This window comes from Rana temporaria, chromosome 5 (assembly GCF_905171775.1).
Source record: "Rana temporaria chromosome 5, aRanTem1.1, whole genome shotgun sequence".
Taxonomy (NCBI): Eukaryota; Metazoa; Chordata; class Amphibia; order Anura; family Ranidae; genus Rana; species Rana temporaria.
In genome coordinates this window covers 764,644-836,732 of record NC_053493.1, presented here as the reverse complement: position 1 = coordinate 836,732, position 72,089 = coordinate 764,644, and the positions used below count along the sequence as shown (strand labels likewise).

The following is a 72,089-nucleotide window of genomic DNA, read 5'->3' as shown; positions in this document are numbered from 1 at the left end:
AAACCAATAAGTCCTTGCGGCGTAATTTGGAGCATGCGCACTGGTATACATCCACGGACGGCGCATGCACCGTTTGTTCGGCCCCTCATTTGCATGGGGTCACGGTTCATTTTAGTACAACACGCCCACCTCTTCCTCATTTGAATTAGGCGCGCTTACGCCGGCCTATTTACGATACGCCGCCGTAACTTAGGACGCAAGTGCTTTGTGAATACAGCACTTGCCTCTCTAACTTACAGCGGCGTAGCGTATATGCGCTACGCCTGCCCAACGTTACGCCCATCTACGTGAATCCAGCTACAACTCTTGATTTTCTATTAACCACTAGCCAACCGATGTACGACTATTTCCGTCGGCAGAATGTCACGGCTGCGCATATGGACGCACCTGTACGTCCCCTTTAAATCTCGTGATTGTGGGCACGCGCGCACGCCAGCCACGAGCTCCGTGAGTGTGACCGCGGGTCCCGTGGACTCGATGTCCTCAGGTGTCGCATAATCGTGTCACGGAGCTGCAGAACGGGGGGATGCCTGTGTAAACAGGGCATCTCCCTGTTCTGCCTAATGACAGGACACTGATCATCTGTTCCCTGTGATCGGGAGCAGTGATCAGTGTCGTGTCACATGTAGCCCATCCCCCACACAGTTAGAATCACTCCCCTAGGACACACTTAACCCCTTCCTCAGCCCCTAGTGTTAACCCCCTTCACTGCCAGTGTCGTTTACACAGTAATCAGAGCATTTTTATAGCACTGATCGCTGTATAAATGACAATGGTCCCAAAAATGTGTCAAAAAGTGTCCGATGTGTCCGCCATAATGTCGCAGTCACAATAAAAATCGCTGATCGCCGCCATTACTAGTAAAAAAAAAAAAAATAATAATAAAAATGCCATAAAACAATCCCCTATTTTGTAAATGACATAACTTTTGCGCAAACCAATCAATAAACGCTTTTTGCGTAGAAGAATACGTATCGGCCTAAACTGAGGAAAAATAAATTATATATTTTTGGGGATATTTATTATAGCAAAAAGTAAAAAATATAGCTTTTTTTTCAAAATTGTCACTCTTCTTTTGTTTATCGCGCAAAAAATTAAAACCGCAGAGGTGATCAAATACCACCAAAAGAAATCTCTATTTGTGGGGAAAAAAAGGACGCCAGTTTTGTTGGGGAGCCACGTCGCACGTCCGCGCAATTGTCAGTTAAAGTGACGCAGTGCCGAATCGCAAAAAAAGGGGCCTGGTCCTTAACCTGCCTAATGGTCCGGGGCTTAAGTGGTTAAAGACCAACACTTAATTTTCTATTAATAAAAAAAAAGAGAGTCCGCCAGCACTGAAATACAAAATAAAAAGCAGCTCTGGCTGCAGTGCTCCCCTACTATCCAGTGCATCACCTCTTCTCTGCCACAAGGTGTCCTCAGTCTTCCACGTTGAATTCAACACAGAAGACTGAGGACGTACTGTGGGTGCAGGGCGTCATGGCCCCGCCCCTGAGGACCTCACAGCGTAATGATGCAGCTAATTTCTTCATCAATTTATCCCAATATGTATTCTGCTACATATTTTGATAACAAATCCCAACCAGCTGTCAGCGATTGACGGGTAGATCGCTGCGGACCTCCGATCGGCCCACCGGGAATCTCCCGGTAGTCCCGATGGCCAGGCCATCCCTGGGCACAGGGTGAATGAGAAATCCAGTCTGATCTGTACTAATCGGACTTACGGTACAGCCACACTGGAATGTTGTGTGTGTATATATATATATATTGTGTGTTGTCTCATTTTGTTGTGGACTCTTTGCTGTGATGGTTTGGGGTGTGACTGTATTCTATTGTTCTATTGTGGTGTCTGCCTCAACTATTATGGGATGGGTAAGTGTGTTTGCTGTAAGGAAAGAGGGAGGGGGGATTCCTCCAGCAGCCCTCCTGCTGATATGACTGTTTACTGAGGAGAAGTTTGAATACACCTGACCTGTGTGTCTATGGTCATTGGACAGTGTAACCCGCCCTGAATCCAAGGGTGGGGGGAAGAGTCTCGAAGTTGAATATCTGTGTGATAATAAATCAGTTTGATGTTGTTGTTCACCCTGCACTGTGTTACGGCTGGTGACTGGGTGAGTTAAGGGGTCTTGGATGGTGCTGGTTCTGGACAGAGGAAGCATTGGCGGCGGACATAGGCCCAGATTCTGAAAGGACTTACGACGGCGCAGCGCCATGTACGCCGTCGTAAGTCCTAATCCGACCCGTCGTATCTATGCGCCTGATTCTTAGAATCAGTTACGCATAGATATCCATTAGATCCGACAGGCGTAAGTCTCTTACGCCGTCGGATCGTAACTGCATTTTTCCGCTGGCCGCTAGGGGCGTGTAAGCTGATTTACGCGTCGAAATATTTAAATTAGCTAGATACGCAAATTCCCGAATGTACGCGCGGCCGACGCAGTAAAGATCCGCCGTTTACATTAGGCTTTTCCCGGCGTATAGTTGCCCCTGCTATATGAGGCATAAGTGCGGCGTACCAATGTTAAGTATGGCCGTCGTTCCCGCGTCGAAATTTGAAAAAGTTACGTCGTTTGCGTAAGTCGTCCGTGAATGGGGCTGGACGTGATTTACGTTCACGTCGAAACCAATGAAGTCCTTGCGGCGTACTTTGGAGCAATGCACACTGGGAAATTCCAAGGACGGCGCATGCGCCGTTCGGGAAAAACGTCAATCACGTCGGGTCACAGTACATTTACATAAAACACGCCCCCCTGATCCAAATTTGAATTAGGCGGGCTTACGCTGGCCGATTTACGCTACGCCGCCGCCACAACTTACGGAGCAAGTGCTTTGAGAATATAGCACTTGCCCGTCTAAGTTGCGGCGGCGTAACGTAAATCGGATACGTTACGCCGCCGCAGAGATACGCCGCTGGACGAGAATCTGGCCCATAGTCCTGTTGAGGACGAGGGTTCGTCACACCGATGAAGATCTCCGATCGGTCCGGCGTTCCCCCTCCGAATCTCAGCTTCAATATTTCATACCAACGCATTTCGTCGTCATCTCTTTTTTTTATTCCTGCCTGTATAATTTTATATGATCTTTACTGAAAAGAAACAATTAAGATTTTGATTGCCCCCGCAGTCATTATGAATCGCAGACATTTTTTTTTTTGTTCCTCAGCCATCGTTGCAGTCGGGATTTAATACGAGTCTTTCGACTTTTTATTTTCTTAATCCTTAAGGCGAAACAGATGAGACATTAGAGTCGGTACATTTATATGGATATATATCGTTCTTCTCCCATAAAAGTCTAATCTGTGTTATTACTGCTTTATGAGTTTTCATAAAAAAATTAAAAAAACAACAAAACCCGATCAAAAATTGGGACCAGAGGAGAAAAAATGAGTTAAAGGAGAACTCCGAAGACGCTAAAAAAAAACACCAACAAATCTAGTTGGCCTTTCAGTAACAAGTCCTGAGAATTTACATTATTCACCAACAGTGTCCATTATTCTGAAATTTGGTGAGTGCGTTTCTTAAAGGGGAGCGGAATCACTGTCACAAACGGTGTGGTGGAAGGAAATTCAGTATTAACCATAGAAGATCTGTCACCAAGCTAATCACTTGAAGCTTATCACCTTATGGACTTTCATTGAAATTTATTTTCATTTATTATTTGTATTATATGTTAATGTCATTGTATTTTATGTTCATTTATAATTGCTATTTTCACCATCACTTGGTGTTATAGGAAGTAATTGAGATCCCTATAATATTGTGACACTACCGCCACTATTTTTTCATTTAAAATACTTTTCCACATTTCACTATTAGGCAGATTCAGAGAGTAGATACGCCGTCGTAAGTCCGAATGTGCGCCGTCGTATCTATGCCCCAAGATACGACCGACGTAAGTCTCCTACGCCATCGTATCTTGGGCGCATATTTACGCTGGCCTCAAGGGGCGCTTCCATTGATTTACGCGTCAAATATGTAAATGAGCTAGATACGCTGATTCACGAACGTACTTGCGCCCGTCGCTGTAATCTACATTGTTTACGTAAGTCGTTTTTCCGGCGTAAAAGTTAAACCACCAAAAAGCTGGTCTAAGTCGTTTAGGGTATAGACGTCGGAAGTGCCGTCGGATTTTACGTTGTTTACGTAAGTCGTAAGTGAATGGGGCTGGGCGTAAGTTAGGTTCACGTCGTACGCATTGAGCCATCGTATCGTAGGGAGTTTTTGCGACGTGATTCTGAGCATGCGCACGCATGCGCCGTTCGTTCGGCCATGCATTCACATGGGGTCACGCTTCATTATAACACAACACGTCCACTGCCTTGCTACTTTGAATTACGCGGGCTTATGCCGGCCCATTTACGTTACGCCGGCGTACATATGGGAGCAAGTGCTTTGCGAATACAGTACTTGCCTCTCAATGTTACGTCGGCGTAGCGCATATGAGATGCGCTACGCCGAACTAAAGATGCGCCCGTCTCTCTGAATCTGGCTATATTACTTTAAGTGGCAGCTCCAGGGTAGATTATTTGAATAAACGCAGTGGTGGGACATCGAACATAGGTGCGCTAGACTTGCTGACCAACAGTTATCTATACAAGCTCCTGATCTGTCTGTCTCTCCATGGGAGCACTCCACTATCAAGGCTTCCTTCTGAAGTCTTCTCTTTGGATCTCTGTTCCCTGTATTGACCAAGCTCATGATCTGTCTGTCTCTCCATGGGAGCACTCTACCATCAATCCTTTCTTCTGAAGTCTTCTCTTTGGGCCTCTGTTGCTCATATGGAACAAGCTCACGATCCATCCACCTCTTTATGGGAGCACTCCACTATCAAGGCTTCCTTCTGAAGTCTTTTTTTTTGGACCTCTGTTTCCCATATGGACCAAGCTCCTGATCTGTCTGTCTCTCCATGGGAGCACTCTACTATCAAGGCTTCCTTCTGAAGTCTTTTTTTTTTGGACCTCTGTTTCCCATATGGACCAAGCTCACGATCTGTCTGTCTCTCCATGGGAGCACTCCACTATCAAGGCTTACTTCTAAAGTCTTCTATTTGGGCCTCTGTTACTCTTATGGACTTCTGGAACCCATTCCACTCTGCACCTTCAAGCTCCCTGTCACCACCCCGGGGGGTTTTGGACCAGAGATATAAGGGAGGGCCCCCCTTATGTTGGTCTCCAATCAGCTTCATAATAGTTTAGGACAGGGTCACTTTATTACTCTCACCTGATTCTTCCCTTTGAAGGTCAGGCTATGTCTAAGTTCAGACTGGCCTGGAAAATAGATTGTGGATGGAAAATCACTGGAGGCCCGCTGGGTATTTATCAAAAGTTGGGATCTCAGAGGAATTAAACATGGTGCACTTTGTGGTGATTTTATTACAATGCAATCCATACATTAATCTCCATATGTGTTGTCCTCCTAATGTTCATAATTAAAACACATTAGGTTGATTAATGCGGAGGGCAATCCATTAGTGATTGATCAGCCGGCAGTCAGCGTCACTTCTTATACTGGAGGCTTGATTGGATATTATCTGCTCAATTTGCTCTCCAACAATGAAAAGTTCAAATTTTCAGGAAATGCAGATTATTTATGTTTTATATTAAGGACAAAATAATGGAAATATACACATAAAAACAGGTTAAAGGGTACTTACCCCCAAACCTACCTCCCCAGCAATCCCCCCCCCCCACAACAGATCATGTCCCAACATTAGTTTTTCTTTTACCTTGTTCCTGTAGTAAGAATCAACTTTTATTCATAAAGGCATGCCTCCAGAACTACATGTCCCAAGATCCCTTTCCCTATATACAGTACCGTCAGGGGTTAACGCTGTTACGATATTCCATTCCAACAACCCAAGACAGCTTCCGACACTCCACAATCCAGCAGACAGGACCCATTGGATTTCCCCCAGAATAACGAGACACAGCTCTGTTCTCTGGTTCCAAACAGAATGACACTTTAATGGTAAACTCAGGCTTGTTATATACAGTTAGAAGCCCCAAGAAACAATGGCTTAACTCCACCCACAACATGACACAATGGGTGCTCAATACACATTCCTTTAGATAATGACATTCAGATAATCTACATGAACTAATTACTAGTCATTTACCCAGACGTTCTGACTCCGCAATAAGCTATTCTCACCTGCTACACAATACACATTCCTTTAGTGAACATAAGTCAGACATCTGCCCTTTAGAGTATGTTAACTCACAACACATACTAGCATCAATAGAACTTTCACACAATCCAGGGTTAGTTAGCATAGCACCATGAAATATCTTAGGCCTCGTACAGACGAGGGGTTATCCGCTGGAAACGGCCTGCCGGACCGTTTCCAGCGGACATTCCTCCTCCGGATTTTGATCTGATGGCTTGTACACACCATCGGATCAAAATCCGCGCGGAAAACAGCCGCGGTCACGTGTCGCGCCGTCGCCGCGATGATGACGCGGCGACGTGCGCGACGCTGGAAGGTAAATACTTCCACGCATGCGTCGAATCATTACGACGCATGCGAGGGATGGGAGCGGACGGAGGGAATCCGTCGGCTGGATTTTTATCCGCCGGGAAATGTCCGCTCGGACGTACAGACGACCGGATCTATCTGCTGGAACTGATCCTCGGATCAATCCCAGCGGATAGATCCGGTCGTCTGTACGAGGCCTTAGGAGCCAGGCTTAACACAATAGACAATAGAATGCAATCACAGCAAGCTTTCATCACTACAGCCAGGTAGCTGGAAGTGATTAACATCAATTAACATCTCAACAGTCTATGTTGGACTCCACTGACCCGTTGTATTCAGAATGAACAACTCGTAAGTAATATTTCAAGATATCCTGCAATACATGAATTATCATTACTGTCCCATCTCATGTAATCCATGATATCAGTTCTCAGTCATCCTATGCCCCTAGTGGACATAGGATGACCCTAGACCCAAGAGTCATTGGTGAAGCTGAAACAGGAGTACCCCACACCCTTCAAGAGCCTCTGGATCCCACGGGCCATACTGTTACATACAGTGTGTGGCCATTAGTGTCACCTATTAAAGGGGGAATGTTCCACAGAAATCAGCAAGCTGAAGCCTAACTTGCAGGTCCAGAAATATTGTAAAGCTGACAAGTGTCCAACAATTAATACAGCAGGAGGTAAATAGCAAACAGATGGGCCCTTAAAGCAACCCTGTCAGTCATTTAAAAAAATCAAATACTGGAGCATGCAATAGAAAACTACTGAACTCATCTCTCCAGCAGTCCATGTCTGCTATCTTCAGATACTTCAGCAATGGACAGCAGCAATGAGGACAGTGGAGGTGGTGGGAAGGGTGTTGGCACTTACAGGAGCAGTGGGTGAGGCAGGGAGTATATCAGTAGCACAGTGGAGGACAGTGGAGGTGGTGGGGAGTGTATCGGTAGCACTAAGGACAGTGGAGGTGGTGGGGAGTGTATCGGTAGCACTAAGGACAGTGGAGGTGGTGGGGAGTGTATCGGTAGCACTAAGGACAGTGGAGGTGGTGGGGAGTGTACGATTCAGGAGGTGGGCACTCTCTCGCCCCCCTCTTTTCCGGCAGCCTGCCAGGTTGCGTGCTTGGGTAAGGGTCTGGTATGGATTTTTGGGGGGAACCCCACACCATGTTTTTTTTTTAATTTTGGTGTGGTCTTGCCCATAAAATTCATACCAGACCTGAAGGGTCTGGTACGGATTTTGAGGGGGACCCCTACACCATTTTTTTTTAAAACATTGGCTCAGAGTTCCCCTTAATATTCATACCAGACCTGAAGGACCTGCTATGGAATTTGAGGGGACCCCCACGCATTTTTCTTATAATTTTGATTCTGAGTTCCCCTTAATATTCATACCAGACCCAAAGTCCCTGGTAATGGACTGGGGGGAACCCAATGCCATTTTTTTCAATGACTTTTATCTGTATTGCCGGGACCTGACAATTCATTATAGCCGCGAGTAGTTTTAAATGACTTTTTTTCCTTTAGAAATGACATTTTGTGCAGGGACAGTTCTAAACACGGGAAACATGCGTCACTTTACAGGCATACTATAGACACCCCCCAGATACGACATTTAAATAAATATTTCATTTTAATTGTTTCACTTTAACCACTTAAGCCCCGGACCTTTAGGCAGCTAAATGCCCAGGCCAGGTTTTGCGATTCGGCACTGCATTGCTTTAACAGACAATTGCGCGGTCGTGCGACTTGGCTCCCAAACAAAATTGGCGTCCTTTTTCCCCCCCAAATAGAGCTTTCTTTTGGTGGTATTTGATCACCTCTGCGGTTTTTATTTTTTGCGCTATAAACAAAAATAAAGTGTAAATTTTGAAAAAAATGCAATATTTTTTACTTTTTGTTATAATAAATATCCCCCAAAAACATATATAACATTTTTTTTCCCTCAGTTTAGGCCGATACGTATTCTTCGACCTATTTTTAGTAAAAAAAATCGCAATAAGCGTTTATCGGTTGATTTGCGCAAAATGTATAGCGTTTACAAAATAGGGGATAGTTTTATTGCATTTTTATAAATTTTATTTTTTTTACTACTAATGGCGGCGATCAACAATTTTTTTCGTGACTGCGACATTATGGCGGACACTTCGGACAATTTTGACACATTTTTGGGACCATTGTCATTTTCACAGCAAAAAATGCATTTAAATTGCATTGTTTATTGTGAAAATGACAGTTGCAGTTTGGGAGTTAACCACAGGGGGCGCTGTAGGAGTTAGGGTTCAGCTAGTGTGTGTTTACTAGTGTAGGGGGGTGTGGCTGTAGGACTGACGTCATCGATCGTGTCTCCCTATAAAAGGGATCAGTCGATCGATGCGCCGCCACAGTGAAGCACGGGGAAGCCGTGTTTACATACGACTCTCCCTGTTCTTCAGCTCCGGGGATCGATCGCGATGGAGCGGCTATAAACAAATAGCCGCGCCGTCGTCCCGGATCGCTCCCCGAGGGAACCCGACCGCCGCATGTAGCGGGGGGGGGGTCCCGATCAAACCCCCCTGACCCGCGGAAAGGCAAGGACGTACAGGTACGCCCATTTGCCTGTACGTGCCATTCTGTGGACGTACATGTACATGCGGCGGTCGGGAAGTGGTTAAGCATTATTAAATTCACTGCTCCCGAAAAAACGTACGTTTTTAAAACTTTTTTTTGCATTGATACATGTCCCCTGGGGCAGGACCCGGATCCCCAAACACTCCCCTGGGGCAGGACCCGGGTCCCCAAACACTCCCCTGGGACAGGACCCGGATCCCCAAACACTCCCCTGGGGCAGGACCCGGGTCACCAAACACTCCCCTGGCGCAGGACCCGGGTCCCCAAACACTCCCCTGGGGCATGACCCGGGTCCCCAAACACTCCCCTAGGGCAGGACCCGGTTCCCCAAACACTTCCCTGGGGCAGGACCCGGGTCCCCAAACACTCCCCTGGGGCAGGACCCGGGTCCCCAAACACTCCCCTGGGGCAGGACCCGGGTCCCCAAACACTCCCCTGGGGCAGGACCCGGGTCCCCAAACACTCCCCTGGGGCAGGACCCGGGTCCCCAAACACTTCCCTGGGGCAGGACCCGGGTCCCCAAACACTCCCCTGGGGCAGGACCCGGGTCCCCAAACACTCCCCTGGGGCAGGACCTGGGTCCCCAAACACTCCCTGGGGCAGGACCCGGGTCCCCAAACACTCCCCTGGGCCAGGACCCGGGTCCCCAAACACTCCCCTGGGGCAGGACCCGGGTCCCCAAACACTCCCCTGGGGCAGGACCCAGGTCCACAAACACTCCCCTGGGGCAGGACCCGGGTCCCCAAACACTCCCCTGGGGCAGGACCCGGGTCCCCAAACACTCCCCTGGGGCAGGACCCAGGTCCACAAACACTCCCCTGGGGCAGGACCCGGGTCCCCAAACACTCCCATGGGGCAGGACCCGGGTCCACAAACACTCCCCTGGGGCAGGACCCGGGTCCCCAAACACTCCCCTGGGGCAGGACCCGGGTCCCCAAACACTTTTTATGACAATAACTTGCATATTAGCCTTTAAAATGATCACTTTTGATTTTTCACGTTCGTGTCCCATAGACTTTAACAGTGTTCGCGTGTTCGAACAAATTGTTTGCCTGTCGCAAGTTCTGCTGCGAACTGAACCGGGGGGGGGGGGGTGTTCGGCTCATCCCTAATCATCAGTAGTTTCATGGATCATAAATAATTAGACATCAGATCGGTGTCACGGCATGGCAATAAATAAGTTCACATTCAAATCTTCTAACAAAGAATGGAACATTTCGCAGAGCAGAAGAAGCCGGCCACCATGAGTGGTGATCAGCGGCCGAATCTTATAATAAAGCAATTTCGGAAACTGACGGATTATGGAAACCGGAGTTCAGAGTGGAGTTTCCCTCAAGAAAAGAAAATCCACAAATCGGCGGCAATTGTCTCGGCTGCATGTTAACAGGAAAATAAGAAAGTGAGCCGCGGACTTAATTAGAGCCGCCACCTTCGAAGAAAGCGAATTAAAAAAAATGGACGTTTTTATTTATTTGCCCGACTTCCGCCAAAAAAAATAAAAAGGCAACTGATTATTTTTCGCTGTTCCCGGCAGCGACCCGAATAATTGCTCCATTCTGCTGATCAGTTCTTACATTTTCAATTTGTCGGCGGACGGCTAGAAACAAGCCGGCGCGCCATTTGTCAGGGCGGCCCTCGTCTTCTGGTCGACGCTTTGTGCGCTCTCTCTCTCTCTCTGTAGCTCTTAGCGGCGCGGCGCGTCTCCTACGGTATAATGCACATGCAAATTCCTCTCTCAAAAAACTCATTTGGTTTCTTTAGCTGTTCAACTACATGGAAAATAATTTCATTTACGGCTGGCGCACTTACAAGTGACAGATAAACGTATTATGAAAGGAGGCCGTTCTCATGAATACACAAGCAGGCGTCAGCCATGTATGAAACGCGTTGGACGCACCGACCGTTGTCTCACCTGCAGAAGTGCGGGGATTAGCCAGGGATTTGCTTGAAGGGTTTTTCTCTCTAGAATCTTTTTTTTTTTTTTATTCCCTTCATTTGTTCACCCAAAACACTTTTATTCTTTAATAGAATCTTCATGGTTCTGGTGAGTTATTTCTTTATTTTATTGTATTTGGAGATCAGTGAGGAGGAAAATGCATTTACTTTGCTGTCCCTATCTCTGCAGGGCAGGCTGGAAGAAGTCATTTCTGGGGGGGGGGGGGGGGGTTCTGTCCTCGCCATCAAAGTCAGCTCCTCTCTATCTTTCTTTGTTCCTTGGCCTCGTTTATTACCCCCTCCCCCATCCTCTTCTCTCCACAATATCTCTGCCAACTATTTATAAAGGAGGAGTCAGCTGAATCAGGTTTGCAGCTCCTCGCTTCACAGCTTTTCCGATTTTTTTATGATCAGTTTCCAATGGTGCACCAAAGATAAACACAAGCTGACATACCGAAATTAGTCAGACCTTGATTCGGCCTCAATGGTTAGCCACACCTTCCTCAGCGGTTATTCCCGCCATCCTCAATGGTCCTTCCCACCATTCTCAATGTTTAGCCCCACCTTCCTCAATGGTTATTCCCGCCATCCTCAATGGTCCTTCCCACCATTCTCAATGTTTAGCCCCACCTTCCTCAATGGTTATTCCCGCCATCCTCAATGGTTATTCCTTCCATTCTCAATGGTTATTCCCGCCATCCTCAATGGTCCTTCCCACCATTCTCAATGGTCCTTCCCACCATCCTCAATGGTTATTCCTGCCATTCTCAATGGTCATTTCCATCATTCTCAATAGTTACTCCCGCCATCCTCAATGGTCATTCCCACCATCCTTAATGGTCCTTCCCACCATTCTCAATGTTTAGCCCCACCTTCCTCAATGGTTATTCCCGCCATCCTCAATGGTCCTTCCCACCATTCTCAATGTTTAGCCCCACCTTCCTCAATGGTTATTCCCACCATCCTCAATGGTTATTCCCGCCATTTTCAATGGTCCTTCCACCATCCTCAATATTTATTCCCGCCATTCTCAATGGTCATTTCCACCATTCTCAATGGTTATTCCCGCCATCCTCAATGGTTATTCCCGCCATCCTCAATGGTTATTCCCGCCATCCTCAATGGTCCTTCCCACCATTCTCAATGATTATTCTCATCATTCTCAATGGTCATTTCCATCATTCTCAATGGTTATTCCCGCCATCCTCAATGGTCCTTCCCACCATTCTCAATGGTTATTCCCACCATCCTCAATGGTTATTCCCACCATCCTCAATGGTTATTCCCACCATCCTCAATGGTTATTTCCATCATTCTCAATGGTTATTTCCGCCATCCTCAATGGTCGTTCCTACCATGCTCAAAGGTTATTCCTGCCATCCTCAATGGTCATTCCCACCATCCTCAATGGTCATTCCCACCATTCTCAATGGTTATTCCCACCATCCTCAATTGTTAGCCCCACTATTCTCATAGGTTAGCTCCACTATTCTCATAGGTTAGCTGCACTCTTCTCAATGGTTATTCCCACCATTCTCAATGGTTAGCCCCATCATTCTCATTGGTTAACCCCCCCCCCCATTCTCAATGGTTAGCTCCACTATTCTCAATGTCTAGTTCCACTGTGGTTAGCCCCACCACTCTTAATTGTTAGTCCAACTTTTCTCAATGGTTAGTTCCACTGTTGTCAATGGTTACTTCCATGGTTCTCAATGGCTAGCCCCGCTATTCTCAATGGTTAGTCCTACTATTCTCAATGGTTAGTTTCACCGTTCTCAATGGTTAGCTTCTTTATTCTCAATGATTAGTCCAACTGTCCACAGTGGTTAGTCTCCCTATTCTCATTGGTTAGTCCCACTGTTCTCAAAGGTTAGTCCCATCATTCTCAATGGTTAGCCCCACTATTCTCAATAGTTAGTCCTACTGTTCTCAGTGGTTAGCCCCACCATGCTCATGGACTAGCCCCGCTATTCTCAATGGTTAGCTCCACTATTTTCAATGGTTAACCTTCTTTATTCCCAATGATTAGTCCCACTGTCCTCAGTGGTTAGTCTTCATATCCTCAATGGTTAGACCTGCTATTCTCATTGCTTAGTCCCAATGTTCTCAATGGTTAACCCCACCGTTCTCAGTGGTTAGCCCCACCATTCTCAATGGTTATCCCTGCTATTCTCAATGGTTAGCCCTGCTATTCTCAATGGTTACACCTGCTATTCTCAATGGTTAGCTCCACTATTCTCAATAGTTAGTCCTACTGTTCTCAATGTTTAGTCCCACTGTTCTCAATGGCTAGCCTCAATGGTTAGCCCCACTGTTCTCAATGGTTAGCCCCCCTGTTCTCAATGGTTAGCCCCACTATTCTCAAAGGTTAGCTTCTTTATTCTCAATAATTAATCCCACTGTTCTCAGTGGTTAGTCTCACTATTCTCAATTGTTAGTCCCACTGTTCTCAATGGTCATTTCCACAATTCTCAATGGTTAAACCCTCTTTTCTCATTGGTTAGGCCCACTGTTCTCCAAGGTTAGTCCCACCATTCTCAATGGCTAGTCTCACCATTCTCAGTGGTTAGCCCCACCATTTTTAATAGTTAGCCCAGCTATTCTCAATGGTTAGTCCCACTGTTGTCAATGGTTAGTTCCATAGTTCTCAATGGCTAGCCCCGCTATTCTCAATTGTTGTTCCCACCATTCTCAATGGTTAGTCCCACCGTTCTCAATAGCTAGCCCCACTATTTTCAATGGTTATCTTCTTAATTCTCAATGATTAGTCCCATTGTCCTCAGTGGTTGGTCCCGCTATTCTCAATGGTTAGTCCTGCTATTCTCAATGGTCATCCCTGCTATTCTCAATGGTTAGTGGTGCTATTCTTAACTTTTAGCCCCACTATTCTCAATGATTAGCCCATTATTTTCAATGGTTAGCCCCATTATACCCAATGTTGAGCCCCACTTTGCTCAGTGGTTAGCCTCACTATTCTCCATGGTTAGCTTTGCTATTCTCATTAGTTAGTCCCACTATTCTCAATGGTTAGCCCCATTATTCTGAATGGCTAGCCCCATTATTCTCCATAGTTATCCCTGCTATTGTCATTGGTTAGCCCCACTATTCTCAATGGTTAGCCCTGCTATTCTCCATGGTTAGCGCTTCTATTCTCATTGATTAGTCCCAGTATTCTCAATGGTTAGCCCTGCTATTCTCCATGGTTAGCTCTTCTATTATCATTGATTAGTCCCAGTATTCTCAAAGGTTACTCGCACTATTCTTAACAGTTAGCCCTGCTATTCTCATGTCTCACACCCCTACCCCCTACAGTGCCACAACACCCTCCAGTTTGAGACCCCCTTAGATCATTGGCTAGCACTAGAATGTGCTCTTCTTTTAAATACAAAAGCTTACATAAACTCTAAGCACCCCATACTGAGACAATCCTACCCCGTGCTTTGGTGTCCTCACTCAGAGAAAGCGCACTTGTCTCACTCCACGCACCTGAGTGGTAATTCCTCCCCACTTACAGCTGTTTGACAAAGTAAATGACAAACATCTTAAATCATCAGACTCACAATAGACTCTCTCCCGATAATGCATGGGAAAATCAAAGGCAAACATGCAATCTTCCTCTGTTATGCAGTGTGTACATTATACTTTGAAATGAAAATTTGTCCGAGCTCTTTGAGATAAAAATGCAATTACAGTCTGCTTTCATTACCCTCCCCCCTTCATCAGCGTCTAATATAATCACTTCCTCTGTTGGGTTATCTCTCTCAAATCAGTTCATTTATTTGCAGTGTGGCCTCACAGGGAGGCCTGTCTGAGCATCTATGCTAACGACCGTAGAGTTCATGGCGTAGCGATTAATAGCGGCTAAGTCGCCTGCTACAGGCATTTTTGAAGTGATTGTTCTATATGATTAGAACTTCTTCATTGACAAATATCTCGACAAATCTCACTCTTCATAATGGAATAGAAGTTTAAGGAAAAACAAATACAAATTAGTTGTTTAGGTTTTCATTAAAGGCTGGTGAAGTTTATCAGTTATGTACACGGGCCCAAATTGTGTCCCCCCAGTGAAGGGTCCTACTAATACTCCATCATACAAATACATTGTAGACAATTGTGCTCTTCCAACCTTGTGGTAATGGTTTGGTGCAGACCCTTTTATGTTCCAGAATGACTGTGCCCATGTGTACAAAGTCAGCTCCATGAGGACATGGGTTAACCAGTTTGGAACAGCTACATAAAGATATGGGTTAACCAGTTTGGAACAGCTACATAAAAACATGGGTTGACCAGTTTGGAACAGCTACATAAAAACATGGGTTGACCAGTTTGAACCAGCTCCATAAAGATATGGGTTGACCAGTTTGGACCAGCTCCATAAAGACATGGGTTGACCAATTAGAACCATCTCCATAAAGACATGGGTTGACCAGTTTGGACCAGCTCCATAAAGACATGGGTTGACCAGTTTGAACCAGCTCCATAAAGACATGGGTTGACCAGTTTTAACCAGCTCCATAAAGATATGGGTTGACCAGTTTGGATCAGCTCCATAAAGACATGGGTTGACCAATTAGAACCATCTCCATAAAGACATGGGTTGACCAGTTTGGACCAGCTCCATAAAGACATGGGTTGACCAGTTTGAACCAGCTCCATAAAGACATGGGTTGACCAATTTGAACCATCTCCATAAAGACATGGGTTGACCAATTTGGACCAGCTCTATATAGATATGGGTTGACCAGTTTGGACATGCTACATAAAGACATTGGTTGATCAGTTTTGGGTGGAGGAACTTGAGTGTCCTGCACAGGGCCCTAAACTCAATCCTACTGAACACCTTTGGGTTGAATTGAAACTACAAACTCTTGATGAAGATGTAAATCGGGGCATCTGCATTGTCAGGTTAGAAATGTTATAATAGCATTAAAAATGAAGCACAGGTGACGTTGAAGGCCCTAACCCCTGGTCAATGACAGTTGTTCCAGTTTGATAGAGTTGGCATCTTTCATGCCTTCTGTAAACCACTTGTTCTCTTGGACCATAATGTAATGTGCTCCTCAATATTCTGAAAGAATGTCCCTGTCAGGGCCCAGGTCTGAGCCTGCGACCTCTGCTGTGTCTGGTGGTGTCTCTTCTTGATGAGCCATCTGGGACTCTGGACAAGTCTTTGAATAATCTTACCTTGCACTTTGTTTCTCTTGAACCCTTTGCTTCTCCCATAAACTTCCTATTTAATCCGTGCCTATGCACTTCCTTTTTGCCAGATTATTGTACTCTCTCCTGCTAATATCTCACTCTTGTCTCCCCTGCTGCCATTTGTATCTTCACTACCACTCCTTAGCGACCTTTGGCTTGTTCCTTGGCTACACGTTTGCTTGATCCCAACCGTCAACCTCTTGTCACCAACCTTTGGCTTGATTACTGACTACGCTTCTGCTGGATCCCTACATGCTATATCTGTTACTAGACCCCGACCTGCTCACCTCCTGAGGACCATGACCTGATACTAACACAGAGCAAATCCTTATTCACTATCAGGAGTTCTGGTGAACAATGGTTAGTGCTTAGACCCTGCACCTTGGGTAAGCCCGCCTCATCCGCCAGGGTGACCTGCCTTGTTCACTTATCCAGATGGTCGGTGGGAGCCTCTCTGCTGCTGTAATTACTGGTCTCTGAGCCTGACCCCTGAAAGAGCAGCTTGGACATCCTAAAAACCTAAAAATATCCTGAGAAGAAAGCTTGGACGTCCTAAGAACACAACAATACGCTGAGAAGAAAGGTTTATAGACGCAAGGATGAGATGTTTGTTAAAAATTCTCTTGAGTTACAAGATGACTGTATGATATGACGTCATGTGTCTTCCTCACACTCAGTTTTTTGGGGGGTTTTTTGGGTAATGTTGACATGAAGTGGAGGGAAGGGTCGGATCCCTACATGAATTCCGTGCTTGATAAATGAGCTAAAAGGCTGGAATGGAACTCTACCCAGATCTGAACCCATCCTGATAATGTACACATTTATTAGGCAGCTGATTAAGCGGTAAACAGACTTGGCGTGTTAAATGAATGCATGGCGGTCCTTTATTTTCTGTTTATCTAAATCTTATTGTAAATTCAATAAAGCTATAATTATAAGTCAAGACGCGAACATAATAACGGCACAACTCATTAACACAGCACATCACAGCAACATAGAACATTGAGACATTGGCTCTGCGATCTGAGAGCACCTCTAATAATGCACATTCATCGCACCGGACTTGTTTTCCTTCATTTAACAAATTACATTGTAGCATGGAGATATTCTTCCCACTCCTTTCTGGTTTAACCCCTTCTTCACAGCACAAGTTTTTGCACCTTCAAGATTCAGGTTAATAAAAAAGGTTCATAGCCGAACCCAAACCTCGGCAGACTGACTCAGGCATATCAAGGCCGGTGCTGGGAGCCATCAAAAGGTGTGTAGGTGCCAGAATGTCGCATTGGCATCCACCCAATGGAAGGAATGACAGACCACTGGTTGAACCTGTAAGGGTCAGTGATTTGGAGACGCCCCCAATGGACCAGACAGAGGACTACAAACCGTCAGATGGTGCAGTTAGTGTAGTTTGTGTAGTTTGCTCAGCAGGAGCAGGGTCAAGTGTATAACCGGGTTCCGTAACAGGTGGGCAGCAAGGTACAAGGGCATCAGCAGGAGCAGGGTCAATGGATAGTCGGGATCAGTAACCAGTAATCAGAGAAGTATCAGAGTCCAGAGGCAGAGTCAGGGAAGGCCAAAGTCAGTTGGGTAGTTGGGTGGCCTACTGGATGTGATATCACCAACACATGTCATCTGATTTGATAAAGGACCACGCCCAAAACGCATTGTCATGACTACAGCCTGCTGACAGCTTTCCATCTGCTCTACCACTGCATCTGAGTTCCATCCCAAGCCCCATTGTGGTGAGTCGGTTCAACATCACCCTGTGCTGGTGAAATCACATCCAGCACACCACGAGACTACACCAGCTGCACCATCTGGCAGTTTCGTCCATTGGACACCCCTCCACATCACTGACCCTTACGGGTTCAGCCAGGGGTCTGTCATCTCTTCCATTGGGTGGATGCCCATGCGACATCTGGCACACCCACACACCTTTTGGTCGCCCCCATCACCGGCCCTGATATGCCAGCCTGCCGAGGTTTGGGTGAGATCGAGGTTCATAATCAAGCATGATGTTTAACATTGATTGTCTGTCAGCTATATTTTAATCCTTTCCATTATTGGAATCTTTTGACTTTGATTTTACAATAAATCTTTTGATCACAAACCGTGGCAGCGACATTTATGACTTCTGTGAGGTAAGCCTCAAGTGGCTTGTAGCCATTGCCCCCCACCCAGTGCTGGATTAAGAGGAATCTTTTGCTGCTTTTGCACTTGTTATGACTGTAATGTTATCATATCAGGATTTATGGAATATGAATACATTTTGAGCGCTAGTTTGTATGAAAAAGGGCAGCAGTGATTTTTTTTTTATACACTGGATTTTAAATTAAAATACTGATCACATTTAAACATTACCTGGGAAAATAAACCCCCTGATACATTTGTATGTGAACACTGTTTTTCATTTGTATCACATTGTATGTGAATAGAAAGCGTTCTCCGGTTGCAGTGCGTCGTTACGTCGTTTCGTGTTGTTGCAATGTTTTGTGTTCATGCGCTGCGCCGTTATTATCTTATTGTCCCCTTCTATAATTATAGCTTTATTAAAGCCGCGGTAGCTTTCTAGTTAAAAAAAGAAAATAAAGGACTAACAGGCTTTCATTTGACACCCGGCGCCTGTTTACAGCTTAATCTGGCTGCTAATTAGAGGCATTCATTTCCAGAATAGGCGCAGCGCGGGCGATTGTCCTCTAATCACGATATCGGAGGGAAACCTGAAATAGAGATTTCATTACAGTGACCCAATTTCTCCCCTGTGAGCGCCGAGTTCTGTGGTTTCCAATTGTACGGCCGGATCGCAAGATACGAAAACACGCTTGTTAAGAAGCGGCGGAAACAATATTTATATTCTGCCCTAATAAATTATTTAAACAAAATATCTACATTGGAGGAAGTGTCTTCCTAGAGAGGAGCGGGAAATTCTGCTCCATCCGTTGTCCGGTTGTCACTATATAAGTGACCTGGTAAAAAAACATTCACTAGTTTACTTCCAAGCCGCATAGACCAGCTGTCACATACCTGGTAGGAGTCTGATATGATGAGGTCGGCCTCTCTTGTATCTCCAGCCCAAGCCCCACTGAGAGTGGGAAAGATAGTGGCGAGGGTCAGGAGGAACACGAGTGCCTGTAGGTGTTGCTTGCAGAATTTGCAGATGAAGATGTAGGTTTAAAGACACAGGCAGGTCAACAGGCACAGAGGTAGTGCTCAAAGGATCAGCCAAAGTTAAGGGGAAGTCCAACCAACTTGCAGGTTATGGGTTAGCAGCTTGCTGGAACTTCCGGAAGGCAGAGGTCAGAGGAATAGCCGGGTTAGGTAACAGGCGGGCAGCAGGGTACAAAGTCATCAGCAGGAGCATGGTCAAGTGTATAGCTGGGTTCGGTAACAGGTGGGTAGCAAGTTACAAGGGCATCAGCATGAGCAGGGTCAAGTGTATAGCCGGGTTCGGTAACAGGCGGGTATTAAGGTACAAGGGCATCAGAATGAGCAGGGTCAAGTTTATAGCCGGGTTCCGTAACAGGCGGGCAGCAAGGTACAAGGGCAGGAGCAGGGTCAAGTGTATAGCCGGGTTTCCGTAACAGGCGGGCAGCAAGGTACAAGGACATCAGCAGGAGCAGGGTCAAGTGTATAGCCGGGTTCCGTAACAGGCGGGCAGCAAGGTACAAGGGCATCAGCATTAGCAGGGTCAAGTGTATAGCCGGGTTCCGTAACAGGCGGGTAGCAAGGTACAAGGGCATCAGCAGGAGCAGGGTCAAGTGTATAGCCGGGTTCCGTAACAGGCGGGTAGCAAGGTACAAGGGCATCAGCATGAGCAGGGTCAAGTGTATAGCCGGGTTTGGTAACAGGCGGGCAGCAAGGTACAAGGGCATCAGCAGGAGCAGGGTCAAGTGTATAGCCGGGTTTGGTAACAGGCGGGCAGCAAGGTACAAGGGCATCAGCATGAGCAGGGTCAAGTGTATAGCTGGGTTCGGTAACAGGCGGGCAGCAAGGTACAAGGGCATCAGCATGAGCAGGGTCAAGTGTATAGCTGGGTTCCGTAACAGGCGGGCAGCAAGGTACAAGGGCATCAGCATGAGCAGGGTCAAGTGTATAGCCGGGTTCCGTAACAGGCGTGCAGCAAGGTACAAGGGCATCAGCAGGAGCAGGGTCAAGTTTATAGCCGGGTTCCGTAACAGGCGGGCAGCAAGGTACAAGGGCATCAGCAGGAGCAGGGTCAATGGATCAGGAACCAGTAATCAGAGAAGTATCAGAGTCCAGAGGCAGAGTCAGGGAAGGCCAAAGTCAGCAACGGGAACCAAGCAGAACACAACAGGAATCAGGAAATCAGGACACAGCTGAAGACCAGTCAGCACTGTTTGGGACTCAGAGATCCCTTTAAATAGGCAGACTGGCGCCAAGAGAGATTAGGGATGTACTCCTGCGCGTGTACGCCGTCTGTTGCGCACGCGCATGCGCAATAGTGCTCTGGAAAGTCTGCTGTGGCCCAGTGTTCCGGGAAGCCTGCCGTTGTTCTTGAGCGCACGCATGCACGTTCTAGTAGTTCTAGTAGTTCTCTTACACCAGCCCTCATGAGCATGGGCCAGTGGCGGCCCATAATGCAGGACGCAGGGGCACCACCCCCCTATCCATGCGTCTGACCAATATTCAGACGCATGGATTGCAATGTTTTTTTTTTTTAAGGAAATGATTAGAGCCTGTGGCTCTAATTGTCTTAAAAATAGAGTGGGCTCAGGGCGCAGTCCAACCAGAAGTCATGGTTCTGTCGGCCGAAGAATCTGTCAGTGGTCGGAGGTAGAAGTGAAGCTGTCGCCACAAAGGGACCAACCGCCTTTACCTGGGACCACAGTGAGTAACTGAAGAAAGTACCAGAAATATATTCTCACCGAACGGGCGCGGTGGAGAATCGGGAAACTTCAGGTGGTGATCAAGTCAAGGACCCAACCTGTGGAGGAGACGCTTGCAGAGCAGCCTTGTGTGTCAAGCCAACGACCTCGCCGGTTAGCAGGGGTGAAGCTTGAGAAGTATCGGGAATGCCAAGCTAGGGACCCAGCGGGGGTGACACTTGCGGGAGATTCCACTGCCAACTTTGGAGGAGCTCAAGGGATTCAGAGTCAGGGATTCAGAGGATCTAGTGAGAGACCGGGAGCTCAGTGTTGAAGAACTACAAGGAACAGTTGTAGTGAAGCTGAAGGAACTGTTACGTTTGTGTTAGGAACTGTTAAAGACGGTTGGCATAGGAGACAGCATCCCTGCACGTGCAGACGTGGTGCCTTTCCCTGCACGTGCAGACGTGGTGCCTTGCTGGGGCCTTTCCCTGCACAGCTGTCCTCCTATTGAAGTCTCGGAGTCTGGGGCTCCCGTTGTCGGCTGCCTCCCCTGCACCCGCCTACACAGCGAAGCCGCCGCGTAACAGTGTATGTGGCACTGCTGCTGTTACCTGTGGTTCTTCAGCGATCGATCCTAGGCCCAGGGCAGGCACTGGCAGCATATTCTCTCTTGTCTCAGTCACTGCACGCCACGCACCTGTGGGAGGAGCTGGTGCCGCGCCAGCCAGTCGGCCGGATCGGCATAGCAAGTGCAACATACATTTACACAGGCAGGCAGGTTGAGGCAGTCAATCACGGAGTCAAGTGTCTTCTCTTATGATTCCAGGGGGGGGGGGCAATTGACCCCCCTTGCCCTATGGAGCGGACGCCCATGGTTGGAGGGATTTGTTGTCAGGGTGGACTTCCCCTTTAAACAAAGGCGACCTCTCTGCCCATACGCTGCACCACCTTAGAGAAAACTCTCCTCTATGTTCTGATCTTTATTGTGGCTGAACATTCATAAATCAGACTAATTATACCCAATGTACGTGCGGCAGGACGGCGGTGAAAGGCACGCATCGTCTCCGGCCGCGCTCTCTAATTATAAGCTAAACCCCGGATTTTGTTCCAAATTATTAGATAATAATAAGTCATTTCTAATGGAGATCAGAGCGTTCTCAATACAAAGTGACATCCAACATGGAACTAACGCTGTGATATCGCATGGCGGGCCGTCATCCAATTAAATTACAAGAAGTCCAAAGAATTGTTGCTGAAGAATATTCTGTAACCTTTTGTATCACTTGACCCTCCCGCCTAGAGTGTAAGCTCCTAGGATCATGGCCCTCTGATTACTCCTGTATTGAATTGTATTGTAACTGTCATGTCTGTCTTCAATTAGTAAAGCGCTGAGCAAACTGTTGGCGCTATATAAATCCTGTATAATAATAATATAAATCCTGTATTATAATATAAATCCTGTATAATAATAATATAAATCCTGTATAATAATAATATAATAATAATATAAATCCTGTATAATAATATAAATCCTGTATAATAATAATATAAATCCTGTATAATAATATAAATCCTGTATAATAATAATATAATAATATAAATCCTGTATAATAATAATATAAATCCTGTAGAATAATAATATAATAATAATATAAATCCTGTATTATAATAATATAATAATATAAATCCTGTATAATAATAATAATAATAATACTCATATATATATATATACTCATATATACTCATATATATAATAACAATAATAATAATAATGAATTAAATGCTGTATAATAATAATAATAATAATAATAATAATAATAATAATATTAATATTATTCCTGTAAATAATATAAATGCTGTACTATAATATTAATATTAATAATAATAATAATAATAATAATAATAATAATAATAAAAAAATAATCATGTGTAATTGTAATATAATAATAATAATAATAATAATAATAATATAAACGATGTGTAATGATAATAATAATAATAATAATAATAATAATAATAATAATAATAATAATAATAAATATTGTATAGTGATAATAATATAAATCCTGTATTTCATTGATATAATAATAATAATAATAATAATAATAATAATTAAAAATCCTGTATAATAATACAATAATAAACCTTTATTCCTATATAATAATAATAATAATAATAATAATAATAATAATAATAATAATAATAATAATGATGAATTAAATGCTGTATAATAATAATAATATTCATATTATTCCTGTAAATAATAATATAAATGCTGTACTATAATATTAATAATAATAATAATAATATAAAAATAATCATGTGTAATTGTAATATAATAATAATAATATAAATGATGTGTAATGATAATAATAATAATAAATCTTGTATAGTGATAATAATATAAATCCTGTATCTCATTGATATAATAATAATAATGAATAATTTTTTCTGTTCAAATTTTTTATTGTAAAAATAAAGAGTACAGAGTAGAAAGAAAAATAAACTTTTCCGCATAAAACAATTACGGAGATACAATGGTATATAATAATATTAACGTGTACATACAATACTGGTAGGACCTTCCAGGATTACTCAGTAGAGGAATAATTGTAACATAGTGAGAGAAGGTATTATACTAGAGTTATGTGGGAACATAGAGGATAAAGACAAATAAACCTAGGAATGAAAAGCACACGCTTCCATTCCATAAGGTGGCATAGAACAATAATCCGTACTCAACACATTTAAGGATGGAAAACTGAAGGCTAATGGGGGGTCACGGGTAACCGTATCACCCTAGTATATAAGACAATAAGTTTCAACATAAGGAGGGGGGAAGCCCTAGGGGACCAGGGCAGGGAAGGGGAGACGTAGTAATGGGAGATGGAAGGAAAGAAGGAGAAAGGAGGAAAAAGTAAAGAAGAGAAAGAAAGAAAGTGTCAGCGCGGACGGGTGCGCCCCCAATGGGCCATATGTGTCAAATCATAAGAACATCACAACAATCATGGGATAGGGAAGGTGGCTACGAAGTCAGGAGGGAGAAAAAATTCCATCCATGGAGACCATATTTTATCATGCTGTGGAACTCGGTCTAGAACAATTGCTTCGGTCTTGCTGTGGATCATTGCTTGGGTCACCCTGTGTTTAACTTCGGCAACCTGTAGTTTGGTGGTTTTCCAGGCCTTGGCTATTGTTTGTTTAGCAGCTGTGGTCAGTTGTAATAGGAGGCGAATTTGGGCTCTGGTATAATCACCATTAATATGATTCAATAGGGCCAAAGCTGGGTCAGGGTGGAGGGTGTCGTGTAAGAGGGTAGAGGCCATACGGAATATCAGTTTCCAGAACTGTTGTACAGTGGGGCATGACCACCAGATATGCTCATGAGTACCTCTCTCTCCACAACCTCGGAAACAGACTGGAGAGTACAAAGATGAGAATTTAGCTATCCTGGCCGGGACCAGGTACCATTGCATGAGGACTTTATAGTTGGCTTCCAAGGCCACCACATTTGTCCAGTCCTCTGGTTCCAAAGCTATTTGTAGGTCCTTGGACCACTGTGCAGCATACAGAGGGAGTTCAGAGGGTGGGGTCGTGAGATGACTATAGATTCGTGAAATAATGCCGGGAGCATGTGGATCTGAGTTACATATATTTTCATAGAAGGACATGCTGTCGAATGAGGAACAAGCGCCCACCACTGTGCAGATGAAGTGGGATATTTGGAGGTAGCGAAAGTGTTTATAATTAATAATTTTAAAAATCCTGTATAATAATACAATAAACCTTTGTAATAATAATAATAATAATAATAATAAAACTAATAATATTATAAATCCTGTATCATTTTATATATATATATATATATATATATATATATATATATATATATATATATATATATATATATATATATATATATAATTCCTGTATAATAATAATAATAATAATAATAATAATAATAGTAATTAATATAATAAAAATAATAATGCTATAAATGCTGTGTTATAATAATAATTATAATTATATTAATATGAAAATAAATATAAAAATATTCTTGTATAATTATAATATAAAAATAATAATAATAATAATAATAATAATAATAATAATATAAATGATGGTTAAATGATGTATAATAATAATAAATCCTGTAAAATAATAATAATAATAATAATAATAATAATAATAATAATAATATAAATCCTGCATAATAATAATAATTTGGGATTGAATTTTAAGGGGGAATCTCAGCTTATAATTTGCAGTTTCTGCTGAAAAATGTTGCATTTTATAGAGGAACTTCATGAAGTAATACAAAGTAACAGATGGAACGAAAAGTAAACAAAAAGAAAAGAAAACAGCTCAAACACCTAGCTCCTGATCCACAGCACTTTATTGAAAGATAAAAGATACAAATTATCCTCACAAAATCATTGCGACTAACTGCGTTGTACAAAACCCAGGAGCCAAAAGCCAGCCTATCAGTGGAGCTCTTTAAGCTGAAATAGATGAAAATACCAACTTCGTGTTTCGGAGGACACGCTTGCTTCCTCAGAGCAGAACCTGAACTTGTCCCCCGAAAAACACATCAGCTGGCATAGGCATGCGCACAGGGTGTCCCAGGTGTGGGCACACCCTAATCACCTTGTGTGGAACAGATTCCCCAGTTTAAACCCCCCTGATATTTCACCAAAGCCCGCTAATGGGGCTCCTATAAAATTGTAAACAAGTATAAAAAATAAAATAAGTACAGATAAAAACGACTGACACCAATCTCTGCCCCTCTGACACCGTCAGTATATATACACATGCACACGAGGTGCACTCCCCAGTGCAATAGGCTGTGCCCACCTCTGCCAGCTGGTATTATCATCTCTTTGAAGTTGAAGAGTTCCACTGACTTTTGGGTCTTGTGTTTTGTACAACGCTGTTCCTCACAAAGGTTTTATGAGTGTAATTTGTATTCTTATGGCAGAAGAGATTGTGCGCATGCTCAGGAGTTACATCATCTTCACCCGGCCAGTCTAGAAGGCCTGAGACTCAGAAGAAGACCAGGAGAAGATGGTGACTTCTTTTTACTGGTGGGGGCAGTAACGAGCTCAGGCAGATTCAGACAGAAGCCTTAGCTGTCCCACCAGGAAGCGGGTAAAACCAAGAGCCAATCATCGGCGTTGGAGACGTTCTCCACCCCACAGCCTTACATATACGTGCCCCATTCATACATGACAGGGCAGGGAACGCCTCCATCACCTATGACTGGTTGTCGGCTTTGACCACTTCTGGTGGGACAGCTCAGGTCCACTTCCTGGCAGGACAGCTCATGCCTACTTCCTGGCGGGACAGCTCAGGTCCACTTCCTGGCAGGACAGCTCATGCCTACTTCCTGGCGGGACAGCTCAGGTCCACTTCCTGGCAGGACAGCTCGGGTTCACTTCCTGGTGGGACAGCTCAGGTCTACTTCCTAGCGGGACAGCTCAGGCCCACTTCCTGGTGGGACAGCTCAGGTCCACTTCCTGGCAGGACAGCTCGGGTCCACTTCCTGGTGGGACAGCTCAGGTCTACTTCCTAGCGGGGCAGCTCAGGCCCACTCCCTGCCGGACAGCTCAGGTCCACTTCCTGGCGGGAACAGCTCAGGCCCACTTCCTGGTGGGACAGCTCAGGTCTACTTCCTAGCGGGGCAGCTCAGGCCCACTTCCTGGCAGGACAGCTCGGGTCCACTTCCTGGCGGCACAGCTCGGGTCCACTTCCTAGCGGGACAGCTGGGGTCCACTTCTTGGTGGAACAGCTCGGGTCCACTTCCTGGCGGGACAGCTCAGGCCCACTTCCTGGCGGGACAGCTCAGGCCCACTTCCTGGCGGAACAGCTCAGGCCCACTTCCTTGTGGGACAGCTCAGGTCTACTTCCTAGCGGGACATCTCAGGTCTACTTCCTAGCGGGACAGCTCAGGCCCACTTCCTGGCAGGACAGCTCAGGCCCACTTCCTGGTAGGACAGCTCAGGCCCACTTCCTGGCGGGACAGCTCAGGTTCACTTCCTGGCGGGACAGCTCAGGCCTACTTCCTGGCGGAACAGCTCAGGCCCACTTCCTGGCGGGACAGCTCAGGTCCACTTCCTGGTGGGACAGCTCAGGTCCACTTCCTGGCGGGACAGCTCAGGTCCACTTCCTGGTGGGACAGCTCAGGTCCACTTCCTGGTGGAACAGCTCAGGTCTACTTCCTGGCGGGACAGCTCAGGCCCACTTCCTGGCGGGACAGCTCAGGCCCACTTCCTGGCGGAACAGCTCAGGCCCACTTCCTTGTGGGACAGCTCAGGTCTACTTCCTAGCGGGACATCTCAGGTCTACTTCCTAGCGGGACAGCTCAGGCCCACTTCCTGGCAGGACAGCTCAGGCCCACTTCCTAGCGGGACAGCTCAGGTCCACTTCCTGGCAGGACAGCTCGGGTACACTTCCTGGCAGGACAGCTTGGGTTCACTTCCTGGCGGGACAGCTCGGGTCCACTTCCTGGCGGAACAGCTCAGGCCCACTTCCTTGTGGGACAGCTGAGGTCTACTTCCTAGCGGGACAGCTCAGGCCCACTTCCTGGCAGGACAGCTCAGGTCTACTTCCTAGCAGGGCAGCTCAGGCCCACTTCCTGGCAGGACAGCTCGGGTCCACTTCCTGGCAGGACAGCTCGGGTCCACTTCCTGGCGGGACAGCTCGGGTCCACTTCCTGGCGGAACAGCTCAGGCCCACTTCCTTGTGGGACAGCTCAGGTCTACTTCCTAGCGGGACAGCTCAGGCCCACTTCCTGGCAGGACAGCTCAGGTCTACTTCCTAGCGGGGCAGCTCAGGCCCACTTCCTGGCAGGACAGCTCGGGTCCACTTCCTGGCAGGACAGCTCGGGTCCACTTCCTGGCAGGACAGCTCGGGTCCACTTCCTAGCGGGACAGCTCAGGCCCACTTCCTGGCAGGACAGCTCAGGTCTACTTCCTAGCGGGGCAGCTCAGGCCCACTTCCTGGCAGGACAGCTCGGGTCCACTTCCTGGCGAGACAGCTCAGGCCCACTTCCTGGCGGGACAGCTCAGGCCCACTTCCTGGTAGGACAGCTCAGGCCCACTTCCTGGCGTGAGACAGCTCAGGTCTACTTCCTACTTCCTACTTCCTACTTCCTGGCGGGACAGCTCAGGTGGGTTCGGACTGGGGGAGGGTAAACGAGAGACGTACGGGACAATTAGGAGAACTTTGGGATTTCTCTTTCATCGCTCTGAGAACCATTGCGGACATTTCGCCCCACATTTCTACATTTTTCGGAGCGCCGTCTTGGCAGGGCATGCATCACCGGCCCGCGATTTACTTACCTCTCTTCCAGTCCCCCGCCATCCATCTTCAACTGGTTGGAGGAAACAAAACATTATGAGGGGGACGGTGACATTTTTTATCCCGGTGGCGGGAAGGTCATCAATAACCTTCGATGGATCTACAGCGTTCCTCACTCCGCAGAGCCGGCATTGGCCATTCCCTGATCTGTATTCTCCGGTCAGTGTCTCCCAGATACCGGCGCTGTCGCCGAGCTCGGCCCCTCGCCGTGATGAATGCCGCATTCATGATCTGCAATGAATCAATGGGGAATCGTTCATGTGACGGCCAGGAATCTAATCTGTTGGAGGATATCTGGAAGACTAAGTGCAATTCATCTCCGCGGGCCGCGCGCCGCACTGGGGGGACGTGCAACGCAAACCATTCCGAGGGCATTTACCGAGCGATCCGTCTAAAGAGGAGACAATGACCTGGACTGGGGGGGGGGGGGGGGAAATAAAGGGCGGAAAAATCATTTTTCTTTAGATGAAGAACCTCTGTTAGGTTGTTATTTCTGTCTGTGTCCCCATTGTATGTTTATGTACCTTGATGACTTCCAGGTGGGAGAATGATGTCATTATGATGTCATAGGTCATGGTGTCATCAGTGTGTAGGTGAGTACAGTGTGTAGAGTTTGTGTATCAGTGTGTAGGTGAGTACAGTGGCCCGGATTCAGAGAGCAATTGCGCCTGCGTAACCATAGTTACGCAGCGCAATTGCTTGCTTGCGCCGGCGTTACGAATGCTCTTGATTCAGACCCATCGTAACGCCGACTGCAGCCTAAAATCTGCGCGGCATAAGGCTCTTATGATCGCAGATTTTAGGCTGCATTCTTGCGATGGCCGCTAGGGGGCGCTCCCATTGTGGTCAGCGTATAGTATGCAAATTGCATACTAACACCGATTCACAACGTTGCGTGAGCCCTGCGTACGCAAGTTACGGAGTTTCCGTACGGCGTCTTTAGCGTAAGGCTGCCCCTTCTAATAGTAGGGGCAGCCAATGCTAAAGTATACCCGCCGTTCCCGCGTCGTGAAATTTGAATTTCACGTCGTTTGCGTAAGTGATTCGTGAATGGCGCTGGACGCCATTCACGTTCACTTTGAAGCAAATGACGTCCTTGCGACGTCATTTGCCGCAATGCACGTCGGGAAAGTTTCCCGAAGGCGCATGCGCTTTACGATCGGCGCTGGAACGCGCCTAATTTAAATGATTCCTGCCCCCTGCCCGATCATTTAAATCGCGCGCTTACGCCGGGCAATTTTGCCGGCGCGCCCTCGCACTTTACGGAGCTACTGCTCCGTGAATCGAGGGCAGCAGTGCAAATTTGCGGGGGCGCAGGGCAAAGTCGTTGCCCTGTGCCTCCGTAATTTATGTGCAATTCTTACTGAATCTGGGCCAGTGTGTAGAGTTTGTGTGTCAGTGTGTAGGTGAGTACAGTGTGTAGAGTTTGTGTGTCAGTGTGTAGGTGAGTACAGTGTGTAGAGTTTGTGTGTCAGTGTGTAGGTGAGTACAGTGTGTAGAGTTTGTGTGTCAGTGTGTAGATGAGTACAGTGTGTAGAGTTTGTGTATCAGTGTGTAGAGTTTGTGTATCAGTGTGTAGGTGAGTACAGTGTGTAGTGTTTGTGTGTCAGTGTGTAGAGTTTGTCTATCAGTGTGTAGAGTTTGTGTATCAGTGTGTAGAGTTTGTGTATCAGTGTGTAGGTGAGTACAGTGTGTAGAGTTTGTGTATCAGTGTGTAGGTGAGTACAGTGTGTAGAGTTTGTGTATCAGTGTGTAGATGAATAAATATGGAAGAGTTCCCATTTATTTCTTATTGTATATTTCTTGTATACACTGGGCCGGATTCAGGTAGGAGATATGACGGCGTATCTCCAGATACGCCGTTGTATCTCTGAGTTGCGGCGTCGTATCTATGCGCCTGATTCATAGAATCAGTTATGCATAGATTTCCCTAAGGCCCCGTACACACGTCCGAGGAACTCGACGGGCAAAACACATCGTTTTGCTCGTCGAGTTCCTTGTGAAGCCGCCGAGGATCTCGGCGAGCCAAGTTTCCTCATTGACTAACGAGGAAATAGAGAACATGTTCTCTATTTGGCCCGACGAGATCCTCGTCGGTTTCCTCGGCCAAAAGTGTACACACCACCGGGTTTCTCGGCAGAATACGGCTCCGATTGAGTTTCTGGCTGAATTCTGCCGAGAAACTCGGTCGTGTGTACGGGGCCTAAGACCTGACTGGCGTAAGTGTCTTACACCGTCGTATCTTAGGCTGCATATTTACGCTAGCCGCTAGGTGGCGCTTCCGTCGATTTACGCAAGGAATATGCTAATTAGGTAGATACGCCGATTCACAAATGTACGTACGCCCGGCGCTTTTTTTTTACGTCGTTTACGTTACGCTTTTTCGGCGTAAGGTTGCTCCTGCTATTATGAGGCGTACGCAATGTTAAGTATGGAGGTCGTTCCCGCGTAGAATTTTGAAATTTTTACGTCGTTTGCGCAAGTCGTTCGCGAATAGGGCTGTACGTAAGTTACGTTCACGTCTAAAGCATTGACGATTTGCAGCGGAATTTCGAGCATGCGCACTGGGATTCTTCCAGTGCGCACATTTTCACTGACCATCAATGTGAGGGAGGGATTTTCACTGACCATCAATGTGAGGGAGGGATTTTCACTGACCATCAATGTAAGGGCAATTCTGCACTTACCACGAATGTAAAGGGAAATGTACACTGATCACCAATGTTATGAAGAATTTACAATGACAACCAATGTAATGGGGGATTTTACATTAACAGCCTATAAAGGGGGATTTCTACACTGACCACCAATGTAAGGGGGGGGGGGATTTACACTTACCACCAATTTAAAGGGGGCTTCTACATGGACCACCAATGTAAGGGAGGATTTGAAACTGACCACAAATTAGGGTTGTCCCGATACCAATACCAGTATCGGTATCGGGACCGATACTGAGCATTTGCGGGAGTACTTGTACTCCCGCAAATGCCCCCGATGCCAGATCCGATACTAATCCCCCCCCCCCACCGCCGCCGTTGCCGCATAGCGCAACGCCCCCGCCGCCTAGTTAATCAGCGTGCGGGGAACATTACAGCTTTCATTTGAATAGCTGTCTGTTCCCCGCCGCGCCGTGTATAGACACTCCCCCTTGCTCGGGATTGGACGGGTGATCTGTCTATCGAAGTGCAGATCACCCGTCCAATCCCGATCAAGGGGGAGTGTGTATATGTGGCGCGGCGGGGATTAGACAGCTATTCAAATGAAAGCTGTAATGTTCCCCGCACGCTGATTAACTAGGCGGCGGCATCTAGGTATGGGGAGACATGGCTGCATATGTGGGGGACATGGCTGGATATGGGGGGACATGGCTGGATATATGGGGGACATGGCTGCATATATGGGGGACATGGCTGCATATATGGGGGACATGGCTGCATATGTGGGGGACATGGCTGCATCTGTGGGGGACATGGCTGCATATGTGGGGGGACATAGCTGCATATATGGGGGACATGGCTGTATATGTGGGGGACATGGCTGTATCTGTGGGGGACATGGCTGTATCTGTGGGGGACATGGCTGCATATGTGGGGGACATTGTTGCATTTGTGGGGGACATGGCTGCATCTGTGGGGGGACATGGCTGCATATGTGGGGGGACATGGCTGCATATGTGGGGGACATGTCTGCATATGTGGGGGGACATGGCTGCATATGTGGGGGGACATGGCTGCATATGTGGGGGGACATGGCTGCTTATGTGGGGGACATGGCTGCATATGTGGGGGGACATGGCTGCATATATGGGGGACATGGCTGTATATGTGGGGGACATGGCTGTATCTGTGGGGGACATGGCTGTATCTGTGGGGGACATGGCTGCATCTGTGGGGGACATTGTTGCATTTGTGGGGGACATGGCTGCATCTGTGGGGGACATGGCTGCATATGTGGGGGGACATGGCTGCATATGTGGGGGACATGGCTGCATATGTGGGGGGACATGGCTGCATATGTGGGGGGACATGGCTGCATATGTGGGGGGACATGACTGCATATGTGGGGAGACATGGCTGCATATGTGGGGGACATGGCTGCATATATGGGGGACATGGCTGCATATGTGGGGGACATGGCTGCATATATGGGGCACATGGCTGTATATGTGGAGGACATGGCTGTATCTGTGGGGGACATGGCTGTATCTGTGGGGGACATGGCTGCATATGTGGGGGACATGGCTGCATATGTGGGGGACATGGCTGCATATATGGGGGACATGGCTGCATATGTGGGGGACATGGCTGCATATATGGGGCACATGGCTGTATATGTGGAGGACATGGCTGTATCTGTGGGGGACATGGCTGTATCTGTGGGGGACATGGCTGCATATGTGGGGGACATGGCTGCATATGTGGGGAGACATGGCTGCATATGTGTGGGGACATGGCTGCATATGTGTGGGGACATGGCTGCATATGTGGGGGGACATGGCTGTATCTGTGGGGGACATGGCTGTATCTGTGGGGGACATGGCTGCATATGTGGGGGACATGGCTGCATATGTGGGGGGACATGGCTGCATATATGTGGGGGGACATGGCTGCATATGGGGGGACATGGCTGCATATGTGGGGGGACATGGCTGCATATGTGGGGGGACATGGCTGCATTTGTGGGGGACATGGCTGCATATGGGGGGGGACATGGCTGCATCTGTGGGGGACATGGCTGCATTTGTGGGGGACATGGCTGCATCTGTGGGGGACATGGATGGATATGTGGGGGGACATGGCTGCATCTGTGGGGGACATGGCTGCATTTGGGGACACATTTAAAGTGTCGGTATTCGGTATCGGCGAGTACTTGAAAAAAGTATCGGTACTTGTACTCAGTCCTAAAAAAGTGGTATCGGGACAACCCTACCACAAATGCAAGTTTGGATTTTTTTAACGATTACCAATATAAAGAGGAGTTTCTACACTGACCACCAATGTAATGGGGATTTACACTGGCCACCAATGTAATGGGGATGTACACTGACCACTAATGTAATGGGGATGTACACTGACCACCAATGTAACAGGAGCATTCACAGTAACCCCCAATGTAATGAGAAGATTTACACTGACCACCAATGTAATGGGGGGGATTTACACTGACCACCAATGTAACAGAGACATTTAGCCAGCGATCGCACTTGTGTGTGTCGGGAATACATACAAAATCGCTTTCCTGACACCACAGAAATGCGCGGCCCTTTAGCAGATACACAGAAGTGCCATGAATTGTTACTGACCCCCCTCATGTATGGGCTGAGATGTGCGTATTCACATGAACCACAATTCAGGGTGCCGGGCGCTGTGTGTTATATTGAAGAAGGCTCCGCCTCCAATTTTCTTACCTTTGCAGAACAGGCTGAAGCACAGTTGTAGGCAGGACTTTCCAGCATTACCCTTTACCTCCCCCGGGGGGCGGCATTCAGCAGAAGTGATGGTGGATATGACCTCAGGGGGGCGTGATATACATATGAACGCCGCCTCTATTTACATATCACTGCAGGTTATTTACATGTAAACACAGAAGGCCAGATCCACGAAGCAGTTACGTCGGCGTTTCTATTGATACGCCGCGTAACTGCTAGGTTGCTCCGGCGTATCTTTGTTTTGTATCCACAAAACAAGATACGCCTGAAGCTGGGCTAAATCCGACTGACGTACGTCTTAGTACGCCGTCGGATCTAAGGTGCATATTTACGCTGGCCGCTAGGTGGCGCTTCTGTCGATTTCCGCGTCGAGTATGCAAATTAGCTAGATACGCCAATCCACAAACGTACGTCCGGCCGGCGCATTTTTTTTTTTACGTCGTTTCCGTAAGGCTTTTTCCGGCGTAACGTTACCCCTGCTATATGAGGCGTACTCAATGGGCCGGATTCAAAGAGATTCGCGCATTTATTACGGAGGCGCAGGGCAACGATTTTGCCCTGCGCCCCCGCAATTTTTTTGTGCTGCCCTCGATTCACGTAAATTGCGCGGGCGCGCCGGCAAAATGCCCGGCGCAAGAGCACGCAATTTAAATGATCCCGTAGGGGGTGGGAATCATTTAAATTAGGCGCGTTCCCGCGCCGAGCGTAGAGCGCATGCTCCGTCGGGAAAGTTTCCCGACGTGCATTGAGGCAAATGACGTCGCAAGGACGTCATTTGCTTCAAAGTGAACGTGAATGGCGCTGGACCTTACGCAAACGACGTAAAATTCAAATTTCGCGACGCGGGAACGACGGGTATACGTAACATGGGCTGCCCCTGCTAATAGCGCGAAAACCGCCGTACGTAAACGACGTAAATTGCGTACGCAGGGCTCGCGCAACGTGATGTGAATCGGTGTTAGTATGCAATTTGCATACTATACGCTGAGCACAACGGGAACGCCACCTAGCGGCCATAGCTAGAATGTAGCCTAAGATATGCGGGCATAAGAGCCTTATGCCGCGCATATCTTAGGCTGCAGTCGGCGTAACAAGGTTCCTGAATCAGGAGCACTCGTTACGCCGGAGCAAGTAAGCAATTGCGCTGTGTAACCTATGGTTACACAGGCGCAATTGCTTCTTGAATCCACCCCAATGTTAAGTATGGCGTCGAATTTTGAAAATTTTACGTCGTTTGCGTAAGTCGTTCGCGAATAGGGCTTTGCGTAGAATGACGTTCACGTCGAAAGCATTGGCTTGTTGCGGGTTAATTTGGGCATGCGCACTGGGATACCCCCACGGACGGCGCATGCGCCGTTCAATAAAAAACGTCATTTACGTCGGGTCAAGTAAAATTAACATAAAACACGCCCACATCTTTAACATTTGAATTCCCCACCCTTACATCGGCAGATTTACGCTACGCTGCCGTAACTTTAGAGGCAAGTGCTTTGTGAATACAGCACTTGCCTCTCAAAGTTACGGCGGCGTAGCGTTACTAGGATACGCTACGCCTGCTGAAATATACGATGCGCTACGTGGATCTGGCCCAGAGTCTGCGGGTGAGTCATCTGTACACAGCAATAGGGCAGAGCTGGGCAGCAGCAACAGAACTTTACACTGAGATATCAGGACACAGCACGGGACTAAAATTTCAAGGGACAAGGGAATTTAAACCGGGATAGATGGCATGTATGAGGCAGCTACCACAGCAATGATGGGGCTCAGGGTGGCTGCCCCTTTTGCCCTGCCTTAAAATTGTCCTGCCACCGCCTTCCAACTGCAGAGGAGTTGCTCATAATGGGGCACAGCGGGGGTACAGACCCGGGAACTCAGCACAGGGATGGAGGGAACCCCTCATAATGGGCACGGCGGGTGTACAGACCCGGGAACTCAGCACAGGGATGGTGGGAACCCCTCATAATGGGCACAGCGGGGTGTACAGATCCAGGAACTCAGAACAGGGATGGTGGGAATCCCTCATAATGGGCACAGAGGGTGTACAGACCCGGGAACTGCCTCCACTTCAAATAAATGTATACTCAATTTAGTACGGAAATCAGTTTTTATTTGTTTTGTCACTATTATTATATTCATAAAGATTCCTATTATCTCTGTTATATAAACAGCATTTTATTCAGAGTCACTAATACTTTCTTTTATAAGGATGGAGGTGAAAAATGTGGGGCTCGTCCGGGATTTGAACCCGGGACCTCTCGCACCCTAAGCGAGAATCATACCCCTAGACCAACGAGCCAGCTGGATACAGATGTTCATATACTGCCACATCAGCAGCAGCCTGACCTGGGATCACATGACACAGTCAGTGGGATGTCGGGTGCTGAGGTGTCTTGCAGCTCATTCATAACTCACACAAGGTTCTTACACATGAAATGGAGCTTCTATTGTGTGGCCCTCTGGAGATGTCGGGGGGCCCTTCTTGAGGCCCCCTATAATTTTCAGGCTGACCACCATTGCTGTAGACTGAAGGAGAGGATATTCCAGCAATGACAATGTTTCCATAGCTGATGTCTGATTCTTTAGATCATGGATTTTTATGAAGAATGAACCAGCTGATTGGGAAATAAAGAAAATGTAGCACTATTATTTAAAAAAGCACCAAAATACATCCCTGGGAATTACAGACCAGTCAGCCTAACATCAATAGTATGTAAGCACTTGGAGGGGATGATAAGGGACTATATACAAGATTTTAGTAATGAGAACGGTATCATTAGCAGTAATCAGCATGGATTCATGAAGAATCATTCTTCCCAAACCAATCTATTAACCTTCTATGAGGAGGTGAGCTGCCATCTAGATAAAGGAAGGCCCGTAGACGTGGTGTATCTGGATAAAGGCAGGCCAGTAGACGTGGTGTATCTGGATAAAGGAAGGCCCGTAGACGTGGTGTATCTAGACAAAGGAAGGTTACTCACTCACTCACTCACCAGGGGGCGGCCACCTGAATAGTCGGCGGCAGCAGCAATACATAGATTTATGCAATGCATGAATCTATGTATTGTATCAGTGGTGGTGCGGGAGCGAGAGGGGGCGGCGCTCCAGCACCCTCTATGGACGCACCGCCACTGGGCGCCAGTGATCACAATAGTAACCCCCAGCATTGGTGTCATTGGCCACAGTAATAACCCCCAGCACTGGTGCCAGTGGAAGACCACTCAGTGTTTACCGAATCCCCCCTCCCATGGCGCTCTCTGCCTGGTGACGTTGGGCTGGGACTTCCACTGTCAGGTGCAGGAACACAGAGAGAGCGTCCCACCACCTGGGATCCCACGGCCTGCAATGTGCCCAACACAGGACAGGATGGACAGATCTTGCCACGAACCTTTTGAAGCACAAGGGCCACTAATACTTTGTTTTATAAGGATGAAAGTGAAAAATGTGGGGCTCGTCCGGGATTTGAACCCGGGACCTCTCGCACCCTAAGCGAGAATCATACCCCTAGACCAACGAGCCAGCTGGATACAGATGTTCATATACTGCCACATCAGCAGCAGCCTGACCTGGGATCACATTACACAGTCAGTGGGATGTCGGGTGCTGAGGTGTGTTGCAGCTCATTCATAACTCACACAAGGTTCTTACACAGGAAATGGAGCTTCTATTGTGTGGCCCTCTGGAGATGTCGGAGGGCCCTTCGTGAGGCCCCCTATCATTTTCAGGCTGACCACCATTGCTGTAGACTGAAGGAGAGGATATTCCAGAAATGACAATGTTTCCATAGCTGATGTCTGATTCTTTAGATCATGGATTTTTATGAAGAATGAACCAGCTGATTGGGAAAAAAAGAAAATGTAGCACTATTATTTAAAAAAACACCAAAATACATCCCTGGGAATTACAGAGCAGTCAGCCTAACATCAATAGTATGTAAGCTCTTGCAGGGGATGATAATGGACTATATACAAGATTTTAGTAATGAGAACGGTATCATTAGCAGTAATCAGCATGGATTCATGAAGAATCGTTCTTCCCAAACCAATCTATTAACCTTCTATGAGGAAGTGAGCTGCCATCTAGATAAAGTAAGGCCCGTAGACGTGTATCTGGATAAAGGAAGGCCCGTAGACATGGTGTATCTGAATAAAAGAAGGCCCGTAGACGTGGTGTATCTAGATAAAGGAAGGCCCATAGATGTGGTGTATCTGGATAAAGGAAGGCCCGTAGACGTGGTGTATCTAGATAAAGGAAGGCCCGTAGACGTGGTGTATATAGATAAAGGAAGGCCCATAGATGTGGTGTATCTGGATAAAGGAAGGCCCGTAGACGTGGTGTATCTAGATAAAGGAAGGTCCGTAGACGTGGTGTATCTAGATAAAGGAAGGCCCGTAGACGTGGTGTATCTAGATAAAGGAAGACCTGTAGACGTGGTGTATCTGGATAAAGGAAGGCCTGTAGATGTGGTGTATCTAGATAAAGGAAGGTCCGTAGACGTGTATCTGGATAAAGGAAGGCCCGTAGACGTGGTGTATCTGGATAAAGGAAGGCCCGTAGACGTGGTGTATCTGGATAAAGGAAGGTCCGTAGATGTGGTGTATCTAGATAAAGGAAGGCCCGTAGACGTGGTGTATCTGTATAAAGGAAGGCCAGTAGACGAGGTGTATTTGGATAAAGGAAGGCCCGTAGACGTGGTGTATCTGGATAAAGGAAGACCCGTAGACGTGGTGTATCTGGATAAAGGAAGGCCCGTAGACGTGGTGTATCTAGACAAAGGAAGGCCCGTAGACGTGATGCATCTGGACAAAGAAAGGCCTGTAGACGAGGTGTATCTGGATAAAGGAAGGCCCGTAGACGTGATGCATCTGGACAAAGAAAGGCCTGTAGACGAGGTGTATCTGGATAAAGGAAGGCCTGTAGACTTGGTGTATCTGGATAAAGGAAGGTCCGTAGACGTGGTGTATCTAGATAAAGGAAGGCCCGTACACGTGGTGTATCTGGATAAAGGAAGGCCCGTAGACGTGGTGTATCTAGATAAAGGAAGGCCCGTACACGTGGTGTATCTGGATAAAGGAAGGCCCGTAGACGTGGTGTATCTAGATAAAGGAAGGCCCGTACACGTGGTGTATCTGGATAAAGGAAGGCCCGTAGACGTGGTGTATCTAGATAAAGGAAGGTCCGTAGACGTGGTGTATCTAGATAAAGGAAGGCCCGTAGACGTGGTGTATCTGGATAAAGGTAGGCCCGTAGACGTGGTGTATCTGGATAAAGGAAGGCCCGTAGACGTGGTGTATCTGGATAAAGGAAGGCCCGTAGTCGTGGTGTATCTGGATAAAGGAAGGCCCGTAGACGTGGTGTATCTGGATAAAGGAAGGCCCGTAGACGTGGTGTATCTGGATAAAGGAAGGTCCGTAGACGTGGTGTATCTAGATAAAGGAAGGCCTGTAGATGTGGTGTATCTGGATAAAGGAAGGTCCGTAGACATGGTGTATCTAGATAAAGGAAGGCCCGTAGACGTGGTGTATCTGGATAAAGGAAGGTCCGTAGACGTGATGTATCTGGATAAAGGAAGGTCCGTAGACGTGGTGTATCTGGATAAAGGAAGGTCCGTAGACGTGGTGTATCTGGATAAAGGAAGGTCCGTAGACGTGGTGTATCTGGATAAAGGAAGGCCCGTAGACTTAGTCACTAATACTTTGATTTATAAGGATGAAAGTGAAAAATGTGGGGCTCGTCCGGGATTTGAACCCGGGACCTCTCGCACCCTAAGCGAGAATCATACCCCTAGACCAACGAGCCAGCTGGATACAGATGTTCATATACTGCCACATCAGCAGCAGCCTGACCTGGGATCACTTTACAGAATCAGCCCAGCCTGAGCTGTGAGCGGGGGAAGGGTCTTACTGTAGATGCCTGGGGTCCAATGCGTGGCCTGTGAGTTCGTGGCAAGATCTGTCCATCCTGTCCTGTGTTGGGCACATTGCAGGCCGTGGGATTCCAGGTGGTGGGACGCTCTCTCTGTGTTCCTGCACCTGACAGTGGAAGTCCCAGCCCAACGTCACCAGGCAGAGAGCGCCATGGGAGGGGGGATTCGGTAAACACTGAGTGGTCTTCCACTGGCACCAGTGCTGGGGGTTATTACTGTGGCCAATGACACCAATGCTGGGGGTTACTATTGTGATCACTGGCGCCCAGTGGCGGTGCGTCCATAGAGGGTGCTGGAGCGCCGCCCCCTCTCGCTCCCGCACCACCACTGATACAATACATAGATTCATGCATTGCATAAATCTATGTATTGCTGCTGCCGCCGACTATTCAGGTGGCCGCCCCCTGGTGAGTGAGTGAGTGAGTAACTTGTATAGCGCAAACAAATGCGAACTTAATCGCCTCAAGGTGAGCGCCGGCCATCTGAATAACAGCAGCTGGTTGGCTGTGGAAGTGTCTATTAGGGCCATCGGCTCTGATAGGCTTTCCAAGTACAGCCCTTAGGATCGGCTTCCAAATAATTATCCAGGGGATGTACGGGGGGTGCGTTCCTTGGATAAGATAGACAGGCGTCTCAGCCAATCAGGTTCACCGGTAACCTGATTGGCTGAAGCGTCATCGAGGGCGGGATAAGACTTTGAGGGACCGTGGAAGGAGCATGGCCAACCACAGAAAGGTAAGCGCCTTTCAGCATTTTACAGGGCACAGTAGCAACAATTAAAGGGCACAGTGGCGACAATTAAAGGGCACAGTGGCGAAAATTAAAGGGCACAGTGGCGACAATTAAAGGGCACAGTGGCAACAATTGATGGGCACAGTGGCTGTGTTTAATGGGATGGCATAGTGGCTGTGTTTGATGTCATGGCACAGTGGCAACAATTGATGGGCACAGTGGCTGCGTTTGATGGCATGGCACAGTGGTGATAATTGATGGCAGAGTTTGGTGCGTTTGATGGCATGGCACAGTGGTGACAATTGATGGCACAGTGGCTGCGTTTGATGGCATGGCACAGTGGCTGCATTTGATGGCATGGCATAGTGGTGACAACTGATGGCACAGTGGCTACGTTTGATGGCATGGCACAGTGGTGACAATTGATGGCACAGTGGCTGCGTTTGATCGCACAGTGGTGACAATTGATGGCACAGTGGCTGCGTTTGATGGCATGGCACAGTGGCTGCATTTGATGGCATGGCATAGTGGTGACAATTGATGGCACAGTGGCTGCGTTTGATGGGCACAGTGAGGCTGCAATTATTATTATTTTTTTGTTTGATTTTTCGTTTGTTTGCGCCCCCCCGAAAATTTTGAGCACCAGCCGCCAATGCTGGGGGTTATTATTGTGATCACTGGCACCTGGGGTGCCCAAGTTTTACGGATTGCCCGGGACATTCCCACAATTGGCAGGTCTGTCCCAGGTCCCGGGCACCTTTATTCTGGGACAGTACAGTGTCCCGGAATGAAATTGACAGAGCGTGTAAAGCCCGCCATAGTGTCACAGCCGCGACTCCTGCCCAGCACGCAAAGCGGAGGTGAAGTAGACGTTCTCCTCCTCCGCGCCACTGCTCTCCACCATGCCGGGTGACCTGTCAGCATCGGCAGCACCAAAGATACCAATGCCTGCACTGCACTCCGATCTCTGCCCTCCGCTACCCTTATCAGCAGAGCTGACCGAAGCCGCCACCCCTCCTCGGCTGTTTACATAAATACATGTACACGGTGCCAGGAGCCAAAGGAGGGGACACTGCTGTGCATTTCCCACGCTGAGGTCTGTGCTAAGCTTAGTGTGATTGTATTGTAGGTAGGTGGGCAGATGAGGGGGACAGGGACAGTAAATGGTAAAAAGTAAAAAAATCTCTCCCCCCAGCACATATCTGACCCCACCACCTCCCTACTAGCACAAGTGGGGAGGGAGGGGGGTCTGTACTTAGGAGGGACTGTACTTAGTGGGGGGTCTGTACTTATAGGGGGGTCTGTACTTAGTGGGGGGGTCTGTACTTAGTGGGGGGGTCTGTACTTAGTGGGGTGGTCTGTACTTAGTGGGGTGGTCTGTACTTAGTGGGGTGGTCTGTACTTAGTGGGGGGGTCTGTACTTAGTGGGGGGTCTGTACTTAGTGGGGGGTCTATACTTAGTGGGGGGTCTGTACTTAGTGGGGGGTCTATACTTATTGGGGGTCTGTACTGAGGGAGGGGTGTCTGTACTTAGAAGGGACTGTACTTAGTGGGGGGATCTGTACTTAGTGGGGGGGTCTGTACTTAGTGGGGGGTCTGTACTTAGTGGGGGGTCTGTACTTATTAGGTGGGGTCTGTACTGAGGGAGGGGGTCTCTACTGAGGAAGGGGGGTCTGTACTTAGGAGGGACTGTACTTAGTAGGGGTCTGTACTTATTGGGGGGACTGTACTTATTGGGGGGTCTGTACTTAATGGGGGGGTCTGTACTTAGTGGGGGGGTCTGTACTGAGGGAGGGGCATCTGTACTTAGGAGGGACTGTACTTAGTTGGGGTATCTGTACTTAGTGGGGGGTCTGTACTTAGTGAGGGGTCTATACTTATTGGGGGGTCTGTACTGAGGAATGGGGATCTCTACTGAGGAAGGGGGGTCTGTACTTAGGAGGGACTGTACTTAGTTGGGGGATCTGTACTTAGTTGGGGGGTCTGTACTTAGTGGGGGGTCTGTACTTATTGGGGGGGACTGTACTTAGTGGGGGGTCTGTACTGAGGGAGGGGGTCTATACTTAGTGGGGGGGTCTATACTTAATGAAGGGGGTCTGTACTGAGACAGGGGACTATACTTGGCAGGAGGGACACCATGTTTTACCGCACCGGTTGGGTGACACCAACCCCAGCGAAGCCACTGCCACCCATCTCCTGTATCTTCTCTGGGCCCACTCCAGCATGCTCTAATATAGGGGTCCCCGGGCTGCACTGCCACTGGGTGGAGCCACATCAGCAGCGGGAGGGGCGTTCACCTTCTCGGGGGGCTCCAGTGTGTCGGACTGGTGGCAGGCTATGGGGGGAAGGCGGCACTGCCAGGCTATGGGGGGAAAGTGGCACTGCATCTGGTGGCAGGGTAAGGGGGGAAGGTGGCACTGCATCTGGTGGCAGGCTATAGGGGGAAGGTGGCACTGCCAGGCTATAGGGGGAAGGTGGCACTGCTTCTGGTGGCAGGCTATGGGGGGAAGGTGGCACTGCATCTGGTGGCAGGCTATGGGGGGAAGGTGGCACTGCATCTGGTGGCAGGCTATGGGGGGAAGGTGGCACTGCATCTGGTGGCAGGCTATGGGGGGAAGGTGGCACTGCATCTGGTGGCAGGCTATGGGGGGAAGGTGGCACTGCATCTGGTGGCAGGCTATGGGGGGAAGGTGGCACTGCATCTGGTGCCAGGCTATAGGGGGAAGGTGGCACTGCATCTGGTGGCAGGCTATAGGGGGAAGGTGGCACTGCATCTGGTGGCAGGCTATAGGGGGAAGGTGGCACTGCATCTGGTGCCAGGCTATAGGGGGAAGGTGGCACTGCATCTGGTGGCAGGCTATAGGGGGAAGGTGGCACTGCATCTGGTGGCAGGCTATAGGGGGAACGTGGCACACTGGGACCTCGGCACTTGGATTCTGACCACTTTGGGAAACTTCTCGGGATGTTGTTGGCACTTCTTATGTTGATAAATCTCCTCCTATTCCTGGGATATATTCGGAGTCTCTAATCCTTTCTTTTATAAGGATGGAGGTGAAAAATGTGGGGCTCGTCCGGGATTTGAACCCGGGACCTCTCGCACCCTAAGCGAGAATCATACCCCTAGACCAACGAGCCAGCTGGATACAGACGTTCATATACTGCCACGTCAGCAGCAGCCTGACCTGGGATCACATGACACAGTGTGCGGGGGAGGGGAGGGGGGGTAATGGAAGGAAGCTGGAAAGACGGCCGCAGTCCCTCCGTAGAAGGCGAGGGTGTGACAGAAATGAACTCCACATGAACGGCTAGATTCAGGTACAATTGCGCTTTTTTTGCGGAGGCGCAGGGCAAAGTTTTTGCCCTGCGCCCCCCCGCAAATTTACTGCGCTGCCCTCGATTCACGGAAGCAGTAGCTCCGTAAATTGCGAGGGCGCGCCGGCAAAATTGCCCGGCGTAAGCGCGCGCAATTTAAATGATCCCGCCGGGGGGCGGGAATCATTTAAATTAGGCGCGTTCCCGCGACGATCGTAGAGCGCGCGCTCCGTCGGGAAACTTTCCCGACGTGCATTGCGGCAAATGACGTCGCAAGGACGTCATTTGCTTCAGAGTGAACGCGAATGGCGTCCAGCGCCATTCGCGAATCACTTACGCAAACTCCGTAAATTTGAAATTTCGCGACGCGGGAACGATGGGTATACGTAACATTGGCTGCCCCTGCTAATAGCAGGGGCAGCCTTGCGCGAAAACCGCCGTACGGAAACGACGTAAACTGCGTACGCAGGGCTTGCGTAACGTTGTGAATCGGCGTTAGTATGCAATTTGCATACTATACGCTGAGCACAACGGGAACGCCACCTAGCGCTGCGCAAACTGTTGGCGCTATATAAATCCTGTATAATAATAATAATAATAGCGGCCATCGCAAGAATAAGAGCCTTATGCCGCGCATATCTTAGGCTGCAGTCGGCATAACGAGGTTCCTGAATCAGGAGCATTCGTTACGCCGGGGCAAGTAAGCAATTGCGCTGTGTAACTATGGTTACACAGGCGCAATTGCTTCTTGAATCTGGGCCATTGTCACTGGGTCTCTGTGCTTCACTATGCAATGCAAGGCAGATCATGGCTGGTGGGAGGAGCCGGCAGGGGGCGGTACATAGCTCCCTAAAGGCATCACAGCGTCTAGGCTTCAGTACTCCTCCCAAGAGCCCTCAGTCCTGATACAAGCAGTGGGCTGGCATGGGGGAAGAGCGGGCGTTCCTAGGCAGGCTGTTTTTGCATGGTAACAGCCACTGGTGATGCTGAGCCCGGGCCCCTGATAAGACAACACAGCCGGCCCTCCTGTACTGAGCCCCGGGCCCCATTCGTTCTAAAAGGGGGGGTTCTAGCACATGCACCCCTTTCATCTGCTGCCCGGGCCCCCCCTGTGTGCCCCTTTCAACCACAGCAATGCTAGCTTCTCCTCCTCTCCTTCCCTCCGGCTGCACTGCAGGGGGATTGGTTCTAGCACATGTGCCCCTTCAGAAGTCAGAGGGGTCGCTGGAGACACAGAACTCACAGGGGTCTCTGGAGACACAGAAGTCACAGGGGTCGTTGGAGACACAGGAGTCACAGGGGTCGCTGGAGACACAGGAGTCACAGGGGTCGCTGGACACACAGGAGTCACAGGGGTCTCTGGAGACACAGGAGTCATAGGGGTCTCTGGAGACACAGGAGTCACAGGGGTCGTTGGAGACACAGGAGTCACAGGGGTCTCTGGAGACACAGGGGTCGTTGGAGACACAGAAGTCACAGGGGTCGCTGGAGACACAGGAGTCACAGGGGTCTCTGGAGACACAGAAGTCACAGGGGTCGCTGGAGACACAGGAGTCACAGGGGTCTCTGGAGACACAGAAGTCACAGGGGTCGCTGGAGACACAGGAGTCACAGGGGTCGTTGGAGACACAGGAGTCACAGGGGTCGCTGGAGACACAAGAGTCACAGGGGTCTCTGGAGACACAGGAGTCACAGGGGTCGCTGGAGACACAGGGGTCGCTAGAGACACAGAAGTCACAGGGGTCTCTGGGGTTTCCCAGCTGCCCCCTGAGAAGGCCACATCACCAGGGCCTCCCAGCTGCCCCCTGAAAAGTTGACCAACCATAAATGACCCCCCTGCAATATAAGGTGAATGTTTGCACAACTAGGAGACAAAATTCAGCTTCTGATTCCATTTACCTGGAAATGTATCATTAATATTTCTGTAACATCTCAGCCACCGCCGCGCCGCCCGCGTTGTGTGTTTATGGTGTAAATTTGACTTTCCTTTGTCTCCGGCATTGGCGCTACAAACTTTCTACACTACGGGAAGGAAAGCAGCGTCCTCTCTCCGGGGGGCTCTGTGTTTTAATAGACGGTGTGTAGTAAAGAGAGAATCTGCTTCCCTTCCATTGGAGGAATTCTCCAGAGGGGACGCCGAGATAGAAGACGTCTTTGAAGACGAAACATCCAAGGTTTGCTGAGATGGACGCTGTGCCTTGGGTTGGATTCCTTCTCCGCTTTTCTCTGGATGGAGAACAATAGAAATAAAATCTGTCATCTTACAGAACTCAACCTACTGATTCCGACAGTGCGGTCAAGATTCCGGGACACCGCTAACCCCGCCCACTGTCCATACTTCACCTGCCCACCCCCTGGGATAGTCCCATCCAGAGTCCCTGTCTGTGAGGACCATCAATCATGCCCAATTTAAGAGTTGTCCCCCCCCCCCCAAAACCCAATCACAGCCCCAATCTCCTCATTTTCACCTTGTGGACCGCCCTCCCATAAACACACCCCTAAACCTTGTGGACCGCCTTCCCATAGACGCACCCCTAAACCTTGTGGACGGCCCTCCCATAAACACACCCCTAAACCTTGTGGACAGCCTTCCCATAGACACACCCCTAAACCTTGTGGACCCCTTGCCATAGACACACCCCTAAACCTTGTGGACAGCCTTCCCATAGACACACCCCTAAACCTTGTGGACCCCTTGCCATAGACACACCCCTAAACCTTGTGGACCCCTTGCCATAGACACACCCCTAAATCTTGTGGACAGCCTTCCCATAGACACACCCCTAAACCTTGTGGACCCCTTGCCATAGACACACCCCTAAACCTTGTGGACAGCCTTCCCATAGACACACCCCTAAACCTTGTGAACCGCCTTCCCACAGACACACCACTAAACCTTGTGGACCGCATTCCCATAAACACACCCCTAAACCTTGTGGACCCCTTCCCACAGACACACCCCTAAACCTTGTGGACCGCCTTCCCACAGACACACCCCTAAACCTTGTGGACCGCCTTCCCATAGACACACCCCTAAACCTTGTGGACAGCCTTCCCATAGACACACCCCTAAACCTTGTGAACCGCCTTCTCATAGACACACCCCTAAACCTTGTGAACCGCCTTCTCATAGACACACCCCTAAACCTTGTGGACAGCCTTTCCAAAGAAATAAACTCTTAAACCTTGTGTGTGGACAGCCTTCCCATAGACACACCCCTAAACCTTGTGAACCGCCTTCCCATAGACACACCCCTAAACCTTGTGGACAGCCTTCCCATAGACACACCCCTAAACCTTGTGAACCGCCTTCCCACAGACACACCCCTAAACCTTGTGGACCGCCTTCCCATAGACACACCTAGCGCAAGGCAACATTGGCACTTGCCTTAGGTGCCAGCACCGGCCAGGGGATAGGGCGGGAAATTAGCTGCGCGAGGCCGCCCGATCGCGATCCAGCAGGGAGTGCGCTGCGCGGGGTGCAGTTCACCCAGGTGCCACAGGGGTTGAGGCGCTCAAGCGCCAGAGTGCTCCGCTCCCTCCTCCTCTCCTTGTTTGAAGCCGCGCTCTCCACTCCTCTCCTCACGATCGTCATGTTCTGGGGGGGGGTGGTTTATCCTGGGGGGTGGTTTATGGTGGCCTCTGTACTAATGGAGGGGGGTGAGCGTGCTTTGTGGGGGGGGGGGGGGGTCTGTACTAATGGGGGATGGCTTGTGGGGGGGGTCTCTACTAATGGAGGGGGGGTGGTGGTTTGTCCTGTGGGGGGTCTGTACTAATGGAGGGTGGTTTATGGGGTGGTCTGTTCTAATGGGGGGTGGTTTATGAGGGGGTCTGTTCTAATGGAGGGTGGTTTATGGGGTGGTCTGTTCTAATGGGGGGTGGTTTATGAGGGGGTCTGTACTAATGGCGTCGGGTTGGTTTGTCCTGGGGGGCAGCAGTGTGTGTGGGCTGCCGCTGCGGGCGGCATCTGAAGGACAAGTTCAGTCCAAGGACTAAGACTGGGATGCCATTAAAGCTCATGTGTGTGTAAAGGAGGCGTCCCAATACTTTTGGCAATATATATGTCACATGGTAAGACAAAAAAAGTAAAAAGTCGTAATTTTGTGGAAGAAGAGAAGAGTTTCCTTTTATAAACAGAAGAGTAAGAGGTGATGTAATTGGTGTTTGAGGCGCGGATCATCTTCTCGCTGGTGTCAGAGCCGTCATTTCCGCGAATGATGATTTCCTCGGATTTGGAAGGAATTAGACATGTCAGAGATGTAAAGTCTTTCAATGTTTGATGAGCGTTTTCTTGCGGCTCCAGACCGCCGGCCCCCAGCGCCGCTGATGCGATTTCTTTCAGCCTGGCTTAAAAGAAGTACAAGACTCCCGCCAGTTCCGGGCGGAACATTAAGCAGAAGCTTCATTTAGCGCAACCCAAGTAGGTGCTGGAAGGGCTTTGATCCGGGACGGCGTCCTGCCGAGCATCAGTAAGTCATTGGCAGCCGGCGCCGTATGCAACGCAGCTTAGCATCGCCCGCCGCAATCTCTCCGCTGATGGATGAATTATTAATCCGAGAGCGCGGCGGGGCTTCCTAGTTAATGATGGCGGGGAGTTTTCAAGATATGAAAATTTCGATTTTCCTTCTTTTAGCAGGTTACTGAAAGTGAAAACCCCAACGATGGGGGGTGGGGAACAGATAAAGATTTCATCATATCTACCAGTGGGGGCCGCTCCATTAGGACCGCAGGTGTGCCGCCCCCCCCAATCCATGCGCCAGGCCCCTAGTCTATATGCGGGGCACCGGACGCATGGATTTCAATGGGGGTTTTATTTTATTTTTTAGCACATGATTAGATCCTGAGGTTCTGATTGGCTTTCCAAAAGGGAGGGCCTGGGGCGCAGAGCACTGTGCCCCCCGAGCCCACTCGGTTGTGTGACAAAAATGAATTAATATTCGCTATTATTTTTCTGCTTCTCCTCCTGGACAAGAAGCAGGGTCACCGCGATCGTGTCACGGGAGCTGCAAAACGGGGGGGGGGGGGGGGATAAAACAGGAAGAAGTTCCGGGCAGCCGCACTCCAAAAAAACGTTTTGCCTTTTATTAAAAAAATGGAATCAAAAATACATGTCACAGCAGAACGGACAGAAGAGCTGACGCGTTTCACACTAACAAACGGTGCTGAGCCATAGCTGATGTAAACAAGGAATCTCCATGTTCTGCCTAGTGACAGGACACTGATCGTCTGTTCCCTGTAATCAGGAGCAGCAATCAGTGATGTGTCACACGTAGCCCATCCCCCACACAGTTAGAATCACTCCCTAGGACACACTTAACCCCCTTCCTTTCCTTGCCCCCCTAGTGGTTAACCCCTTCTCTGCCAGTGTCATTTTCACAGTAATCAATGCATTTTTGATCGCTGTAAAAATGACAATGGCCTAGATTCAGGTACATTTGCGCCCTCTTACGGAGGCGCAGCGTACCGTTTTTACGCTACGCCTCCGTAAATTACGTGCGCTACGCTTCATTCACGAAGCAGTAGCTCCGTAATTTGCGTGTGCGTTCCGGAAAACTGCCCGGCGTAAGCGCGCGTAATTTAAATGATCCCGTAGGGGGCGTGGATCATTTAACTTAGGCGCGTTCCCGCGCCGAACGTAGTGCGCATGCTCCGTCGGGAAACTTTCCCGACGTGCATTGCGGTAAATGACGTCGCAAGGACGTCATTTGCTTCAAAGTGAACGTAAATGGCGTCCAGCTCCATTCACGATTCACTTACGCAAACAACGTCATTTTCAAACATCGCGACGCGGGAACGACGGGGATACTTAGCATTGGCTGCCCCTGCTAAAAGCATGGGCAGCCTTACGCAGAAACCGACGCACGCAAACGACGTAAAATGCGTACGCAAGGCGCGCGTAGGGTTGTGAATCGGCGTTAGTATGCAATTTGCATACTATACGCTGACCACTACGGGAACGCCACCTAGCGGCCATCGTAAGAATTCAGCCTACGATACGACGGCATAAGAGCCTTATGCCACGCATATCTTAGGCTGCAGTCGGCGTATCGAGCTTTCTGAATCAGGAGAAGTCGATACGCCGGCGCAACAAAGCAATTGCGCTGCGTATCTATGGATACGCAGACGCAATTGCTTTCTGAATCTACCCCAAAGGTCCCAAAATGGTGTCAAAAGTGTCCGATGTGTCGGCCATAATGTCGCAGTCACAATAAAAATCGCAGAACGCCGCTATTACTAGTAAAAAAAAAAGAATAATAAAAATGCCATAAAACTACCCCCTATTTTGTCGACGCTATAACTTTTGCGCAAACCGATCAATAAACGCTTATTGCGATTTGTTTTACCAAAAACATGTAGAAGAATACGTATCGGCCTAAACTGAGGAAAATTTTTTTTTTATATATATTTTGGGGAATATTTATTATAGCAAAAAGTAAAAAATATAGATTTTTTTGCAAAATTGTCGCTCTATTTTTGTTTATAGCGCAAAAAAATAAAAAGCGCAGAGGGGATCGAATACCACCAAAAGAAAGCTCTATTTGTGGGGGAAAAAGGACGCCAATTTTGTTTGGGAGCCACGTCGCACGACCGCGCAATTGTCAGTTAAAGCGACGCAGTGCCGAATCGCAAAAAGCGGCCTGGTCATTGGGCAGCCAATTCCTCCGGGGCTGAAGAGGGTAATGTCACCAGGCACTATTCTGGTACAGAGCCACCTAGTGGCAAAGTAGCTAACTGCACCTGCCTACAAATGCCAAAGGGGGCGCCCCAGAGCTGGCCTATGTTGCTGTACCTGACAAGCGCGTAATCCATAAAATGTGATCTGTCGGAAATTGTACGAACGTGGATAGGAAACCGGACGTATGATCAGGTCCAGAGAGTAGTGAGAAACGAGTCCTTCTCTGAATCGGGGGGCCCCAGGGGCCAAAGCTGGTCTCTCTGGATGGCAAAAGATTTGTGTGTGACTATCTTGGTTACTTGGGGAGCCACAGCCTGGTCTGAATAATGTGTCCGGGTTTCAGTCCACCTGAAACCCGGACACATGAATCAAAACCCGGACTGTCTGCTTGAATTCCAGACAGATGTCCCCCCCCCCCCATCGGGCATAGGGTTGCCACCTGTCTGGGATTCACCCGGGCAGTCGGGGTTTTGATTGATGTGTCCGGGATTCACCCGGGCAGTCTGGGTTTTGACTGATGTGTCCGGGATTCACCCGGGCAGTCTGAGTTTTGACTGACGTGTCCAGGATTCACACGGGCAGTCTGGGTTTTAATTCATGTGTCCAGGATTCACCCAGGCAGTCTGGGTTTTAATTCATGTGTCCAGGATTCACCCAGGCAGTCTGGGGTTTGATTCATGTGTCTGGGATTCACCCGGGCAGTCTGTGTTTTGACTGATGTGTCCGGGATTCACCCGGGCAGTCTGGGTTTTGATTGATGTGTCCGGGATTCACCCGGGCAGTCTGGGTTTTGATTCATGCGTCTGGGATTCACCTGAGCAGTCTGTGTTTTTACTGATGTGTCCGGGATTCACCCGGGCAGTCTGGGTTTTGATTGATGTGTCCGGGATTCACCCGGGCAGTCCGGGTTTTGACTGATGTGTCTGGGATTCACCCGGGCAGTCCGGGTTTTGACTGATGTGTCTGGGATTCACCCGGGCAGTCTGGGTTTTGATTCATGTGTCTGGGATTCACCCGGGCAGTCCGGGTTTTGATTGATGTGTCCGGGATTCACCCGGGCAGTCCGGGTTTTGACTGATGTGTCTGGGATTCACCCGGGCAGTCCGGGTTTTGATTAATGTGTCCGGTATTCACACGGGCAGTCTGGATTTTTATTCATGTGTCTGGGATTCACCCGGGCAGTCCGGGTTTTGATTAATGTGTCCGGTATTCACACGGGCAGTCCGGGTTTTGATTAATGTGTTCGGGTTTCACCCGGGCAGTCTGGGTTTTGATTCATGTGTCCCGAATTCACCCGGGTAGTCTGAGTTTTGATTGATGTGTCTGGGATTCACCTGGGCAGTCCGGGTTTTGATTCATGCATCTGGGATTCACCCGGGCAGTCTGTGTTTTGATTAATGTGTCCGGGATTCACCCAGGCAGTCCGGGTTTTAATTAATGTGTTCGGGTTTCACCAGGGCAGTCTGGGTTTTGATTCATGTGTCCAACTTTCACCCGGGCCAGGTGGCAACCCTATTGCCGGTGGGGGTGACGCCATATTTTACAGGGGGCCAGTTTGGGGTCCCAGCTGCCCAAAACCAGCCTGTCCAGTGCCCCGCTGACAGAAGAGAGCCCCAGGGGGAGGGGCTGATGGTGGGTGGGCACAGAAGCTAGCCTGGGGGGGGGGGGGAATGTTGACAGGAGAGAGCCCGACGGGGGGGGGAGGGGGCGACCAACCCTAGTGACGTCACTGGTACCGCACAGAGATGATGTCACAGTGATGATGTCGCAGTGATGATGTCGCAATGATGATGTCGCAGTGATGATGTCGCAGTGATGATGACACAGTGATGATGTCACAGTGATGATGTCGCAGTGATGATGTCGCAGTGATGATGTCGCAGTGATGATGACACAGTGATGATGTCGGAGTGATGATGTCGCAGTGATGATGACGCAGTGATGATGACACAGTGATGATGACACAGTGATGATGACACAGTGATGATGTCGCAGTGATGATGTCGCAGTGATGATGTCACAGTGATGATGTCGCAGTGATGATGTCGCAGTGATGATGTCGCAGTGATGATGACACAGTGATGATGTCACAGTGATGATGACACAGTGATGATGACACAGTGATGATGTCGCAGTGATGATGACACAGTGATGATGTCGCAGTGATGATGTCACAGTGATGATGTCACAGTGATGATGTCGCAGTGATGATGTCACAGTGATGATGTCACAGTGATGATGTCACAGTGATGATGTCGGAGTGATGATGTCACAGTGATGATGTCACAGTGATGATGTCACAATGATGATGTCGCAGTGATGATGTTGCAGTGATGATGTCGCAGTGATGATGTCGCAGTGATGATGACACAGTGATGATGACGCAGTGATGATGACACAGTGATGATGACACAGTGATGATGTCGCAGTGATGATGTCGCAGTGATGATGTCACAGTGATGATGTCGCAGTGATGATGTCGCAGTGATGATGTCGCAGTGATGATGACACAGTGATGATGTCACAGTGATGATGACACAGTGATGATGACACAGTGATGATGTCGCAGTGATGATGACACAGTGATGATGTCGCAGTGATGATGTCACAGTGATGATGTCACAGTGATGATGTCGCAGTGATGATGTCACAGTGATGATGTCACAGTGATGATGTCACAGTGATGATGTCGGAGTGATGATGTCACAGTGATGATGTCGCAGTGATGATGTCACAGTGATGATGTCACAATGATGATGTCGCAGTGATGATGTTGCAGTGATGATGTCGCAGTGATGATGTCGCAGTGATGATGACACAGTGATGATGTCACAGTGATGATGTCGGAGTGATGATGTCACAGTGATGATGTCACAGTGATGATGTCGCAGTGATGATGTCGCAATGATGATGTCGCAGTGATGATGTCGCAGTGATGATGTCGCAGTGATGATAACACAGTGATGATGTCGCAATGATGATGTCGCAGTGATGATGTCGCAGTGATGATGTCGCAGTGATGATAACACAGTGATGATGTCACAATGATGATGACACAGTGATGATGACACAATGATGATGACACAGTGATGATGACACACTGATGATGTCACAGTGATGATGTCGGAGTGATGATGTCGGAGTGATGATAACACAATGATGATGTCACAGTGATGATGTCACGGATACGTTTAGGTTGAGTAGAGTCATTGGACGCACACAGAGGGGATTTCTATGGAGGAAAAGATTGAAATAAAATGTTACATTTATAAAAGTTACATTTATTATTATTTTTACGAAAATTGGCGTTTTCCTTTAAATAAAATGGCGTCCGCGGTCCCAAAGGAGCGCATTACATAAAAAAAAATGACCTCGAGGAACTTTATTACCGACAACAACCTGTTCCAGAGCTGATCAGAGTCAGAAGTTGGCGGTTGCGTCTGTTGTGTGCGGCCGGACGGTAAGCGCCCGCGGAGCGCGCCGGATTTGCATACGTTTTTTTTTCTTCCCTGTAATAAATCTCGGGGGGAGGGAATTCCTATTATAGACATCAGATATGAGGCGCCGTCGTCATTATCGCTGTCAGCGTCATCGTCTGAACCGATATCGCAATCAGCGGTGCGCGGCGCTCTCGCTCTACCTGTGTTTAGCGTGCAGAGCGCAGGAGCCGCGTGTTGATTGATGCTCGCCGTCCTCTTTTCTTTTGTTTCCTTTTTTTTTTTTTTTGTTAACTATTAACATAATTTTCTATCTTTTGTCAGAGCGGCGAGCCGCGGCGCCATTTGTCTGTAACAAGAGCGCCATCGTGAGGACGGAAAATTCATAGAAGATCCGGAAAGTGCGGGAGAGACTGGATCATCCCGGAGTCACTGCGACGCGGCACAGACACTCGCCTGCCTTTACACACTATATCTCCAAAAGTATTGGGACGCCTGTATGTATATCAGCCCCCCACACACCTGTATATATGTCAGCCCCCCCACACACCTGTATATATATCAGCCCCCCACACACCTGTATATATGTCAGCCCCCCCACCCCACACACCTGTATATATGTCAGCCCCCCCACACACCTGTATATATATCAGCCCCCCACACACCTGTATATATGTCAGCCCCCCCACACACCTGTATATATGTCAGCCCCCCCACACACCTGTATATATGTCAGCCCCCCACACACCTGTATATATGTCAGCCCCCCCCACACACCTGTATATATGTCAGCCCCCCCACACACCTGTATATATGTCAGCCCCCCCACACACCTGTATATATGTCAGCCCCCCACACACCTGTATATATATATATCAGCCCCCCCACACCTGTATATATGTCAGCCCCCCACACAGCTGTATGTATGTCAGCCCCCCACACACCTGTATATATGTCAGCCCCCCCACACACCTGTATATATGTCAGCCCCCCCACACACCTGTATATATGTCAGCCCCCCACACCTGTATATATGTCAGCCCTCCACACACCTGTATATATGTCAGCCCCCCCCACACACCTGTATATATGTCAGCCCCCCCACACACCTGTATATATGTCAGCCCCCCACACACCTGTATATATATATCAGCCTCCCACACACCTGTATATATGTCAGCCCCCCCCCACACACACCTGTATATATGTCAGCCCCCCCACCCCACACACCTGTATATATATCAGCCCCCCCCACACACCTGTATATATGTCAGCCCCCCCACACACCTGTATATATGTCAGCCCCCCCACCCCACACACCTGTATATATGTCAGCCCCCCCACACCTGTATATCTGTCAACCCCCCCACCCCTCACACCTGTATATATGTCAGCCCCCCCTCACACACCTGTATATATATCAGCCCCCCACCCCACACACCTGTATATATGTCAGCCCCCCCCCCCACACACCTGTATATATGTCATCCCCCCCACACACCTATATATATCTCAGCCCCCCACACACCTGTATATATGTCAGCCCCACCCACACACACCTGTATATATATCAGCCCCCCACCCCACACACCTGTATATATGTCAGCCCCCCCCCACCCCTGTATATATGTCAGCCCCCCACACACCTGTATATATATATCAGCCTCCCACACACCTGTATATATGTCAGCCCCCCCCCACACACACCTGTATATATGTCAGCCCCCCCACCCCCACACACCTGTATATATATCAGCCCCCCCACACACCTGTATATATGTCAGCCCCCCCACACACCTGTATATATGTCAGCCCCCCCACCCCACACACCTGTATATATGTCAGCCCCCCCACACCTGTATATCTGTCAACCCCCCACCCCTCACACCTGTATATATGTCAGCCCCCCCCTCACACACCTGTATATATATCAGCCCCCCACCCCACACACCTGTATATATGTCAGCCCCCCCCCCGCACACCTGTATATATGTCATCCCCCCCACACCCCTATATATATCTCAGCCCCCCACACACCTGTATATATGTCAGCCCCACCCACACACACCTGTATATATATCAGCCCCCCACCCCACACACCTGTATATATATCAGCCCCCCCACACCTGTATATATGTCAGCCCCACACCCCACACACCTGTATATATGTCAGCCCCACCCACACACACCTGTATATATATCAGCCCCCCCACACCTGTATATATGTCAGCCCCACCCCACATACCTGTAAATATGTAAGCCCCCCACCTCACACACCTGTATATCTGTCAACCCCCCACCCCTCACACCTGTATATATGTCATCCCCCCTCACACACATGTATATATATCAGCCCCCCACCCCACACACCTGTATATATGTCAACCCCCCCACACACACCTGTATATATGTCACCCCCCACGCGACACACCTGTATATATGTCAGCCCCCCCCCACACACCTGTATATATGTCAAACCTCCCCCCACACACCTGTATATATGTCAAACCTCCCCCCACACACCTGTATATATGTCAGCCCCCCCACCCCACACACCTGTATATATGTCAGCCCCCCCCACACACCTGTATATATGTCAACCCCCCCCACACACCTGTATATATGTCAGCCCCCCACACACCTGTATATATGTCAGCCCCCCCCACACACCTGTATATATGTCAACCCCCCCCCCACACACCTGTATATATGTCACCCCCCACCCCACACACCTGTATATATGTCAGCCCCCCCACACACCTGTATATATGTCAGCCCCCCCACACACTTGTTTATATGTCAGCCCCCCACACACCTGTATGTATGTCAGCCCCCCCACACACCTGTATATATGTCAGCCCCCCACACACCTGTATATATGTCAGCCCTCCCCACACACCTGTATATATGTCACCCCCCCCCCACACACACACACCTGTATATATGTCAGCCCCCCACACCTGTATCTATGTCAGCCCCCACACACCTGTATATATATCAGCCCCCCACACACCTGTATATATATCAGCCCCCCACACACCTGTATATATGTCAGCCCCCCCACCCCACACACCTGTATATATGTCAGCCCCCCACACACCTGTATATATATCAGCCCCCCACACACCTGTATATATATCAGCCCCCCACACACCTGTATATATGTCAGCCCCCCCACCCCACACACCTGTATATATGTCAGCCCCCCACACACCTGTATATATATCAGCCCCCCCACACACCTGTATATATGTCAGCCCCCCACACACCTGTATATATGTCAGCCCCCCACACACCTGTATATATGTCAGCCCCCCCCCCCACACCTGTATATATATCAGCCCCCCCACACCTGTATATATATCAGCCCCCCACACACCTGTATATATGTCAACCCCCCCCCCCCCACACACCTGTATATATGTCACCCCCCACCCCACACACCTGTATATATGTCAGCCCCCCCACACACCTGTATATATGTCAGCCCCCCCACACACTTGTTTATATGTCAGCCCCCCCACACCTGTATATATGTCAGCCCCCCCACACACTTGTTTATATGTCAGCCCCCCACACACCTGTATGTATGTCAGCCCCCCCACACACCTGTATATATGTCAGCCCCCCACACACCTGTATATATGTCAGCCCTCCCCACACACCTGTATATATGTCACCCCCCCCCCCCCACACACACACCTGTATATATGTCAGCCCCCCACACCTGTATCTATGTCAGCCCCCACACACCTGTATATATATCAGCCCCCCACACACCTGTATATATATCAGCCCCCCACACACCTGTATATATGTCACCCCCCCCACCCCACACACCTGTATATATGTCAGCCCCCCACACACCTGTATATATATCAGCCCCCCACACACCTGTATATATATCAGCCCCCCACACACCTGTATATATGTCAGCCCCCCCACCCCACACACCTGTATATATGTCAGCCCCCCACACACCTGTATATATGTCAGCCCCCCACACACCTGTATATATATCAGCCCCCCACACACCTGTATATATGTCAGCCCCCCACACACCTGTATATATGTCAGCCCCCCACACACCTGTATATATGTCAGCCCCCCCCCACACCTGTATATATATCAGCCCCCCCACACCTGTATATATCAGCCCCCCACACACCTGTATATATATCAGCCCCCCACACACCTGTATATATGTCAGCCCCCCACACACCTGTATATATGTCAGCCCCCCCCCCACACACCTGTATATATATCAGCCCCCCCACACCTGTATATATCAGCCCCCCCACACCTGTATATATATCAGCCCCCCACACACCTGTATATATATATACAGGTGTGTGGGGTGGGGGGTGACATACATACAGGTGTGTGGGGGGCTGACGTATATATGTCAGCCCCCCACACACCTGTATGTATGTCAGCCCCCCCACACACCTGTATGTATGTCAGCCCCCCCACACACCTGTATATATGTCAGCCCCCCCCACACACCTGTATATATGTCAGCCCCCCCACACACCTGTATATATGTCACCCCCCCACACACACCTGTATATATGTCAGCCCCCCACACCTGTATCTATGTCAGCCCCCACACACCTGTATATATATCAGCCCCCCCACACACCTGTATATATATCAGCCCCCCACACACCTGTATATATGTCAGCCCCCCCACCCCACACACCTGTATATATATCAGCCCCCCCACACACCTGTATATATATCAGCCCCCCACACACCTGTATATATGTCAGCCCCCCACACACCTGTATATATGTCAGCCCCCCACACACCTGTATATATGTCAGCCCCCCCCACACACCTGTATATATATCAGCCCCCCCACACCTGTATATATATCAGCCCCCCACACACCTGTATATATATCCATCATCCTCATGGAGGGATCGTCCATCATCCTCATGGAGGGATCGTCCATCATCCTCATGGAGGGATCGTCCATCATTTTCATGGAGGGATCGTCCATCATTTTCACGGAGGGATCGTCCATCATCCTCATGGAGGGATCTTCCATCATCCTCATGGAGGGATCGTCCATCATTTTCATGGAGGGATCGTCCACACACCTGTATATATGTCAGCCCCCCACACACCTGTATATATATATCAGCCTCCCACACACCTGTATATATGTCAGCCCCCCCCACACACACACCTGTATATATGTCAGCCCCCCCCCCACACACACCTGTATATATGTCAGCCCCCCCACCCCACACACCTGTATATATATCAGCCCCCCCACACACCTGTATATATGTCAGCCCCCCCACACACCTGTATATATGTCAGCCCCCCCACCCCACACACCTGTATATATGTCAGCCCCCCCACACCTGTATATCTGTCAACCCCCCACCCCTCACACCTGTATATATGTCAGCCCCCCCTCACACACCTGTATATATATCAGCCCCCCACCCCACACACCTGTATATATGTCAGCCCCCCCCCCACACACCTGTATATATGTCATCCCCCCCACACACCTATATATATCTCAGCCCCCCACACACCTGTATATATGTCAGCCCCACCCACACACACCTGTATATATATCAGCCCCCCACCCCACACACCTGTATATATATCAGCCCCCCCCACACCTGTATATATGTCAGCCCCACACCCCACACACCTGTATATATGTCAGCCCCACCCACACACACCTGTATATATATCAGCCCCCCCCACACCTGTATATATGTCAGCCCCCCCACCCCACATACCTGTAAATATGTAAGCCCCCCACCTCACACACCTGTATATCTGTCAACCCCCCACCCCCACACATGTATATATATCAGCCCCCCACCCCACACACCTGTATATATGTCAACCCCCCCACACACACCTGTATATATGTCACCCCCCACGCGACACACCTGTATATATGTCAGCCCCCCCACACACCTGTATATATGTCAAACCTCCCCCCACACACCTGTATATATGTCAGCCCCCCACACACCTGTATATATGTCAGCCCCCCCCACACACCTGTATATATGTCAAACCTCCCCCCACACACCTGTATATATGTCAGCCCCCCCACCCCACACACCTGTATATATGTCAGCCCCCCCCCACACACCTGTATATATGTCAACCCCCCCCACACACCTGTATATATGTCAGCCCCCCACACACCTGTATATATGTCAGCCCCCCCCACACACCTGTATATATGTCAACCCCCCCCCCCCACACACCTGTATATATGTCACCCCCCCCCCCACACACCTGTATATATGTCAGCCCCCCCACACACCTGTATATATGTCAGCCCCCCCACACACTTGTTTATATGTCAGCCCCCCCACACCTGTATATATGTCAGCCCCCCCACACACTTGTTTATATGTCAGCCCCCCACACACCTGTATGTATGTCAGCCCCCCCACACACCTGTATATATGTCAGCCCCCCACACACCTGTATATATGTCAGCCCTCCCCACACACCTGTATATATGTCACCCCCCCCACACACACACCTGTATATATGTCAGCCCCCCACACCTGTATCTATGTCAGCCCCCACACACCTGTATATATATCAGCCCCCCACACACCTGTATATATATCAGCCCCCCACACACCTGTATATATGTCAGCCCCCCCACCCCACACACCTGTATATATGTCAGCCCCCCACACACCTGTATATATATCAGCCCCCCACACACCTGTATATATATCAGCCCCCCACACACCTGTATATATGTCAGCCCCCCCCACCCCACACACCTGTATATATATCAGCCCCCCACACACCTGTATATATATCAGCCCCCCACACACCTGTATATATGTCAGCCCCCCACACACCTGTATATATGTCAGCCCCCCACACACCTGTATATATGTCAGCCCCCCCCCCACACCTGTATATATATCAGCCCCCCCCCACACCTGTATATATATCAGCCCCCCACACACCTGTATATATATCAGCCCCCCACACACCTGTATATATGTCAGCCCCCCACACACCTGTATATATGTCAGCCCCCCCCCACACACCTGTATATATATCAGCCCCCCCACACCTGTATATATCAGCCCCCCCACACCTGTATATATATCAGCCCCCCACACACCTGTATATATATATACAGGTGTGTGGGGTGGGGGGTGACATACATACAGGTGTGTGGGGGGCTGACGTATATATGTCAGCCCCCACACACCTGTATGTATGTCAGCCCCCCACACACCTGTATGTATGTCAGCCCCCCCACACACCTGTATATATGTCAGCCCCCCCCCACACACCTGTATATATGTCAGCCCCCCCACACACCTGTATATATGTCACCCCCCCCACACACACCTGTATATATGTCAGCCCCCCACACCTGTATCTATGTCAGCCCCCACACACCTGTATATATATCAGCCCCCCCACACACCTGTATATATATCAGCCCCCCACACACCTGTATATATGTCAGCCCCCCCACCCCACACACCTGTATATATGTCAGCCCCCCACACACCTGTATATATATATCAGCCCCCCCACACACCTGTATCTATGTCAGTCCCCACACACCTGTATATATATCAGCCCCCCACACACCTGTATATATGTCAGCCCCCCACACACCTGTATATATGTCAGCCCCCCACACACCTGTATATATGTCAGCCCCCCCCACACACCTGTATATATGTCAGCCCCCCCCACACACCTGTATATATATCAGCCCCCCCACACCTGTATATATATCAGCCCCCCACACACCTGTATATATATCCATCATCCTCATGGAGGGATCGTCCATCATCCTCATGGAGGGATCGTCCATCATCCTCATGGAGGGATCGTCCATCATTTTCATGGAGGGATCGTCCATCATTTTCACGGAGGGATCGTCCATCATCCTCATGGAGGGATCTTCCATCATCCTCATGGAGGGATCGTCCATCATTTTCATGGAGGGATCGTCCATCATTTTCATGGAGGGATCGTCCTCACGGAGGGATCGTCCTCATGGAGGGATCGTCCTCACGGAGGGATCGTCCTCACGGAGGGATCGTCCTCACGGAGGGATCGTCCTCACGGAGGGATCATCCTCATGGAGGGATCTTCCATCATCCTCATGGAGGGATCGTCCATCATTTTCATGGAGGGATCGTCCATCATTTTCATGGAGGGATCGTCCATCATCCTCATGGAGGGATTGTCCTCACGGAGGGATCGTCCATCATCCTCACGGAGGGATCGTCCTCACGGAGGGATCGTCCTCTGGTGTGCGGCCCGTCCTCACGGAGGGATCGTCCTCACGGAGGGATCGTCCTCTGGTGTGCGGCCCGTCCTCACGGAGGGATCGTCCTCACGGAGGGATCGTCCTCATGGAGGGATCGCTGTCATCCTCATGGAGGGATCGTCCATCATCCTCATGGAGGGATCGTCCTCATGGAGGGATCGTCCTCATGGAGGGATCGTCCATCGTCCTCATGGAGGGATCGTCCTCACGGAGGGATCGTCCATCATCCTCATGGAGGGATCGTCCTCATGGAGGGATCGTCCATCATCCTCATGGAGGGATCGTCCTCACGGAGGGATCGTCCATCATCCTCATGGAGGGATCGTCCTCATGGAGGGATCGTCCTCATGGAGGGATCGTCCATCATCCTCATGGAGGGATCGTCCTCACGGAGGGATCGTCCATCATCCTCATGGAGGGATCAGCCATCATCCTCATGGAGGGATCGTCCTCACGGAGGGATCGTCCTCACGGAGGGATCGTCCATCATCCTCATGGAGGGATCGTCCTCACGGAGGGATCGTCCATCATCCTCATGGAGGGATCGTCCTCATGGAGGGATCGTCCTCATGGAGGGATCGTCCATCATCCTCATGGAGGGATCGTCCTCACGGAGGGATCGTCCATCATCCTCATGGAGGGATCGTCCTCATGGAGGGATCGTCCATCATCCTCATGGAGGGATCAGCCATCATCCTCATGGAGGGATCGTCCTCACGGAGGGATCGTCCTCACGGAGGGATCGTCCATCATCCTCATGGAGGGATCGTCCTCACGGAGGGATCGTCCATCATCCTCATGGAGGGATCGTCCTCACGGAGGGATCGTCCTCACGGAGGGATCGTCCATCATCCTCATGGAGGGATCGTCCTCACGGAGGGATCGTCCATCATCCTCATGGAGGGATCGTCCTCTGGTGTGCGGCCCGTCCTCAGATCCGGAGATATACGACTTATAATTATGAATGACTGAAACTCATGTAGAATGAAATTAGGAATGGAAGTCGTATCCTCCATCTGTTCGCAGCGCCCCCCGCGGGCAAATGGCGTTTAATCAGAAGACGCTCAATGCTTCGCTATACGCGGGTCTACCATGAAGAAGGTTATCGCTGACCTTGTGGTCCCAACACCGAGCGCATCGCCGATCCGAATACACAGAGAATGTATTCCTTACACTGGCGGGGTCAACTCATGAGCTAAAGGGGGCCTTCAGTGTGGCCCCTGACATCACCCAGGGGCCGCACTTGGGCCCAGATTCACAGAGAGCAAGGCGCACATTACGCCGTCGTAGAGCAAACACTGTACGCCACGCCAACGCAGCGCGGAGAGGCAAGCATTGCATTCAGCAAGCCAGTGCTCCCAACGCTGCGCCAGCGTGGCGTGGGTTTCGAAGGTGCACGGCGTAGGTGGAAGTGGGCGTGAACCCATGCAAATGAGGCGTGACCCCATGCAATTGATGGGCCGAGGGCCAGACAGGTATGTATCACGAACTGCGCATGCACCGTGACGTGGACGCATGCACAGCACCCCCCCTGCGCCTGCTCACAACCACAGTATTTTACGTCGGTATTTTACGTAGTTTACATAGTAGTACGTGAATAGGGCTGGGCGTAGGTTACGTTCACGTCGTAGGCAGTGATCCGACATATCTTAGGGAGTAGTTTCGACGTGATTCTGAGCATGCGCACTGGGTTGCGTCCACGGGACGGCGTATGCGCCGTTCATTTTAAGTACTAGTCTGTCACTCGGCCCATCATTTGCATGGGGTCACGCCTCATTAGCATGGCTCACGCCCACTTCCACCTATGCTGGCTTACGCAGGGGGAAACCCAGCGCATCTTTAACAGCGAGTGGGAGCGAGTGCTTTGTGAATACAGCCGCTCTGCGCTACGCCGGCGTAGCCTTAAAAAGATACGCTACGCCTCCATAAATATGCGCCAATGTATGTGAATCCGGGCCAATGTATACATAGAGGAGGAAAAGATACATTTGCCCGGATTCACGTAGATCGGCGCATCTTTAGAGCAGGCGTAGTGTATCTCATATGCGCTACGCCGACGTAACATAGAGAGGCAAGAACTGTGGCCCGGATTCAGGTAGATTTGCCCCTTATTTACAGAGGCGCAGGGCAGCGTTTTTGCCCTGCGCCCCCGCAAATTTACTGCGCTACCCGCGATTCACGGAGCAGTAGCTCCGTAAATTGCGTGTGCGCTGTGTAAACTTGCCCTGCGTAAGGGCGCCTAATGTAAATGATCCCGTAGGGGGCGGGAATCATTTAAATTAGGCGCGCTCCCGCGCCGAGCGTAGAGCGCATGCTCCGTCAGGAAACTTTCCTGACGTGCATTTCGGCAAATGACGTCGCAAGGACGTCATTTGCTTCAAAGTGAACGTGAATGGCGTCCAGCGCCATTCACGAATCACTTACGCAAATTACGTAAAATTCGAACGTCGCGACGCGGGAACAACAGGTATACTTTAGCATTGGCTGCCCCTGCTATTAGAAGGGGCAGCCTTACGCTAAACACCCCGTACGGAAACGACGTAAATTGCGTACGCAGGGCTCGCGCAACATTGTGAATCGGTGTTAGTATGCAATTTGCATACTATACGCTGATCACAACGGGAGCGCCCCCTAGCGGGCATCGCAAGAATGCAGCCTAGATATGCGGGCATAAGAGCCTTATGTCGCGCATATTTTAGGCTGCAGTCGGCGTTACGATGTTCCTGAATCAGGAGCATTCGTAACGCCGGCGCAAGTCAGCAATTGCGCTGCGTAACCTATGGTTACACAGGCGCAATTGCTACTTGAATCTGGGCCAGTATTCAAAAAGCATTTGCTCCGTAAGTTGCGCCGGCGTAACGTAAATTGGCCGGCGTAAGCCCGCCTAATTCAAAGTAGGAAGGAAGTGGGCGTGATCTATTAAAATGAAGCGTGACCCCATGTAAATGAAGAGCCGAACGAACGGCGCATGCGCGCGCATGCTCAGAATCACGTCGCATATACTCCCTAAGATACGACGGCTCAATGCCTACGACGTGAACGTAACCTACGCCCAGCCCCATTCACGTACGACTTACGTAAACGACGTAAAATCCGACGGCTGTTCCCTGGTCCATACCCTAACATGACTTACGCCTGCTTTATGAGGCTTAACTTTACGCCGGACGTACGCCTTACGTAAACGGCGTAGATTACAGCGACGGTCGTTTTATACGGCTGTGCTGCACAGGAGACCTGATTTTTCTCTGTTACATTTCAGTAACCCTTACAGGCCTAGCCCCTCCCCCAGCCTGTGATTGGATAGTGAAAGGAGATGCAGCAGACTGATGAGCTGATCTCTCTGGGGGCATATTCTTAAAGATCTGAGGCGGCGGAACGTATGTCCTTTACGTTACGCCGCCGCAAGTTTAAGTGGCAAGTGCCTGATTCCCAAACCACTTACCTGTAAACTTGCGGCGGCGGCGTCGCGTAAAGTCCACCCGCGCAAGCCCTCCTAATTCAAATGATCCTGGTAGGGGGGCGTGGATCATTTAAATTAGGCGCGCTCCCGCGCCGATCGTAATGCGCATGCTCCGTCGGGTAAATTACCCGACGTGCATTGCGCTAAATGACGTCTCACGGACGTCATTTGTTTGGACTGTAACGTAAACGGCGTCCAGCGCCATTCACGGACGACTTGCGCAAACGACGTTAAATTTTAAAAATTACGACGCGGGATCGACGGCCATACTTAACATTGAGTACGCCACCTAGGGGGCATCTTTATCTTTACCCCGCGTATCGCTTACGGAAACGACGTTAAAACACTACGGCGGGCAAGCGTACGTTAGAGAATCGGCGTGACTAGTCATTTGCATATTCTACGCTGACCGCAAAGGAAACGCCACCTAGCGGTCAGCGTAAATATTGCAGCCTAAGATACAACGGCGCAGGCCGACGTATCTTAGGCATGTTTAAGTGTATCTCAGTTTGAGAATACACTTAACATAGGATCGGACTTACGTCGGCGTATCTGCTGATACGCAGGCGCAAAGTATTTGAGAATATGGCCCTCTCCTCCTATCAGCATGTCCCGTGTTTGCACATGAGCACAGACAACTGATTGTCTCCTTGCGCTGCTTCTCCCTGCCCCACTCTGAGCTCTGCTGTACAGGGATCCCGGGTTACATCCAGATACTTGCTTGCATTTGGAAAAACGAAATAGAATGATGTAATAAGTAGTGTTGAGCGGAATACGCCATATTCGATTTCGCGATATATCACGAATATATAGCCGAATATTCGAGAAATATTCGCTAAATTCGAATATTCGTGATATTTTATCGAAATGAAATGTTTGCGAAATTTCGCTATTGCGAATGCGAAAATAATTGCGAAATTTCGACAACTGCGGTAGGAGCACTCTGAATATTCTTGATATTTTTTCAAAATATCGCAAAATGCGAATGCGATATTTACTGCGGAATTTCGACAACTGCTGTAGGAGCCCTCTGATTGGCTCAGAATATTCGTGATATTTTATCGAAATTTCGCAGAATGCGATATTTACTGCGGAATTTCGACAACTGCTGTAGGAGCACTCTGATTGGCTCAGAATATTCGTGATATTTTATCGAAATTTCGCAAAATGCGAATGCGATATTTATTGCGGAATTTCGACAACTGCGGTAGGAGCACTCTGATTGGCTCAGAATATTCGTGATATTTTATCGAAATTTCGCAAAATGCGAATGCGATATTTATTGCGGAATTTCGACAACTGCGGTAGGAGCACTCTGATTGGCTCAGAATATTCGTGATATTTTATCGAAATTTCGCAAAATGCGAATGCGATATTTATTGCGGAATTTCGACAACTGCGGTAGGAGCCCTCTGATTGGCTCAGAATATTCGTGATATTTTATCGAAATTTCGCAAAATGCGAATGCGATATTTATTGCGGAATTTCGACAACTGCGGTAGGAGCACTCTGATTGGCTCAGAATATTCGTGATATTTTATCGAAATTTCGCAAAATGCGAATGCGATATTTACTGTGGAATTTCGACAACTGCTGTAGGAGCCCTCTGATTGGCTCAGAATATTCGTGATATTTTATCGAAATTTCGCAAAATGCGAATGCGATATTTACTGCGGAATTTCGACAACTGCGGTAGGAGCACTCTGATTGGCTCAGAATATTCGTGATATTTTATCGAAATTTCGCAAAATGCGAATGCGATATTTACTGCGGAATTTCGACAACTGCGGTAGGAGCACTCTGATTGGCTCAGAATATTCGTGATATTTTATCGAAATTTCGCAAAATGCGAATGCGATATTTACTGCGGAATTTCGACAACTGCTGTAGGAGCACTCTGATTGGCTCAGAATATTCGTGATATTTTATCGAAATTTCGCAAAATGCGAATGCGATATTTACTGCGGAATTTCGACAACTGCTGTAGGAGCCCTCTGGCTCAGAATATTCGTGATATTTTATCGAAATTTCGCAAAATGCGAATGCGATATTTACTGCGGAATTTCGACAACTGCGGTAGGAGCCCTCTGATTGGCTCAGAATATTCGTGATATTTTATCGAAATTTCGCAAAATGCGAATGCGATATTTATTGCGGAATTTCGACAACTGCGGAAGGAGCCCTCTGGCTCAGAATATTCGTGATATTTTATCGAAATTTCGCAAAATGCGAATGCGATATTTACTGCGGAATTTCGACAACTGCGGTAGGAGCACTCTGATTGGCTCAGAATATTCGTGATATTTTTTAGAAATTTCGCAAAATGCGAATGCGATATTTATTGCGGAATTTCGACAACTGCTGTAGGAGCCCTCTGGCTCAGAATATTCGTGATATTTTATCGAAATTTCGCAAAATGCGAATGCGATATTTACTGCGGAATTTCGACAACTGCGGTAGGAGCACTCTGATTGGCTCAGAATATTCGTGATATTTTATCGAAATTTCGCAAAATGCGAATGCGATATTTATTGCGGAATTTCGACAACTGCTGTAGGAGCCCTCTGGCTCAGAATATTCGTGATATTTTATCGAAATTTCGCAAAATGCGAATGCGATATTTACTGCGGAATTTCGACAACTGCGGTAGGAGCCCTCTGATTGGCTCAGAATATTCGTGATATTTTATCGAAATTTCGCAAAATGCGAATGCGATATTTATTGCGGAATTTCGACAACTGCGGTAGGAGCCCTCTGGCTCAGAATATTCGTGATATTTTATCGAAATTTCGCAAAATGCGAATGCGATATTTACTGCGGAATTTCGACAACTGCGGTAGGAGCACTCTGATTGGCTCAGAATATTCGTGATATTTTTTAGAAATTTCGCAAAATGCGAATGCGATATTTATTGCGGAATTTCGACAACTGCTGTAGGAGCACTCTGATTGGCTCAGAATATTCGTGATATTTTATCGAAATTTCGCAAAATGCGAATGCGATATTTATTGCGGAATTTCGACAACTGCGGTAGGAGCACTCTGATTGGCTCAGAATATTCGTGATATTTTATCGAAATTTCGCAAAATGCGAATGCGATATTTACTGCGGAATTTCGACTACTGCTGTAGGAGCCCTCTGATTGGCTCAGAATATTCGTGATATTTTATCGAAATTTCGCAAAATGTGAATGCGATATTTATTGCGGAATTTCGACTACTGCTGTAGGAGCACTCTGATTGGCTCAGAATATTCGTGATATTTTATCGAAATTTCGCAAAATGCGAATGCTATATTTACTGCGGAATTTCGACTACTGCTGTAGGAGCCCTCTGATTGGCTCAGAATATTCGTGATATTTTATCGAAATTTCGCAAAATGCGAATGCGATATTTACTGCGGAATTTCGACAACTGCTGTAGGAGCACTCTGATTGGCTCAGAATATTCGTGATATTTTATCGAAATTTCGCAAAATGCGAATGCGATATTTACTGCGGAATTTCGACAACTGCTGTAGGAGCCCTCTGATTGGCTCAGAATATTCGTGATATTTTATCGAAATTTCGCAAAATGCGAATGCGATATTTACTGCGGAATTTCGACTACTGCTGTAGGTGCACTCTGATTGGCTCAGAATATTCGTGATATTTTATCGAAATTTCGCAAAATGCGAATGCGATATTTACTGCGGAATTTCGACAACTGCTGTAGGAGCACTCTGATTGGCTCAGAATATTCGTGATATTTTATCGAAATTTCGCAAAATGCGAATGCGATATTTACTGCGGAATTTCGACAACTGCGGTAGGAGCCCTCTGATTGGCTCAGAATATTCGTGATATTTTATCGAAATTTCGCAAAATGCAAATGCGATATTTACTGCGGAATTTCGACAACTGCGGTAGGAGCACTCTGATTGGCTCAGAATATTCGTGATATTTTATGGAAATTTCGCAAAATGCGAATGCGATATTTACTGCGGAATTTCGACAACTGCGGTAGGAGCCCTCTGATTGGCTCAGAATATTCGTGATATTTTATCGAAATTTCGCAAAATGCGAATGCGATATTTACTGCGGAATTTCGACAACTGCGGTAGGAGCACTCTGATTGGCTCAGAATATTCGTGATATTTTATCGAAATTTCGCAAAATGCGAATGCGATATTTACTGCGGAATTTCGACAACTGCGGTAGGAGCCCTCTGATTGGCTCAGAATATTCGTGATATTTTATCGAAATTTCGCAAAATGCGAATGCGATATTTACTGCGGAATTTCGACTACTGCTGTAGGAGCACTCTGATTGGCTCTGATGCAAAAGGGCGAAGAAAATAATCGCGCGATATTCCTATTGCCGAATAATCGCATTGCGAATTTTCGGCAATATAAAATGATCGCTTCAGCTACTCGGCCCAAGGTCTCTAATCATACCAGCAATGCTTTTAGACGTCGATGGAGATCACTAGGATGTGATCTGTTCTAAAAATAAAATTGAAAAAATTTGAATATTCGGAATAGGGAATATTCACCGCGAAATTCGAAATATATCGCGAATACTCGAATATGCCATATTCGAGCCGAATATTCGCAATACGAATATTCGTGAGCAACACTAGTAATAAGGATTGAAGAGCTGTATTGATGTGTGTGGAGTTCCTCCTTAGATACACTCCGGAGCTGGGAAGACGAGGGAACATTAGGAAAACGATCCATTTTTGGAACTCATGGAAGGTTAATTAGATTCCCAGCGTGGGACACGGAGATACGGAAATTAATAAGCAAACAATAAAGGAAAATCGCACAGTCGATCTTCCTCCATTTATTGCGCACACAGCGAGTAAATCTTCCCAGCGAGCCTAACGAGGGCATTCCGACCCCCCCCGAGTGATCATTCAATGGAGCTTCTCAGGGCAATATCCATTAATGGGGTACCAGGGAATGCCCAGCCAATCGCAGCGATTGGAACTAAAGTCAGAGAGGCCATAAATCTCCATACGGCGCCTTAGAGGTTGGCGTTGGCGGTGACTGCGGAGTAGGAAATTCCGGGTGGAGAGGACAAGTATAGTGGAAGAATATTGTTCTTGTATTTCCTGTAATGATGATATTCAGTATATATCTTACGTTTTTATTTCCAATTTCTTTCATTCTATTTCTGCAATGTGCGCACATGGTAAGTCCGCCCCTGCTTATACATGATATGTCCGCCCCTGATATACATGGTAAGTCCGCCCCTGCTTATACATGATATGTCCGCCCACCCCTGCTTATACATATGTCCACCCCTGCTTATACATGATATGTCTGCCCCTGATATACATGGTAAGTCCGCCCCTGCTTATACATGATATGTCCGCCCACCCCTGCTTATACATATGTCCGCCCCTGCTTATACATGATATATCCGCCCCTGATATACATGGTAAGTCCGCCCCTGCTTATACATGATATGTCCGCCCACCCCTGCTTATACATATGTCCACCCCTGCTTATACATGATATGTCTGCCCCTGATATACATGGTAAGTCCGCCCCTGCTTATACATGATATGTCCGCCCACCCCTGCTTATACATATGTCCGCCCCTGCTTATACATGATATATCCGCCCCTGATATACATGGTAAGTCCGCCCCTGCTTATACATGATATATCCGCCCCTGATATACATGGTAAGTCCGCCCCTGCTTATACATGATATGTCCGCCCCTGCTTATACATGGTAAGTCCGCCCCTGCTTATACATGATATGTCCGCCCCTGCTTATACATGATGGGCCAGATTCACAAAGAGATACTCCGGTGTATTATCTCCTGATATCTCCTGATCCCCCATCGTATCTCTGACTTACACTGGTCCTATCTATGCGCCTGGTTCATAGAATCAGATACGCATAGATAGGGCTAGATCCGACAGTGTTACAATGTGTTACACTGTCGGATCTTTTTTTCAATTTAAAAATGGCGCCGGGGGCGTTCCCGCTGATTTACGATAAATAATATGTAAATCAGCGAGATACGCAAATTCACGAACGTACGCGGACCCGTCGCAGTGTTCTTACGTCGTTTCCGTAGCGGTTTTCAGTCGTATACTTACCCCTGTTTTTAGCAGGCGCAGCCAATGTTAAGTACAGCTGGTGTTCCCGCGTCAAATTTGAATTTTCCTACGTCGTTTGCGTACGCCGATTCACGAACACGCGCGTCACAAGTCCCAATCACGTCGCAACCACTGACGTCCTAGTGACGTCAGTGGGAGCAATGCACGCCGGGAAATTCCCCGGACGGCGCCTGCGCATTTAAATTGGCGCGGGAACGCGCCTGATTTAAATAGTACACTCCCCTAGCCGCGGAATTTGAATTCCGCCGGGGGATTTAGGATCCGCCGTCGCAAGTTTGGAG

At 48.7% G+C, this 72,089-nt stretch overlaps 4 non-coding genes across 4 annotated transcripts; all 4 read right to left on the bottom strand.

The window, feature by feature from the left end:
- Positions 1–36,062: 36,062 nt before the first annotated feature.
- TRNAP-AGG lies at positions 36,063–36,134 on the bottom strand. The gene has a single exon. It is a non-coding gene; the product is annotated as a tRNA-Pro (tRNA).
- Positions 36,135–37,282: 1,148 nt separating this feature from the next.
- TRNAP-AGG lies at positions 37,283–37,354 on the bottom strand. The gene has a single exon. It is a non-coding gene; the product is annotated as a tRNA-Pro (tRNA).
- A 2,208-nt stretch (positions 37,355–39,562) lies between these two features.
- TRNAP-AGG lies at positions 39,563–39,634 on the bottom strand. Its single transcript has one exon. It is a non-coding gene; the product is annotated as a tRNA-Pro (tRNA).
- Positions 39,635–43,556: 3,922 nt separating this feature from the next.
- On the bottom strand, positions 43,557–43,628 carry TRNAP-AGG. The gene has a single exon. It is a non-coding gene; the product is annotated as a tRNA-Pro (tRNA).
- Positions 43,629–72,089: the final 28,461 nt, after the last annotated feature.